Raw genomic sequence first — 72,089 nt, forward strand, 5'->3', positions numbered from 1 at the left:
GCTGAAAAGTATCACAATATATAAAGTGTTGTTATGAGGGAAATGTATAGATTTCATGCTCAAAATCATGATCAAAGTGTCCAACTAAGATACGGGTAATAATTTACATAGAAAACCCAAAAACTTTCCCCTTTCAGACACAAAAAAGAGAGAATAAAATTAATACAACAAAAAATTTAACCGGCAAAACATAACAAATCATGTAATCAAGCACCATAACAAATCATGTAATCAAGCACCACAATCTTTAAAATTGGAAAACCAAGAATATAACAAAACCTCCTTAAATCAGTGCAACTAATGGAAATCATATGCAAATTAGACATATTTTTCCACCAAAGTCTCAATTTTTCACTCCATTAAACCGATTTCAAAAACAAAATTAAAAAAAAAACTACAGATTTAAACAAAAACAAATATATAGATCATATTTATTTATCAACAAAAACAAAAACCAACTACTAATCTCATATATTTATCAACTACAGATCATATATATAAATAAATACATATAGATACCACAAAATCAAAACTGGTTTTGGGTGATTTTCTTCGTAGTAGCAGATCAGAGAGTGGCAGAGAAAAAATAAAGTTAAAACTAAAATAAAATGAATAAAACCAAAAAAAAAAAACACATATATATAGCATTGATCATCCATATTAGACACTCAATGTATACACATGAGGCAACTTTTTAGAAGAGAAAAGAAATTGTACAACTTTAAAAAAAATCAAGCAAACTGGCAAGCAATTCCTAAAGAATTGCATTTTAACAATAATCATGCACTAATCAAAAAATAACTTATTAATCTAACCAACCAATAAAAAATGTTCATTCAGTCACAAAAAAATCTAAAGACAATACTTTTCCGACAATGTAAAAATATTATGCATTGTTTCTCATATATGTACATATCTTTTTTTATATATATTACAGGGCCTCGAAACGGACCACTAACACACAAACTCATCTACTCATCTTAATAATATCTTAATTAAAGAGAAGCACATGATACACCTTGAGTTCAACAAGGGTGAGCAAGAAAGAAGGTATTGGGAAAGGCAAGCCCAGAAATGTGGAATGGCAAGTTGCAAGCAAAGAAAATTCAATTTAGCGTAACAGGAAAAGGCTGACAATATCAACAAAACCTAAACCAAAGCATCATGATAGCAGGTACCACAGGTACGTTTGACTTGATTCGTGATAAGCAATCCCAACGAAAAAAAATCAGTTGAAACCTATTAGAGCAAAACCAAAATACAGATGGTTTTGAAGTCTGACCATTTTGTATGAGAAGTGGAAAGGGAATAATTATCAATAATAACGAGAAGGAAAACTGAAGAGATTAAAAAAATAGTGACCAGATGCATCTATACCAACAATGTTTGGCTACTCTGACAGATGAAAAATAAGCACTTTTAGTTCTTCTATTAGGGGGATTCAACACATATTTTATAAATTAAAAAAATTGAAAATAGCATTTAGATAAGACAAGACATGACTATGTCAGCTTGACATAAAGCTCCTCCAACCCAAATCAAGTAAAAAAGTATTCAAAATAAAATGCGAGAAAGAGTTGTAATTTTTGCAAAACTATTTAAAGTTCAATGATATTTTTAAAGCTCTCATCACAATCATTATGACAGCTCATAAGATGTCAATATTAGAGAGTTGATATGTATAAGAAGAAAACAATTTGATATACAAGACATAAGCTCACACATAATAGCGTGTAATTTTCCTCCTGAACTCTGAAATAGAAAATTTAAACCTGCACAGGAGGGAATTCAGACGAACTGGACTCAGGCCTCCAAGACGAAGCGTATGGCGGTGGACCTTGGGGCATAACTAGAGGTGGAGGTGGAGGTGGACCTAGAGGTCAAGGTGGCAGTTGTTGGCTGTTCAAAGTTGGATAGCTAGAGGTGACACTAGGAACTGGACATCCAAAATTAGATGATTGTGATTAGGCTTACTTAAAAAGAAGTAATAAAGAGCATGACCGTGTACTTAGACTAAGTCCAACAAGCCATAAGAAACTCATAAAATAGAAACACAAATAGAACACCACAATAAACTAAGCTACAAAAACCAGCAGCAGAGTGTGCTTTATGTTCGAAGCCACTGCCAAAAAAAGCAAGGAACATTACAAATGTTTGTCAAAATGCAAAGCAAATAAATGAGATGTACGTCCCCCATCAAATCATGCTGACCATCAGCTTTGGTACAGCTCAAAGGTCAAAGCACACATTTTTTGAAGAAATGAATAGATACTAAAAAAATAAAAGGAAAATACTAAAATTTGTAAAGTACTCGAGTGAATATCATGCAAGAGTTCTAATCGATCAAACAAAAGCTCACAATTAACCAACTACATTAGACACCAAGGCATTCATAAGTTTGTGCATAAAAAATACAAAGAATAGAAAAACAGAAATGAGAAAAAGTTTCTTGGTACATTAATTTAACAGTTCTGACCATTAAATATTTCAACATAATCATAAAACTGAAGCCATTGAAATTACTGAAAGCCAATCAGATATGTGTATCATTGTAGTCTATAAAGAGTATGTAAAGGCTATAAAAGTCCAATCAACAATCATGAGTTAGGGGGGATATTCACCTAGTAAAGATCAGCATATTTAATCTTTGGATGTGTGGACTTCACTTCCTCTGTTATCAAAACATAACCAGGAAAGAAAAGTTAGGGGGGAAATTTTGGTGCTTTGATATCCATCATGTTGACCAATGTTTTAAAATCATGAATTGTTAATTAGTGTTGTCAAAACATCATAAATCTAGATTAGTTTCTGTCAGATATCCTAGTTGCACAAGATTCTAAGTGTTCATAATAACAAGGTTACTGTAACAAATTAAATAGCATAATTTACATCTGAAAAAGATTAGATCGAATTGGAAAAGCTCACCACATAGTTAAACTCTTTATTCCATTTTCCCATCTTGGATAGTCAAGAGATGCCATGTTTTTTGACAGACCATTATTCTGGTCAAATTCTTCAATTTGAATTAAAAGGATCCATTTTGTCTTTAATTAAAAACCATAATCTCACCTCCTGATCTTCAGCTTCAACGATGAATTTTTGTATACTTTACAGGTTATGTGCCTGACTGAACAAACATAAAATTTATCACCAGAAACATTCTTCCCTAAAGGCCATCTCAGACCACCTTGAACATTGCTATCTACTATAGCAGAGTCGATCAAATCTCTAATGATTTGCATGTCATCTTCCTGTAACACAGCATGAAGAATTTAGCAGTAATCAATATCTATCTAGTCTCTAGAAAGCTAGATTTTCAGTTAATATGATATATAGAAGACTTAGAGTTAGACTAGGTTTAGTTTCTTTGGTGACTACACCCAGTCTCATATCCAAATTCTTTTCAAGACAAGATATTTGCTTGAGAAGATAGCTCATGTAGCAGGGTCGAGTCTAAAAAGAAAACATGCTTCAAAATAAGCCTCATTAAACATGACCCTTACCAACCATAAGAAAATATATATATATCAATAGATAATTATCTTAGTCTCTTAACATTTTTCATAATTCAATCATGCACCATTAAATTTAAAAGAGTCAATCCCAAAACAGAAGAAGGTCTTGCTTTAAAATCTTTCCACAAGTTTTATGGAAAAGTATTAAAATAAGAACTTTAAGTGACAATTACTTCACTTTGTTGTAGTGATTATCTACACTTCATTATTAAATTATGTAGTTTTAAAAAAAATGAGTATCTAGGATCACACACAGAAACCAACATTTAATTCAAAACTCAACCATTTGTTTATCCTCAATAACCAAAAGCTCATCATGAGGAAATTCATAATAGACAAAAAGCTAGAAATCCTAAGTAGCCAACCATGGCCAAAAGGCTCAATACCAACAGTAAATATCAACATACCAAAGATTCTCATAAAAAATCACTAAATTTTCTTAAGTTATCAAGTCTATCACTAACCGAAACTATTCCTGGATCCCATGCTCCAAAAAAACAATTTTGAGTTTACTAAACATTGTTTATAATTAGTCATCAAACATAAAACTTGAAAATTGCAGCAGTGAAAGAAGCTGTAAAAACAGAGGAAACCAAAGCACATGCATATCTAGAATTATCAAAGGAAGTACAAATGGAATGAACATAGATGAAGCAAATCTAAATGTACCATCAGAAGCAAGAGAAATGGTAGACATAACAACATCAATAAAACTAGAAGCAGAACAGAACAAGTCTAGATTTCCTTTTCTAGCTAATCACTGCAACAAGCTACAACACCAACACAAACCAGCCAAAAAATACATGTTGCGAGCAGGACTTTGAGAGAGTTAAATATTGAGAAAGAACGCGTAGTAGGACTTGGAATTATAAGCAATCCTAAATTCCAAAGGCTTTAAGAATGCAAATTATTTTTCTTTAAGTCATCATTTAGTGAGAAAAATGAATTATTATTTTGAAATCATGAAAGTAATATGCTTGTGTCAAATAAAATACATGTAAGCTAACCAATCTCTAAATACCTCAAATTTATACTCCAACCAAATCAAAGGAGCCTTATAAAATCTATTAATTGAATGTTAAAAAACTGAAATGGGGAGAAAACTTATGCATTAGAGATCTTTAAATTGTTATCTTTTTATTCTAATCTAAGCAAGGAGGATGGTGGTTCAATAACTAACACAAAATTGGCATTGAACTTGTTATTTGAATTAAAAATAAAAAGTTGTGATAGTGTTGATATATATACATATACATATAAACACACCATACACACAAATAATAAACCCAGAATTTAAAAATAAATATATTTAAGTTCAAAAGATTACCTTTCATGTAAAAAACGAGATGACCAAAGAAGTTGTCAAACTATGAGGGAATTGAACCTGAAAATTTTGAACTATCAGGTTAGAAATAAGTCTATTTGCTTGTAAATTTGTACATATGGATTTTGGGTTAGGAATTAAAGTGGTGTAGCAATTGTGGCTTCAAGGGTTTAAAGCTTGTAGTTGAAACCTAGTTATGATAATATGAACCCAACAGAACATATATATACATGTATATTATTAAAATAACATAGAAACAAAACAAAATTGTTTAACCCATCTCCAATCATACATTTATTTCTTCTTCGTTCATAAAGTTATACATGAATTGGTTAGAATAAAATTATCCCACATTTATCAATTAGACTAATTTATCTCATTAGGTGAATTCTAATATGCTCTCTAATTACATAACCTAAACACATTATATGCTCTCTAATTACATAACCTAAACACTTAATAAACACTATACACTCCAATCCTATCATTCTTTCCAAACATGATCTAAAAGACACTCACAACTCTGGCCAATTCTTACTAAAGATTGGACTAACACTTACTATACTTCAGCAACTTACCACCACCAAATAAAAACTAATAACCAAAAGGAACATCACCTTGAAAAAACTAAGACAAAATAAATCAATTTTAAAAATTAAAAGTTGAATAAAATAAACCCCAACTCGAACAGTAGATAACAATATTGGCAATGGGTGTTGATATTTCATTTCTTGTAACCTTAAATGTTACAGTATGTTACTAGAGTGCAACAGAGAGTTGTGATGAACCTGTACTGAAGCAATAATCCCTAGTTCACGAAACCGGTCTACAGTCCTAAGTGTAAGATGCTGGGCATGCTCAATCTGAAAATTAGCTCTAGTCATGCAAAAATAAGCATGGAAAGAAATATCAATATTAAAACTTTGCAATACTTAATTGCTACTTGGACCTTCAAATTATGGTAACTTTAAGAATCTTGATCAAATCAGAGAGTTAGGTAGAGTTATTAAAATTATAATAAATAATTACAGGGGATGAGAGCATAGAGGAGTAAATAAGAGCTTAATTAGTGGTCGAAGGAGTAAAGAAAAAGCTTTATCATCTCAATTGGATGCAAGTTTCCATTAAAAATAGTGAAAGAAATATGGATTGAGGAGCTACACATTGTATGCCTTTAAAAAGAATAATAAATAAACCAAAACATGTTTTTTCCAAACTTGGCTTTTCAAGAATGTTATTGTTTTTATGCATTTTTGTGGTCAAAACAAAAAGTAGAGAATGGTCAAAAAATTGAACTGGACAAACATCAAGAGTGATATAATTGCTATGATTATTATTATTATTTATTCAGATCTTCATCAGTTGGCTTTAGGATCCAACAACTAATATAGAATTTTCAATAGTTTTGTCAAATTGAAAATCAAAAGAACAAAAAAAAAACTTATTAGATAGAACTAGACAGTTCATAACAATTAACATGAACTAGAACTCAGACCCAGAATAGAAGGATATATATATATTATAGAAGAAAAGAAAATGAAAGATACCCAATGATCAGCGCCAACCATAGATGACTTGAGTGTAAGTACTTTTGATCCACCTGAAGCTTTTTCGAAAAGAACCTTTCATCTTCCCCTCAATGGCGTAAGCCTTATACCATTTAGGATAACCCAAATTTACATATAGAAACCCCATTCCTATTTAACAAGACGTGAGTTTTAAGCAGAATAAAATCGTCAATAAACTTACAGAAATGAATGGTTTATGAAATCTAAAATACAAATTACACAGAGTAAAATGAAGCAGCTACTTAATGAAATTTCTGTAATGATTTGTAGAAATTACAAGAAAGCAATTCAAATGTACCTGAACAAAAATTAGCTTAGAGAGGTGGGACTTTCCTTCAGCTACTCTTTGATACCCAAAAATTAAAATTCAAATAACAAAAAAAACTTACATTAGAACCAAAGTCGGGTCTAATGAGGTAGAACAAAAGAGATTAAATCAGACAGAAAACTGAAATTAAAATTGAATTGAATCGAAACAGGAGATGAAACTCACTAGATTCAACGACCATGCGATAGGAGAAATCGGAACAGTCCGTTCCAGTAGGCCTTCCATATGTGGATTTTCTCTGCTACATCTTTTCTTCTTCTTTTTCTCGGCTATGGACAAAGGGCTTTAGCTTCAAAAACTTGCAAAATTTTGGACAGATCCCTAAATTATTATTATCATTAAGAATGTTTAAATTACTTCACTATGATCATATAACATAGTTCAAGGAAATGAGGGATAGCAATGAATCACAAACAAAATGTCATAAGGAAAATTAAAAGAACCTTTCATCTTCCCCTCAATGGCGTAAGCTTGGTGTTTGCCAGTGAATGGAAGTCGCACTAGGTCGAAGGCACGCAGAGGTGGGCTCGCACCTGGGGTCACTTGGTTCGGGGGTTGGGTTCACGGGTGCCTGAGATTTGGAGCTTGGCTCGGAGAAAAATGGTTGTGAGGATAGTGGTTAGGTGGTCAGAGCTGAGGATGATGGTGGTTACGAGAGTGGGGCTAGGGCGAAGGGAAGAGAGAGACGAGAAGGAGACTGGGAAAAAAGGTATCGGGTAGGCTGGTTTTTTTTATATTTTATTTCTATTACTTTACCACTTTTTACCTAGTATATATTATAATACATTTTCAAAAGACTTATAATTATGTGTTGTGGAAAGTAGTTTTTGGTATAGTGGGAGGATTTTGTTTGAGATAAATGAACTTGAATAGTTCGTAGTAAAATAAAGTTATGGAATCTTTACATTTATTACTGCAAGTACGGTCCACTAGTATTATGAATACATGTGATCTAGATCCGGATCACTAGTGTGGTAGGACACTTTAGTGGAGGTTCTTTATATATTAGAGAATATATAGAACTGGACCAGATATGTTTATTAATACTTAGTTAAATACCGTTTCGAAGTATTAATTAAATATATCAACTGATGATCATATACAAATAGATCTTAATGCTGAAGTTACTATGAACTTTTATTTATGTTATATGAGCTCTTTGATTCACTTGTTAGGGTCTATCAGAATGATCAGGCTAGAAATTTTTGTTTTGGGAACTCATTAATGTAGATAGCTGGGGACATAGTATACAGATATGGAATCTATGCCTTCTCGCAAGAGATTGAATGATGGTTCTCTTAAGGGTTAACTTTTGGGACTAAAAGGTCATTGAGCTCAAATTCATAATTTGGTTATAAATTAACCTTCACTAGTAAAGTCAATGGTACTTTAGGAAACAATAGATATTTAAAAGGGTAAAACAGTAATTTTATTCCCAATTAATTATGAACCATTATTAGAGGGTCAAGTTGTATGCAATGATTACATCAATGGATGTTTTATAATTATAAAGTACTCAGTAAATGAAATGTCTATAATTACAAGAGTGCGGTCTCATATTTATAGTGGAATAATCATGAGATTAATAAATTAAGATTATTTAATTAAAGAGTTTAATTAATAATCTCAAATTTATTGGAGCTTGGAATTATAGGTCCATGGTCCCCATAGCGGCTATATCAACACTATTCAAGGTAAGAGTTGATATGAAGGGAAAATAGTTTAAAGACATATTTAAGAAGAAATTTGCTCTTCAGGCCAAATATGCAATTATATGATAATAGTGATTAATTAATTAATTACAAATTAGTTGTAGTTAACAAAATTAATTAATATTTAATTATTGTATAATTTTCGAAATTATATTAAATATTTAAATTAATTTCGAAATTTAATTAAATAATTAATTAATGAATTAAATATTTATTTTCGAAAATATTGGATTTAATTAATTGGTAGAATTAATTAAATATCTTTATTTGAGTGGGAGATAATAATCTAATAAGTTCAAATTGGATTTTAATTTAAAAGATTAATATTTATTCAAATAATTAATTATATTTGACAATTAAATAAAAAGATAATTAATTTAAATTTGAATTCAAATTTGAATTAGTTATCAGGTTGTTAGATCTTATCTGACAAAGTAGTTTGAATAAATAATTAAATAAAAATTAGAAAAACACCAACATCCCTAAAAAATAGGGATGCTACACGTGCACACACAGTCCATGGACTGTGTGTGGTGTGTAGGGCTATTTTTCAGGGATATGACTTTCATATTTATTTATTTAATTAATTAATTAATGGATAATTCAAAATTTGGTTTTTGGATTTTTTTCATTAATATAATAATTAATTAATTAAAAAGTAAATTGTAAGTTGGATACAGATTTTTTTTTTTAAACTTGAATATTTTCTTTTAAGTATGACTAATCAGAAAATATTCAGAGATCTGAGACAACTCGTAATATTCACTCTGTGAAAAATAGAACGAAAATTTTCTCTCCCTAAAAAACAAAGAATCAATTCTCAGGCCTATTCTTTTGATCTCATGTGTTGAGTACATCAAGTAGAATCACAAATAAACTATCCTTCATTCTCTAAGTGCCCACACACTTCTTGAGGTGTAGAGAACGCTTTGGAAGATCTTGGTGTGAGTACGTGGGAGCGGCTTGGTTAAGAAGATTGTTCTAAATACGAAAAGATAGCAAGGACACTTGATAGGCTTCCAGTGGTATGAATTCTATCCTTAACTTTCTTATGATTAATGTATGTATATTAATGGATCCGCATATCTAAAGGTAGTTTAAATATGTTACAAAAATTTTGGTGTACACTGAGCCAACCCAACCACCTTTCAACTGCGTATTAGGAAACTCGTTCCTAACAATGACCACACTAGTGATAACTATTCTGTGCTTTAGGCTTGCGGTATGTTCATGTGTCTATTTTACTATTTTTTGTCATTATAACACTTTAAAATCTCTAAAACTACTGCAACATGATAGTGTTCGAAACATCGATATGAAATTTAAGGGGCAATATGAACAGAAGACTCAGTTTAGTTTTTCAATCTTATTCTTGATTCAAGACTATGTTCATCTGATATTAAACTTCCATGTCTAGTCTTTCCTATAATGATCGACTCAAGATCATCTCATAAGCTGAATTATTTTACTGACGTCATAGTTAAAGAATCACAAAGAAAATTCAAAGATTAGAAGATCCATAACTTTAGATTATTAAGCATGACTTTCTACTTAAACATTTGTGGTTATGAAATATTGCTTGCTTATGTTTGTGATAATTTCATAGAAAGATTCAGTAGCATAATACTGTAAACGGAAAAGGGAATAATATGTTTGTTTGGATTATTTGGGTAAAAGACTCAGCTCATAATCGTACTTGCAATGAAGGGTCTAAAGATTAGGCACTCAATGTCATATTGGGATCTTTTAGCTCCAACTATAAGAGTGATATTGTTTGATCTGTATAGTTAAAAATTAACACTATAAAAAATCTTACTTTTAGTCATAACAAAATTTGTAACTAACAATGAAAAAAATGTGACTAAAAACGTGTCAATATATATTTGTTTTTGTTGACTGCGTTTTTAGCCAACGACGTGAGAACGTCAAATACGACAAGCCTTCAAGAGAAATAAAAACGACACAGACGGTTTAAACAAGAAAAGTAAATAACACAGGAGATTTTTATAGTGGTTCAGCCCTGATTGTCGGTAATAGCCTAATCCACTTAGAGTTGTGATTTATAGATCCGTACTCAAGATCAGATGGACTGAGCCAACTGAGTTTCTTCAGTACAGATTGCAAAAATACAAGAATTCTCTCTTATTTCAGCACTTTCTCTCTCTAGAATACTCAGACCCAAATTTCTCTCTCTAGAAAGAAGAAGTAGAAGAAGCCCCTCTCTCATCCCCCAAGCCCTCTATTTATAGGCCTGGGATACTCAACTGATATCCCCTTTAGATATGGATATTTTATTATTCATCTTATATTTAAATTACAAAAAATATATAAAATACAACAGATTCCTCAATTTGAGAGAGGAATGAGAGATTCCCGGGTGCCCAAACCGATTCTTGCTAAAGTCGTTCCGGGGATTTTGACGTAGTCTCACATGCATGTTGATTACTCCTTCAAGCTTTCCTTGGCTCAAGACGATGCATGCTTGGCTCTCCTCGGACCAAGGTGGTCCGAGCCAAGCACCTCTTGCCTTCTCCTCGGACCAAAGTGGTCCAAGGCATTTTCCTCTTGCTTCTCACCTCGAACAAGTCTGAGCATACCTCCTCCAATCAAGGTCCGAGCCATCCTCATTGGCATCTCACCTCGGACAAGTCCGAGGCACTTCACTTGGCATCTCAGCTTGGACAAGTTCGAGGCATCTCTCCCTTTGGCATCTTCAACCATGTCTGATCGGACATTATGTAGCCTTCCCTTGGCTGAAATCTAAGTCCCAATCCTTGGCTTGCATGGGACTTCTTTTCCTTAGCCTCCTAGATGCACTCTCCTTAGCCCTCCTAGGATGAATTCTCCTTAGCTCTCCTAGGATGCATTCTCCTTAGCCTCCTAGGATGCACTTCCCTTAGCTTTCCTCGGACCAAGGTGCACTTGGCCTGGTTATGACCTCTTTCAAGCAGTCCAAATTCTTCGTCAGTCTACCGGGTCACTTTATCACAACTCTGAGGAGTCAATGTATTTATTGACTATTTAATGTGTCTTTTACGGACCATGTACTGCCATTTGTCACCTCTATTGCCACGTTATTGATCTCTAATTTTTGGGTATAACGGTTTTCATAAAAAATTCTGTGCTAAAAGTATTAGTTGCAAAACTTAGAATTTTTGTGTGACTAAATGTATCTTTAGTAGTCACAACAAAGTTTATTATTATAAATAATAAATTGTGATTAATCCTATATTAGTGAAAATTTATGAGAAATTATTTTTTTAGTTACAAACAACTTTTTGTTGTGACTAACAAGTTGTGACAAAATGATAACTTTTCTGTAGAATAAGCATAATAGAGAACAAGAAATCCTCTTAGAGGAATGTCAAAAAGGTAAAAAAAGTGTAGTAATGAGTAAAAGCTTGATGGTAATAATTTTCATAGGTGTTAGAATATTGGACAATCACACTAATCCTTATCACAGATGGAGTTTCTCAGGCTTTAATCTGACTTGTACAAAAGGACGTATTTTTTTTCTACAGTGATAGTTGTTTCAAGCTCCATCTAAAGAAATACATATTGAGTAAAAGTTGGTCCACCCCATACTCAAAAATAGAAATAATAAAAGAAATTAATTTGACATTCAATACTGTGTTTAGTATGATATCTTTCACGTTTGATATGTTTAATCTTTATTGATCAACATACCTAACTACTTGCATGTGGTCTCAGGAAACACTTCACTTTCATAATAAAGTTGATGAAGAAGAGAATGAGAAACTTTGTGATCGATTAGAGGTGAACACGAATGGATTTGATCTAAGTTCAAATTCGCAAAAATGTGAAGAAGACTGTCAAACTCCTCAACAAAGTCTTTATAGGAACTGGCCCCTAATGTCATCTATTATTGTATTTTGGGTTTTCCAACTTCATGACATGGCTTATGCAGAGGTAGACAAAACTTCTTCCACTAACTTCATTTAACATTTATTTTTAATCATCTCATTTTTTTTTTCAGATTTCAATGAATTTTTTTTTAATATTGGTTCTAGATTTTTCCATTATGGGTTGTTAGTCCAAAGAAGTTTGGGGGATTAGGCTAGTCAAGTTCTGATGTTGGTGAAGTTCTTTCAATTTCAGGTACTCATGACTAGAAAATATACATACACTCGTCACTTACATAATTGGTATTGGTATGCTTATCTAACTTTCTTTCATGATGTTCTAAGCATTGGTATGCTTATCTTTAAGTTATTTGTGTACCCACCATTAGAGAGAAAGTGTGGGTTTTTACAGCTGACTCAAATCGGAGCTGTATGTCTAGCATTTTTTTTAATCTCTTTCAACATGTTCAACACACTTTTGCTATGGAATTTATTTAAATGTCTTAAGTATTGTTGAAAACCTTTCGACTTGAAATTTTGCTTGGTTTCTTGTGAAGGTTGTTACAATAACATTGCTATCAACTGACCCTTTTATGGCCAAGTTGTCTGACCTCTCGCTCACTCTTTTGATTGATTGTGCATCTGTGATGAAGAATACAATATCTGTAAGGGTTAGTACCATATTTGTAAAGGTTAGTTTTCTTTACAGTTGCATATTATAAACCAATCTTTGGAGCATGACATAGTATGTGCCTATACTGTGGTTGTTGGTGTTGTTGTCAATGGATTTTGAAGTATATTTCAAAGACATTCTCTTGTGCTTTTCAATGGGTTTCATGCAATGCACTGGAGAAGAGCAACAGGTGTATCCTTTAGTTGGACTGTTACGTTGTCAGTAGGTTGACTGTAGCCATATAGCCTTGTTGTGCGTTTTCACATTGTTTAATAATCTCCTTTACTTTGCTGAAATTTATTCCATATAAACTATTCTTTCAGTGGGAAAAATGTGTCTTGCTTTAACATATCCCTGCATGTACTGGTTAATAGAAACAATTATGGTATTGGATTTATAATTATGTTTTTCTATATTTCTTTTATTGTTGTTTATTTATTTTATCACATGTTCTCCATCTGCAACCCTTTTTGTCTAATTACTTTCTATTTATGTTGTTGGGTGCTCATTTTGTATAGTTCTTTATTCTGGCAATTAGATAGCCTTCATTATAGTTGCATTTTAGATTTTTCTTTTTCTCTTATTGGTTGGATGTAGTGTATGTTGGGAAATTTTTTTTTAACCTCGTGGTTTTTCTGCTATTCTTTTCTTTTTTATTTTCTTCTTTCTTGCTTTACTCATTTGTTAAATTAGAGATGCTAGGCATAATTGTAACTTTGTTTACGTGATATGAGAAAGAAAAACAAAATAAAAATCAATTCCATAGTTTGCTAACTAAATAAACAGAGTCATTTGGCTATATTTCTTTGCTGTTAGGAGCTGTTCTTTTAGTTTTGTTCAAGTTTCTATTGTAAGTTTATTAGGTATAGAGTTTCTTTTCCTGTTGGAAAACTAGGTAAGGGTAGACTAGACTCGTTTTCCCATACAGCTGCTTGAAGAAGACTTGAGATTCAACCAGGTCAATCACTTTGGGGGCTTTCTAGTCCAACTTCTTTGTTTGAATTCCATGGAAGAAAAGCTACATGTAGAAATGCAACTTTTCATTTCTTGAGAAGAAAAATCATGACCCACCTTTAATATGTGGTGTCTTGCTTGGTCCCGCTGCTACTTTTTAACCGGATATGACCAAATAGTATTCAATACATTTTATTATTATGCTAATAAGAAACTTGATCGGATTGTAATCTATATAAGTATATAGTAAGAAACATGCACATGAGAGTGTATAAATAAAAGCGATCGTATTGCTTCCAGAATGGCCAACATGTATAAAAGGGATACGTACAAGGTTCTTTTATTATCATTTTAACTTTGATTGGCTGCTGTGATTCAAGTCAACCTAGTATTCCTTTAAGGTGTGAGTACTTACACATTTCTTACGTACGTGTTTCAAAATCTGTGGTGTTGGCCAGCTAACTATATGTAGATGAGTTTAATTTTGAGAAATATTTATATATATACTGGTTATAGGTCACTTATAATTAACTTGATCTTATCTGTTCGCACTAGATTTTATTATATATGTTTGCTTCTGATCATATATTATATAATTTAATGATGTGGATTTATTTTTCTCATGAAAGAAGAAATTTACGTGCTCAGAGTATAAAGCATTATAATATGAATAATATATTTTTCATGCATAAAATTTTCTACAATAAATGTACTTTCAATTAATGTAATATTTGACATGACAGTGGATATATATAATACTAGTGGGATCTATGTGGACGGATTTTCCATTATATATTGTTCTCAGCCAATCGTTTAATATCTAGTTACTTTAAAATTTGTCACTGACTCACTGTAATTAAGACTGGAATCTTAATGGCCAGCATTCCACATATCATGCTCTAATCCCAAGGGCATGGACGATATATGATGGTATTAACATACTTTTTTTCTATTTTCACAGAAGTTCTTTTCCCTCGAATCCTTTTTGTAAATTATGTTGGCTTGTATTTTAGGTGAACCAGATCCAGAACTGAAAATTTCTTGTCGGCAAATATCTCTATTCATACCACATAATTATAAAGATAATAGTCTTTCTACCTCTGTTTTTGTGAATTTGCCTCCACTCTATGCTCTGTTGTATGAGGTATACTTACACACACAAGAAATAATAAATAGTTACCCAATCCCAATATTTGTTAAATTACATGCTGAGGTTTGAACTACTGACCTCTTAAACAACACACACCTAACCACTTCAGCTAGAGTCAAGTGGTGCCTAATGTGATCAACTTTGGAGCCTGTTTTTGAGCCCTGCAGGTTTATTATATATCTTCTTGTTATTTCTGGTGATTTTTTATAGACATAACTATGTATTTTCTGCTTTTTCCATTGTTTTAATTTCATATTGCTGATTGTGGCACTACTCATTCTTGGTCTCCCTATACCAGGAATGAAAGTGTATGTAACTGATGAAAAGGAATTAATAATTGAACCAACATTAAGATGTGCTGGAAATCCTAACATTATGGTTGCAGTTAAAGCGTTTGGTTTGAGAGCCATGGTTCAGGTATTTGTTTGATAGTTGGTAAAGTGAAAAAAAAATCCTAATTATTATGATCAAGAAAATGTCACTCTGGATTCAACATTTTAGAATACTAAATTACCAATTCTTCTTAATGTTCCAGGTTATTGATCTGCATGTATTTGTTCATCCACGTATTACCCTGAAGCCTTTGGTTCCAGAATTTCCTTATTTTGCAAAAATACTTGTTTCCCTTATGGAGAAGATATGGATCTACATATCTTACTGATGGTATATAGGTGATCATTGGACATAAGGGATTTTTTTGTTTTTTACTTTGTAGAGTCTTAAGAATTGTGATGTCTCTCATGATACATTAAATTAAATTTTGGGGCTCAATTGTTGAATTCTTGAAGTATAAAAATCTTCTTGGTAAATTTTCATATCAGTATTGTGATTCATATGGCCTCTTTCTATCATGAGTCTAGTTATTTCTCACTGCAACTCATCATTCAAGGAGAGGTTGGATGTACAAAATCAGTTTTGAGTTCTATAATTTGATGGCACTCTTATTTATTTGTTTATTTATTTATATAATGTGGCACTCTTTTAGGCCTTGTCTTAAAAAAAATCTTTATTTCATTCTTTCATTATTGTCTCTAATGTTTTTTGCAGCCACATGTTGACTTTGGATTAAAAGTACTTGGTTAAGATGTTATGTCCATTCCTGGCCTATATGGGATTGTCCAGGTAGAGTACTCGTTTAAGTTTCGTTGATTGAGGCTTAGTTGAATAAACACATAAATACATGCATCCATCTTATAGACAAACATAATTTTTAGAGAGTACATATTAATCCTAATATAGTAACTAAATGAATATTGCTTGCAGTTTTTACTTATCTTTTTTTTATTATTCAGAGATGTTTCATTTTGTTCCTTGATACTATTTCTTTTATTATTATTTTCTGCCTCAGGAAATGATTAAAGATCAAGTTGCAAACATGTATTTGTGGCCCAAATCTCTAGAAGTACAAATTATGGATCCAACAAAGTAATATTCGTTCCCCCTGATTATATTATAAATATTCCATACCATAGGCCTATTGCTATAATTTGATGGTGTTGCTTAATTTTGGCAAAGCTTCGAGGAGACTTGTTGTAATTCTGAATGTAAAAGTGGTGAGGGCCTTGAAACTTAAAAAGAAAGATTTTATGGGTGGAGCAGATCCTTATGCTAAACTTAAGTAAACTGAGGACATGATTCCTTCAAAGAAAACAATGCTGAAGCATAAAAATTTGAATCCCAAATGGAACAAGGAATTTAACATGGTTATCAAAGACCCCCAAACTCAAGCATTAGAGATAATGGTTTATGACATGAACAGGTAAACTATTTGTGAGATTTTTCTTGTTTGTGTTGTTTGGATATGTGAATGTCGGTATGGCCAGAAATGTAATTTGCCTTTTCAGATAACACTTGCTAGCAATACTAGTTGTGTTAACTGATGTTATGTATCTAATTCACCTCTTTATATTTTCTAATTTTAAGGTTGGCAAGCACGATAAGATGGGTTTGAATACTATTGCTTTGAAAGACCTCACGCCTGATGAGTCTAAGGTTCTCACACTAGAACTACTCAAAAACATGAATGAAGATGATGCTCAGAATGATAGTTTGCCATGTTCAGTATATATTTGAAATCTATTGTGAAGTTGTTCTCTATAAATATATATAAGCTTATGCAATGGTGACAAGTTTTCTTGAATCGAATGTGGCACTACTATTGTTTTGAACTGAGTTTCATGTTATTTTGACTGACATCATGTTTTATGATAATGTAGCATGTGAAGAAGAACCAGGATCCAAGATAGGAAGAAGAATTTTCATTTACGTCGGATGAACCTCCTACCAATGATAAGCTTCATGTGGAAGTTGTTAGTGTTTCTTCAAGAATGGGCTTGCTGCATCCCAGGGTAAATACTCATCCATGTTTTTACGATATTTTGGTCTTAGAACTAAATATTAGAAATACAGTGTTATTCATATAGTATACATTGAGAATTCACATATTAAAATTATATATTTTTTTCATCCAGGAAGTTCTGGGGTATGTGGATATAAAACTAGCTGATAATTGGCTCTTTGTGCTTTAAGATTCGATTTTCGTGTTTTGTTGTTTCGGATGTCGATGTGCTCGAAGTTGTGATTGATGTTTAGTTTTTGTTGTTTATTAGTGGATGTTTGAAGCTTGATTTTCACACTGATAACTAATTGTTTGAAAAAGAATCTCAAATTTTTCCATAAAGTTTACACGTGATTTTCTCTATAGATAATGCTCTTCTAAGAAAGTTTTGAAATCCATGTAGTGCAAGTGACAAGTTTTGTATACATTGTCCTGGAAAATAACTCTCTTTTCCATTACAGGGTGGAATGTCTAATGAGATGTACAATACCATAGCCCGTGTAATAGATGGAATCTATGAAGGTAGACATATGTGCTTGCTTTTCTGTAAAGTTTTTCTTCCCCTACATTGTTATCTATGCTCGCAAATGGAGGATGTAATAAAATTTGAATTGTTAGACCATTGTAGGCATTGCTATTGGAGGTGATGTGTTTCCAGGCTCCACTCTTTCTGATCATGTTTTGCAGTTTAACAATATTCCACAGGTACTTTATTGCTATCATTAACTTGCCTTCAAAGTGCATGCCTGAGCTCTCCTTTCTGTTTATGTGCTTATAGAAGGATCTGTGTCTGGTGCCAAATTTTATTTAGATATGTTGCATGATCAATTAATGAATGCCCTATAAAATATTAGACTTCTATTTCTATGGGAAAATCCATCATTTAAATTGTTTAAGATAATATTTACTATACTAATAATGATAAAATTCATTGCTTTTAAACCCTATCAATATTGTTGTTTACTTAAATCTACGTACATATATATGATTGTCTAGTTTTATTAGTTATCTTAGAGGGATCAATTATGTATCACTTGTAATATATATCTTACAAGCTGAGATTTTTTGTGACACCTTATTTATGATTTTTCCCTTTCCCTCTTCAGCACCCCAAAGCCTTATCGTCCCTCTGTTCTGAAATTGATGTTTCTCCTCGCCACTCCATAGACAGCTCACTGAATTTATTTTCCTGAGACACATAATCACGCACTCACACCTCTCGACTTCTCCTCATCAGTCCCCAAATAGTTTAGGCTTCAGATCTTTGGATGGTAAGTCTTCTATGCTTAGAGTTTAAGTTTATATATACATATAAATAAATCGTTAGTTCAGTTTAGAAAATATGGTCTGACACATCTCATGAACGAGTTTCTTCATCGAAAGTTGAGAAAGGATGGGAGTAGACACAGACACTACTTAACTTAAATCTACAAATTATAAATAAAATAGAAATCAATCACATTTGCTCAATAAAACTCCTATTCACACAAATTTCAAGAAATAACACAAAATATATCAAAATATGTAAGATATGAGAAAAAATACCAAAGCAATCATATCTCTATTTCTTTACATTTTTAACTAATCTATGATATCCTTGTCCCGATTTGTGAGAGTAAAAAATACCACTAGTTAAATACAGGTGTAAACTTATTTAATAATGGACACCATTATTAACAACCTACTATTCCATCAAAATAAGAAAACAAAATCTCTTATTTTATGAGCTAGACCCACGGTTTCGATAATCATAGATTTAGTCCTAGTAGTCACCGTAGGGGTGAGTCTAGTAGAATTTGACCTATAATTATCTATCTTTCGAAATCTAACAATGTCAAAATAACTAATGAACACCTTCCGTAGGGGGACGAATCCAAGCATCTCGAGGCCCCATTAAGTTATTGACGTTGTTAAACCAACAGTGGATATCGAATATAATTCTTAAAATAATGACTATGGTTCTCCAAAAAATTGAAAAAAATAATTTTTTTTTAAAACCAAAGTCCTATAATTTCCTTTTAATTCTAAAGTGTCACAGTGAAACAAATTCAATTAATTTAGAATTAATTAATTTTTTACAAAAATAAGTCAATTTAAATTAAATTTATGAACAATTAACAATAATTAATTTAAATTTCATTTTTCAACAATCAACTTGGTTTAGGTTAATTTGAAAAAAAAATATCAATTTAATTTAAATATGATTTATCAACAATTAACCAACGTTAATTTAAATCTCATTTATTAAAAAATATATATTTTATTAATTGGTTGAAAAAAAAATGATATTTTTAAAAAAATTAACCATTTATATTTTAAAATAATTATCTTAAGTGTTATTCAAAAAATATCTTGTGTTGTTACAACTATAAGCTAATACTTTAACCATTTAAAAAAATATAAAATATTAATAGTTATAACAACCCTAAAATATCTCAAAACAATTAAACAAATTAAAATATCCATGAAAATATCGAACTAATAAATTTCAAATAATTGAAATATTAAAAACTATAGAATAAACACATATTTATATTTTTAAATAAAGATTTAATAACGACAAAAAGTATTCAAAAGAAAATATCTTAAATATTTGATACCATAATTCTAATATTTTAATATATTAAAGTATTTAAAATTAAGTTGTTAGTCTATTTTTAAATTTGAATTTGAATCTTTGTAAAAATATATAATTATTTAAATCTCTACCAACAAAAATATGTTGTTTTAAAAAAACATTTTTAAATACAAAAAAAAACCTCATATTTTTTGCTTTGATTATAAATAATTAATTTTCACAATTTTATTTATTTTTTTTTAAATAAATTGGGATGAAAAGTACTTGTGACGGGTATTGTTCACTGCGCAGGTGCGAGGCTGCTGGTTGCTAAGGAGACGTGCACAAGCTGCAGGTGCGCATGCACATGCCTGCGGGTGTGCGCACAGTGGCAGGGTGATGCGCGCATGTGTGCGTGCGCGTGTGCACTCGCAATGGCAGCCAAGCCAAAAAATTTCCAAAAAATTTTTTTGTGCAATTTTTCTAACCAAAAACATTTTCTAATTAATTTTTACCATGTTTTACACAATAAAGCATATATAAAAATTAATGACATAGAAAACACAACAAAATAACCTAAAAATTGATAATAATCACATAAAATCAATCTGCTTCATAAAAACATTAAAATCCATCCAATTATTCAAACACATCAAATAATTCAATTTTTAACATGTTCGTGCATGAAAATAAAGATTATCAAAGGCTCTGAGGCCAGTTATTGAGAATACTTATACATGATCTTTATTTATTTTCATGTAGATCTAATATTAAACAAGCTAATATGAGACAACCTAGAACATGTTTCTAAAATTGAATTCAAAGAGAAATAATGATAAGAATACTTACATTATATGCAGCGGAATGAATGAGTCCTTCCTTAAGTTTTTCTAACCCTTGTATCATTTCTGTCGTAGAGTATTACCAAGAAACTGAGCCGATCTTCAATTTTCTTCACAGCCTTCCAAAGTATCATTAGGATTACCTAGAATAGAGTGGGCAATTCTCAACACATGAGATAGATACAGAGAGTAGAAAAGAAAAGAACAATAAGGTTTAGAAAATGGCTTATGTTTAGAGAGAATCTAAATCCTATCAGAAAACCAGTGTTTGTCATCTGATTTCAACTCTCACTTAACATTCCATTTATAGACTCATTTAGGTCATTTATTTAATTAAAAAAATCAATAAATAATAGCCAATTAACACACCTAGGTCGAAATTATCATGGGCTTTAGGCCCGTGAAATTTCTCATTTGATTATAAGCCCATTGGACTTAAAATCAAGGCATGTGTTATTTTCTATTGATTTAAATAATTAAATATTTATTTAAATAATTTATCAAATTAATTATTTATAATATTAACCTTGATTTAAACTTATTTATTAATTTAGATACCAATTTATCTTAATTAATAAATCTACCCTAATTTATATTTTCTTCTCTGAATTGTATAACTCTCTGAAATTATCCAAAATTGACCTGGTCAACTTTGATAATTCTAATTGATAATTAAATCATTTAATTGAGACTATCTAGATGATTTTATCCAAGGTACAGTGGAGACCATGGGCCTATGAAATCAAGCTCCAATAAGTTATCATAAATGTAATAAATAAATTTACTAACTTATTAATTCCTCGTGACTCCATTAAACACTCAGAATTGCACTCTTGAATTTATAGAACATTCTATAACAAATATAAATATGCTATTGTTGACGCGGTTCTTCGCCAACAGATAATTATACGAATAAATAAGATGGATTAGTGCTAATTGGTGAACCGTAATATGAAAATAGTTTAATTCCAGACTTGAGAAATTAATAATATGGGAAGGTGATCACTCCTTTCTTTTTAGGTGATTTGGAGGTTAAAATCCCTCTAGTACACCAGTCGATATTATTGATATGTCTCGGTTAATCCTTACAAAGTACTTCTTTACAAAAAATATGTCCACCCCTCGCAATGCCCAGGGTCTTGGTATTTATAGGGAGAGGATACCTGGGTTGGCAAGGGGATCATCCCGTGACCTCTTTACCCTTCACATCATCTCTGTGACACTGATGATTAATTCCTAAAACCTGACGGTGAAGTGTGGTCTAATCAATAGGTAAGGAGGGATAATGGGCTGCATGGCCCAAACCAGGTGTGGGATGTCTGAATATGCACATTTATACTGCGTGTCCAAGAATTCAGGAATGGAATAGACACGTGATGTCTGATATATGCATGTTTACATTGCGTGGTTGTCTTTACAAGTATTCGGGTGTCAGATCTATGCCGCATCACGAGCTTGATGTAGCGCCAGCTCATGATATCCATACCGCAGACCCGCCACCTTCGAGTGAACTGTTAACTCTCTAATCAGCTCAAGCTGGACAGGTGGAAACCCGTAACAATAGCTCCAGGTGTATGATTTATACGTGGCGGATCAAATTAGGCCATTTTCCAGCTCGCCAATAGCTCGCGGATATATAGGGCGTACATCTATTAATTATCCATTGCTACAATCAAAATTGTCACTCAATCCTCTATAGACGGTCTACAATGAGATGGGACTAAAATACCGTTTTACCTCTCATTGTCTTTTATCCTTAAAACACTTAGTTCCTTGTAAATGATATTTCAGTAAACTAATATTAATTACTGGAATGATATCTCTATCATTTAGCACCTTCAAACAAACTAAAAGGAAACCATCATTTCACTTCTTCATTAGAAGATATAGATGATCATATCTTTGATTAACACTCCCACTCAATTATACTACCGAGTTCCCAAGATGTAAGTATGGGCTAGTCCGTAGGGTAAGCTGGTAACGAAAAAGTCAAAGAACTCAAATAATACAATCAGTTAGAATACTAACCACTGAGAATTGAGATTGAATTGACCTATGGTCAACTATATGATATGACTAGAATAGATCATAACGGTATGTTTACTTATCCTATCAACTGTCAATATCGGTCCAGTCTGATGTAACAAATACATATGATCTTATCAACTTTACTACAATGTGTAAGTAGATCAATACGTACATTGGCAAGTCAGTGTAAATCTTGTGCACTGACTAATCTTAGGACTAACATATTTTGAACATATAATCATATTTATATTCCTGTGATTACGTCACTATAAATACGAGTAGCTATATGCTCGGGATTTAATAGAAGTTTATATTAAACAAATAATCATGAAAATTAAACATGAGTGCAATGTGATTGACCAAGTCAAAAAATGATTTCTATTCTTTTTTTGATAATAAATGAGATTACAATGAAATTGGATTTTAATTAGGGCATAAAACCCCAACATGAACATCCTAGCAAACTTATGGTCATGCCTCATAACCAAAATTTGTATCCTGAAAGTACACGTGCACGCAGAAAATCCCAGAGCATACATACAATCTTAACTAGTAACATACATACTTACTTACTCAGTCATATCATATCATACATACTTACTTAGGGTTCCGGAGGAACCTTCAACATATCTTAGCATATCTCAACATATTTAAGCATAGCTTAGCAAATCTTAATACACCATAACATATCTCACCATAGTGTGGACGGATGTATTCTAGTTACACCGGTTACCCAGACTCCTAGAGAAATTCAACATACTTTCTTAGCCATAGAGATTTGATTCCGGAATTAACTTACTTAACTGTCACAGAGTTTAATCGAACTCTTATGTCATGGGTGTTAAGCCGGACTTCTTACATAGTGCGATGGCCAACCCACTTTAGCCACACAGGCATCAGTGGCGAACAAGACTTTTTACATATTGTGATGGCCAGCCCACTTTAGCCACACAGGCATTGGTGGCGAACCAGACTTCTTACATATTGCAATGGCCAATCGACTTTAGCCACACAGGAATCAGTGGAAAACCAGACTTTTTACATATTGCAATGGCCAACCAAATTTAGCCACACAGGCATCGGTGGCGAACTAGACTTTTTACATATTGTAATGGCCAAACGACTTTAGCCATTCAGGCATTGGTGGCGAACCAAACTTTTTACTTATTTCAATGCCTAACCGACTTTAGCCACACAGGCATCGGTGGCGAACCAGACTTTTTACATATTGCAATTGCCAACCGACTTTAGGAACACATGCATCGGTGTCGAACTAGACTTTTTACATATTACAATGGCCAACTGACTTTTATCCACAAAGACATCGATGGTGAACCAAACTTTTTACATATTGCAATGGCCAACTGACTTCAGCCACACATGCATCAGTGGCAAACCAGACTTTTTACATATTGCAATGGCCAACCAACTTTAGCCACATAGGCATCGGTGGCGAACCGGTTTCTCACATAGTTCCCCAGTGGCTAGCTGGAATTCATACTTGTCATGGTAGCTAGCCGGACTGCTTACCTTAGTCATGAGTATGAAAATTCTCTAGGACCACGGTCTTGAGTAAACCTTCTAGGATTAGTTCAAATTATTAACTAATAACTCATTGATCTAAACTAGTCATTAACATGTTGTAGCCAAACATATCATATGCTGTCTTACCCGGATTCCTTAGTGCTTGGTTGTGGAAACCTTCTATCCAGAAGCGAGCCTTCACGCTTAGATAACACTGTAGTGAAACCACACAGTGAATCGGACTAAACTATGGCATATTCTTATAGTTAATGTTCCACAATAACTACATGAAATAAAATTCTTAGAGACTCTATACTATAGTCTCTTATACGCTTCATAGTGTATAAGGCTGGGTTTTGTTTCATTCTTAACAGTATCATAGGAAAAATCGGTCTCGCGTGCAACACGCTCTCTGTGCCATGCATTTTAGTATTCTTTAAATGAAGAATTCACTTACCGGATAACTCATATTTTGGTTATAGGAAAAAGGAGTTATACTCAACTCATATGTTTCGAAAATACCAGCTTGTCAACTTCTTATGAAAATTTACCATTTTCTATCATTTACCAAAATACCGCTTATTGATCCATTTCAAATAATATCTAACATTGTCATATCGCTCTCTTAAAGGTTCTACAAAACCCAAACTCCCATTCTTACCAATTCTTACCCATAACCTATGATCTCTCTTTATGTTATTTTTTTTAAAGAAGGGAAATTGGACCCTTAACTTATAAAATGGTAAAAATCAACTTTTCGTTAAGGTTTGAAATTTCTACCTTTCAGTTTTTAGGGAAAACTTAGAAAAATTATTTATCTTAAACCATAATTAATATTCCTCTTAAATTTTATAGGAGTCATTGTACACATTGTAACTAATTTTCTTAAAAAATATATAATTTTTGTGATGGAAAAATCTATTCGAATTTTTAAAGCAATCTGGGCAGTGCCTGCAGGCTAGAAGTTTTTCCCAGTTTTTATGGTAAATTTGAAAATTTATTTCTCTTACACCGTAGCCCAGTTATTTTTAAAATTTTACAGGGATCTTTATACATGTCTAGATTAGTTTCCTACAAAATTTCATAATTTTTGGAATAGCAAAACTCAACCAAATGTTTAATGCCATCTAGGCAGTGCTTGCTGCTCAGAAGTTTTATTTCTAGATTCTAGGGCACACTTCGAAATATCATATATCGTAGACCTTAACATATTTTCCTTTACAATTTCACAGTAACCCTTATACATACTTAAACTAAAACCTTACAAAATTTCATAGCTTTTTTATTAGTAAAACCCATTCAAAAGTCAAAACAATCTTGACAGTGCATGCTGCCCAAAAATTTTCTAGATCTACACCAAGATGCCAAAAAGTTCACAACTTCGGTTTGAAAACACCTTTTTTCGATTTTCAAAAGCCTAAAGGAAAGTAATCATCTAGAACTATGAAAAAATACAAATTATTTCTACAAACAGAGGTAGTAAGGTATGATCTGACCCATTGGAAGTCAGACCATGAAAGCTTGGTAGAATGCATTTTTACATATTCTAGCAAAACTAAACACAACTAGCAAAACCCTAGCCACATGCATGCAAGAAAATCAACCAATCAAACCCTCAAGCATTTAATCAACTTCAAAAACCAACAAAATAACCTATACAATCAGATCTAACATCAATAACCAAAAACAACTCAAAACCAATAACCAAAGATCTACCTTTGATGGTTCTAGCTTGGAGATGATAGTCCTTAGCTTGTCCAAACATCCTTCTTGGATTCTATACTCTCAAACCGAGCCCCATAGGCTTCACATGAATATTTTTAAGAGAATGTTAGAGTAGGAGATTTTAGATGAATGGAAAAACACAAAAACTCTAGAACCCTTACTTTTGTTTTCACTAGATCACCAAAAAGCATCAAACTTTGAGATCCTCCTAGAACAACCTCCCTCGAACTGTAGAACAGAAGAACCATGCCATGCATGGCTATTAGATCACAAGCATGCATATTCCACCCCTTAGGATTTCAGATTTGAAGAAGAAAATAAGTGCAATGGACAAAGTTTCATACTTACTTCTTCACTAGTCTTCCCTTGAGCTTTTCCTTCCTTCTATGGAGAATGAGTGAACCAAGCATGTGAAGAGAAGAGACATGCAACAATTGAGGTTTATGGGACTTAGGGCTTCAGTTTTGGAAATGTAGGGGAAGAGAGAAAGTTTGCTTGAGTGGGAAAAATGATTTTTGAGGGAAGTGTGTAGTTTTGGAAAGGATTAAGGACAAAAATTATGGAAGTTCACTAATCATTAGGTAGTCTCTTAACCTTCCCTAGGATATGTGTCATAAGACACTTGAGTGCATAGACATAGCCTAGCTGCCCCACCCCCCCCCCCTCCTCTCTCTCCTCCCATGTGAATAGACTTTTATGCCCTTGCCAAATTTTACCACACTTTGAGGCATTCAAGGACCCTTTGGTAATTTCACTTCTAATTTTTTAACCAAAAGTTTACCCTATAGTTTTTAAATATCCCAAGCTAAAATAAATGTGACCAAAAATAAATTTTGTCACATGACACATAATTTTGGTAATTTACTCAAACTGACCAAAATGCCCTTAAGGGCTTGGGCAAGAATTTCCATTCTTAAACTCGGTCGATTGGAATTAAATCCTCAATCAATTTTTCTTAAATTTATTGGCTCAACTATAAAGTCCCAATGTTAGAAAAAATTAATATTTTTATGCCATAGTATTTCTTATTAATGAATCCAAGATTTTTACCCAATTAGGGTTTTTGACCCAGTCCAAGATCAAAGGTCTCGGTTTCTAAAAAGAAAATCGAACTTACCACAACATGGCAAGAATTCACACATCACAACTTCTTGTAACATAAAATGTTCACCTAACACAATACATAATACAGGGAATTAAAATACCCGAACTAGGGTTTTACCCAGTGCCCTAAACGCTAGGCGTTACAATACCTACAATTTATACAAGTTTCTTCCTCGAGACCTAGAACAACTATGGGTATAACTCTCTCATCTGGTCTTCGGGTTCCCATGTTGCTTCTTCTACCACATGGTTACACCACTGCACCTATACCAAAGGTATTGTTTTATTCCTTAACACCTTGTCTTTTCGATCCAAAATCCCGACCAGTTTTTCCTCATAGCTTAGTTGAGGATTTATGCTAAGTTCATCGTAACTTAGCACATAAGGGGTGTCGTTCACGTACTTCCGTAATGTTGACACATGGAATACATCATGAACTCTAGAGAACGCGGGTGGAAGGGCTAGTCGGTAAGCTGCCTTTCCAATGTGTTCTAGAACCTCAAATGGTTATGTGTACCTAGGGCTCAACTTGCCCTTTTTCTTGAACCTCATAACTCCTCTCAGTGGAGCTATCTTTAACCGTACCTTGTCCCCAACTTCAAATTCTAATGGTCTTCGATGACGATCATCATATTTGCATTGTCGATCTATAGAGGTTTGTAACCTTGGACAGATTGACCTAATGTCTTCCGTTGCTTGGTCTACCTCTTCTGATCCCAAGAATTTCCTCTCACTGGTCTCAGGCCAGTGGATTGGAGATCGACACTTTCTTCCGTAAAGTGCCTCATACGGAGCCATCTTGATCGACTCATGGTAACTTTTGTTGTTGGCGAACTCAATTAATAGGAGTTTTGCACTCCATGAACCTTGAAAATCTAGCACGTAAGCTCTCAACATATCTTTCGAGGTCTAAATTGTTCCTTCGCCCTGGCCATCCATCTATGGATGGAAGGCAGTACTAAAATTGAGTTTAGTTCCCAATACCATTTGCATTCTTTTCCAAAACAAGGAGGTAAATTGTCCATCACGATCAGACACTATAGAGATGGGAACCCCATGTTATCCCTCTATCTCAGCAATGTACAAGTCTGCCAACCTATCCACAACATATTTTGTCTTAATAGGTAAGAAGTGAGTGGGTTTTGTTAATCTATCAACGATAACCCAGATAGCATCGTGCCCCTTCGGAGTGTGAGGTAACCCGGTAACAAGGTCCATGGTGACCATTTCCCATTTCCACTACTGGATCTCTAGCGGTTTCAATAACCCTGCGGGTTGCTGATGCTCCGCCTTGGTTTATTGACACGTCAAACAGTGTGCCACGTACTCTGCTACATCTCTCTTCGTTCCTACCATCCAAAAGTATCTTTTGAGATCGTGTTACATCTTAGTGGTTCCCAGATGCATAGCGTAAAGAGTATTGTGAGCCTCATAAAATATTTTCCTCTTGATCTCCTCATGACCGGGCACGCATATTTTTCCCTTGAAACCCAACTCTCCATCCTCCGAGATGTGAAACCACAGTCGCATGTATTTCATCGCCTCATGCACCAGTTGTCGGATCTGGGAGATGTCCCCCTTGGATCGCTCCCATGATTGTGGGTTTCATAGATAACCTTGGCAATTTTCCCACAACTATCTCCAAATCCAATTTGGATATATCGGTTTGTAGTTCTTGGGGTATTTCTTTCACAAAAATTACATAAGCCATTGGCTACTGACTCAACGTGTCAGCTACTTTATTAGCCTTTCCTGGGTGGTACAATATATCACAATTGTAATCATTGAATAATTCTAACCACCTCTGTCGTCTCATGTTTAAATCTTTCTAGGTGAAGAAATATCTTAGACTCTTGTGATCCACATATATGTCGCAGTGGATCCCATAGAGATAGTGTCTTCAAATCTCAAATGCAAACACTACTGCTGCCAACTCCAAGTCATGAGTTGGATAGTTTTTCTCGTAATTTTTTAGTTGTCGGGAGGCATATACGATCACTTTCCCTTGTTGCATCAATATTGCCCCGAGCCCCTAACCTGATGCATCACTGTAAATGGCGTAACCCTCTTTGCCTTTTAGGATAGTGAGCACTGGAGCAGTTGTTAATTTGGTTTTTAACTCTTGAAAACTATGTTAACACTTGTCTCTCCACTCAAACTTAATGTTCTTCTGGATTAGTGTTGTCATAGGAGTAGCTATTTTGAAGAAACCTTCCACAAAGTGCCTGTAATACCCTGCCAGACCCAAGAAACTGCGAACCTCTTGTGCATTCTTTGGGGCTTTCCATTGTTTCACCACCTCGATTTTGGCTGAATCAACTGCAATCCTATCTCCCGACACCACGTGTCCTAGAAAACTCACTTGAGTCAACCAGAATTCGCAATTGGAGAACTTGGCATACAACTTTTTCTCACTAATCGTTGTAAGATTAGTTCCAGGTGTTGAGCATGTTCTTCCTGGTTTCGTGAGTATACGAGTATATTGTCTATAAATACGATCATGAATTTTTCTAGATACTCACCCAGTACCCTATAAATAAGATCCATGAATGTCGTGGGCGCATTGGTGAGTCCAAAAGACATTACCACGAACTCATAGTGGCCATACCGAGATTGGTATGCGGTCTTGGGAATATCTGATTCCTTGACCTTCAACTAGTAGTATTCGGATCTCAAGTCGAACTTCAAGAATACTGATGCTCCCTGTAGTTGATTGAATAGATCATCAATTATGGGCAACGGGATTCGATTCATTATAATCACTTTGTTGAGTTTGCAGTAGTCTATACACATTCTCATGGAGCCATCTTTCTTATTTTCACGAATAGTAGCGAGGCTCCCCAAGGAGAATAAATTGGTCGTATAAATCCTTTATCCACGTATTCTTGTAATCGCGCTTGCAATTCTTTAAGCTCTACTGGTGCCATCTAGTATGGTGCCCTTGAAATAGGTTCAGTGCCTGGAATCCACTCGATCTCAAACTGGACTTCTTGGTCCGGGGGTATCCCTGGAAGATCCTCAGGAAACACTTCTAGAAATTTGCGCGCCACTACTACCTCGGTTAGTTGTAGCTTAGAATCCCTATCCTTATCTATTATGTTTGCCAAGTAGCCGATACATCCATCGTCCTATAATTTTCTAGCCTTTAAGGTGGAGATTATAGTGAAATTCTTCTCGTGGGTTATGCCTTGGAACACGAATGGTTCTTCACCAGGTGGGTTAAAAGTCACCTTTCTTCATTTTCAATTTATCACCACCACATATTTGGTTAGCCAATCCATACCAAAAATATCATCATACTCATGTAAATGTAACACTAACAAATCCACGGTCAACTCCCGACCTTCTACCCAGACTGGTACGAATTTAACCCAAGACCGTACCATCATATCCTCTCCCGATGGTAAGGATACACCACATACATTTTCCATACGCTTAGGCTTCCTAATGATCTCATCAACATAAGATGTAGCAATAAAAGAATTGGATGCACCAATGTCCATTAATGCATATGCTGAGTTATTAACCACAGGAAGTTGACCTGACACCATGTCAAAAGTCCCAGCTCCTTTATCACCCTGGGTGAGTGTATAGAATCATGGGGCAGTTCCTACTGCCTTTGGTTGTTAGAGTATCTTCCACGGTCATTTGGAGCATATGCTCGTTCTTCATCCCTATAGGGCTTCTTCTTTTCTTGTATTAACCAGGATTCTTGGCGAATTGCTCGCTCTACGGCTTTATCATAAGTATACAGGCTTGTCTTCCTGGTGTCCACAAACTGAGCTATATCTCTTTTCAACCCCTTCATGAATTTACGTACCCGGTTGGCTTCAATGTGTACTAGATCCAGAGCAAATCTCAAGAATTGGTCAAACCTGTGCACGTACTCATGTACGCTAGATGACCCTTGGACTAGGTTGGTGAACTTAACCACCTTTCGATCTATCACCATCTGGTTGTAGTATTAGCATTGAACAGAACAAGAAATTATGCCCATTCCATTCCTCCCACGTCACGTCCTTTCCTAGCAATATCCCACCAGATGCGACGTCCTTCCTTAACAAATACACTGCACAAATTACCTTATCCCTTTTGGTAGCCGCCACAAAGTCAAAGATTATATCCAGCATGTTGACCCATTCCTCATCCATCAAGGGGTTCGATGTTCCTTTGAACACAAGTTGATTTTACCTGTTAAATCGTTTCGAGATCGGTTTCGGCTATTCTGTCCTAGATGCATCAGCTGGCGGATTTGCTCCCACAAGTGGGTCTTCTTGCACCAGAAATTCTTGTTGTTTAGGAACGTCTTCGCAGGGTGTTGGGGGTGCAGGGTTGTGTGGTGCTTCCGGGAATCTCTGCATTAGTGCCTCGAACATTTGGGCATTCGTCGCATTCTGCTCATGCACAACCCTTCACAAATCCTCTATCTGAGTTGCCAGATTTGGTTCCGGTTGTGCTCTTTGTCCACTGCCCCCTCGGCCTCGACTCCTTCCTCTGCCTTGGCCACAACCTACATCTTAGTTAACAGTCACTCACTTGGCTGGGTCTGGTGGATTAACAGCTCGACTTCCCCTGGCTCGAGTGTTAGGCACCATTGAGAGTCTCTATACAACAATGTATAGTAGGGAAGAATACTAACCTAGCATTAAATGAGCATACAAGTTTCCCGCGCATAAGGAAAAAGGAAAGAAAATTCATAAAGATTCAACTCAAATAGGTAGTCATATAATACAAGGCGATAACCTAGCAATACAAAATGATCATGACAAAAAATATTAATTAGCAGAATGATAAATACAAAAGAAAACCCTAACTACGTGTGGGGTTTCTACATACGCTTGCTACAACTATACAAAAGTCCAACAACCTAGTAGGTTTGCCAAGTCTTTACCAAAAAGTTACAACAAGACTTTCACAGCAAAACCTAATCTACCCTATCCATAAGCATATCCAACTCTATATCGGAACCCTCGTCTAGTTGCTTAGGATCCTCCTCTGGCTCTACCTCCTTGCCTCAAGGTATGCTATCAACCATGGAGATAGGCCAATCCATGGCCCAAATGCTAGCTTGATCTCCATACTAAAGTCATCCAAAGTGTCACAAACTAGCCGCCATCATCTGCGACGAAACCATATCCGTGTCGAGCCTCTCAGACAAGTGTCGGCACATCGCACTCTCCGTCGCTCGGGTGTGTTGGTCCCATCAAACACTTATGTCATGTAATGGGTCCATTTCCAAATGACAAGCCGATGTCATTGATCGTACTCGAAGCGTCGAGGATTCTCGCTGTGAAATAACCTATAATAGTCAACCCTAGGTGTAGGGATCGCGATTAGGTTATCTATCACAAGGTCATCTATCTTAGGTATATCAGCCATGACCTACAATTTATAGGATTGAGGTAAATAAAAGAAAGTAAAGGAAACAGATATGAAAATACAGTACTTACAGTGAGTGTCGGTCTATCTTGTAGAATGTACATGTGGGTATGTCTACAAAATAGGTTTAGCCCGGTGCTCTGATACCAACTATAACGTCCCGTAAAATCTCTCAACATAATTTGCGGAATAACATAACCATTTTCTAAAATAAGGTAATCGAAAATCCATATAAAAAAACTTCTCAAAACATGCAATAGTTTGAAAGTATGAGCATACTTAAAAGTAAATTATAGTGTCATAATTTTAAAACATTCTACAAGCCCAAAACAATTTCATAGTTATGAGATGGGTTCTAGTGCCCAAAACATGAATTCCGCAAAAGGTCAATCCACATGTACATCCGCACAGATAAACTCCAGCACTCACTGATCCACTTTGCCTTTAAGCTTACCTACAACTAGGTAAGCAAAACGCTTAGTAAAAAAAACTTAACAAACATAATCACATAAACAGAGCAATAACTTAACTAACTGTAACAAGGCAGATAATCAACCAAGAATAGGATTATGATGAAACTAAACCATAACATACAATTTAAGAATGTGCGAACGTCCTGGAAAACTTATGGTCGTGCCTCATAACCAAAATTTGTATCCTAAAAGTACACCTACACGCAGAAAATCCTAGAGCATAGATACAATATTTACTGGTAACATACATACTTACTCAGTCGTATCATATCATACATACTTACTTAGGGTTCCGGAGGAACCTTCAACATAGCTTAACATATCTCAACATATCTTAGCATAGCATAGATTATCTCAACATATATTAGCATAGCTTAGCAAATCTTAATAAATCTTAACATATCTCACCACAGTGTCGACAGGTGTAATCTAGTTACACCGGTTTCCCAGACTCCTAGAGGAATTTGGCATACTTTCTCAGCAAAAGAGATTTGATTTTAGAATTAACTTACTTACATGTCACTGAGTTTAACCAGACTCTTATGTCACGGTTGTTAAGCTGGACTTCTTACATATTGCGATGGCCAACTAACTTTAGCCACAAAGGCATCGGTGGCGAACCAGACTTTTTACAAATTGCAATGGCCAATCAACATTAGCCACACAGGCATCGGTGGCGAACCAAACTTTCTACATATTACAATGGCCAACTACTTTAGCCACACAAGCATTGGTGGCGAACCAGACATTTTACATATTGCAATGGCCAACCGATTTTAGCCACACTGGCATCGGTGGCGAATCAGACTTTTTGCATATTACAATGGCCAACCGACTTTAGCCACACATACATCGGTGGTGAACAAGATTATCTAGAACTATGCAAACATATAGATAATTTCCATAAATAGAGGTAGTAAGGTAAGATCTGACCCGTTGGAATTCAAACCACGAAAACTTGGCAGCATACATTTTTACAAATTCTAGCAAACCTAAACACAACTAGAAAAAACGTAGCCACATGCATGCATGCAAATTAAAAAATCAACCAATCTAACCCTCAAGCATAAAATAAACTTCAAAATCCAACAAAACAACCTATACAACCAGATCTAACATCAATAACCAAAAAAAAAAAAACTCAAAACCAACAAAATATCTACCTTTGATGGTTCTAGCTTGGAGATGATAGTCCTTAGCTTGTCCAAACTTCCTTCTTGGATTCTACCCTCAAACCGAGCTCCATAGGTTTCACATACAGATTTTTAAGAGAGTGTTAGAGTAGGAGATGTTAGATGAATGGAAAAACACCAAAACTCTAGACACCTTACCTTTGTTTTCACTAGATCACCAAAAAGCTTCAAACTTTGAGTTCCTCCTAGAACAACCTCCCTTGAACCCTAGAACACAAGATCAATGCCATGCATGAATATTAGATCACATGCATGCATATTCCACCCCTTAGGGTTTCAGATTTGAAGAAGAAAAGAAGTGAAATGGACAAAGTTTCGTACTTACTTCTTTACTAATCTTCCCTTGAGCTTCTCCTTCCTTCAATGGAGAATGAGTGAACCAAGCTTGTGAAGAGAAGAGAAATGCAGCAATGGAGGTTTATGGGACTTAGGGTTTCAATTTTGGGAGTGTAGGGGAAGAGTGAAAGCTTGCTTGAGTGGAAAAAATTATTTTTGAGGGAAGTTTGTAGTTTTGATGAAAAAGGATTAAGGACAAAAAATATGGAAGAGCACTAATCATTAGGGTAGTCTCTTAACCTTCCCTAGGATATGTGTCATAAGACACTTGAGTGCATAGGCATAGCCTAGATGCCTACCTCTCTCTCTCTCCCTTGTGAAAAGACTTTTATGCCCTTTCCAAATTTTACCACACTTGAAGGCATTCAAGGACCCTTTGGTAATTTCACTTCTAATTTTTTAACCAAAATTTTACTCTATATTTTTTAAATGTCCCAAGCTAAAATTAATATATAAATGTGACCAAAAATAAATTTTGTCACATAACACATAATTTTGGTAATTTACTCAAACTGACCAAAATGCCCTTAGGGACTCGGGCAAGAATTTCCATTCTTAAACCTGGTCAATTGGAATTAAATCCTTAATCAATTTTTCTTAAATTTATTGGCTCGACTATAAAGTCTCAGTGTCAGAAAAAATTAATATTTTTATGCCATAGTATTTCCTATTTATTTAATCTGATATTTTTACCCGATTAGGGTTTTTGACCCGGTCCACGACCAAAGGTCTCAGTTTCTAAAAAGAAAACCGCACTTACCGCAGCATGGCAAGCATTCACACTTCACAACTTCTTGTAACATAAAATGTTCACTTGACATAATACATAATACAGGGAATTAAAATACCCGAACTAGGGTTTTACCTAGTGCCCTAAACACGGGGCGTTACAATTACCTCACAGATGGGGATTTACTGTGTTATGCTTTACCGGTTACCTCATATAACTTTTGGTTTATTTGTTATGATAAATTTTAGGATAAAGTGTATGAGATTATGATATGTCCACGATATGCCATTTTAAGCTTATGTACAATGAGAATAGGTTTGTATTGTACTTATGTGAATTGTTATTCTTGTTTGCAATTCCTTACTAGGCTTCTAGCTCACCCTTTTACTTTCCCTTTACAGGTAGGCAATAATTTTTCTCATTGGCACGCATGGTGAAGTGGAGCGTTTGATTGGTTGTCAAAAATGTCAATTTGTTAGTTTTAAAGTGCAAAATAAATTAAGTTTTAATAAATTATTTTAATGAATTTATTGTAATATATTTTATAATTGGAAATATTAATTTTAATTTAATTTTCTGGAAAGAAATTTCATTTGGACATTGATAGAAAGAGAGAAGAAAGAAATAGTTAAAACTAAAAAAGAAAATGGAAGAAAATGACATTTTTTAAGTAATGTAGCCCAGGCCCGTTTGGCCCAAGCCTAGCAAGCTGCCACTGCCACCGCACCAAGTGGCGCCCCCTCTGCATGCCACGCGTCCGCTGGACTCCAGCCAGATCCACGAACCAGATGGCGACCCGCGTGCCTACGCGCACCCGCATCCAACCCAACCCACGTGACCTACACCTGACAGCTCCTCTTCCTTCAGTCTAGCTGCGCCATGTGGCGCGTTCCCACTGGCTGCAACTGGGCCAAACCTTATGCCTACCACTAGCCACCTTGAGCCCAATTTTTTGTGCACTTTGGGCCATTGTCCTCTCATTTTGAGCTTTAAAGCTCACATTTTGTGGTGTTTTAGAAAAGGGGAAAAATGACCAGTCACTAAAATAGTTAGGTTAATATTAATAAAAAGATTTTATTTTTCAAAATCATATTTTATTATTAATATTACAGATTTATTTTGTAAACCCCATTTGTAATTTAATTTCTTTTTAGTCTGTTTCTTCTTCTATAAATAGGGACTCTTCTTTCACATTTGGAATGTAAATTTTAGGTAGCAAAACTCTACCAAATTTTAGTCTCATTTCTCGTATTTTCTCTCTAAAATTTTATGAGAATATCTAGCATAATAGGCTAACATTCTTAGGAATGTTAGAATGATCCTATATGCACTATGACTTTGTTTGGTATTTTTTATTCACCGTGTACTTAAAGTTTATATATTTGAGTGATTTATTTTCTTTCATCTATATTTCTTCATCTTGTTATCTTTATTTATGTTTACTAGTTCTATATAGATTTTGTCAAGCACTTTCTATGTATTATCAAATTAGTGAAAATAATATAGATAATATCTTTATCATTTTCTCCATCTCATTCATATATATTTACTTTTGCTAAATCTATATAGAATTATTCATACTCTTTCTATGTGTTTTATAAATAGTAAAAGTAATATTTGTGTTAGGTTTTATGTCCAATCTCTTATTGCATTATTGCCAAGGGTATAATGTCATTTTAGATTTCTCATAAGATTTATCTCATGCTTCCATGGTAAAGAATACTAATCACTTGAATGCATTTTTGTGAAATATATTTGTGCTTCAATGTTAAATCTTCCAAATGAATAGTTGGGATGTGAACTATTCATTTGTGTAATTTTTGTGAATCAAAGATCTAAATATATAAGTATGCATATTGGTGACTTTTGATCCTTCCTACTTGTTACCAATTGTTACATCAAACTTTATTCAATCTTTATTTCTAATCTTTAAATCTCAAAAACAACAAAAATATCACTTGCTCTATTTTCCTCATATTATTTATCTCTAACTTTATTTATTGATTAACTTTACTTTTTTGCCTCCTCGTGGAATCGACCGCCCGATCTGTACTGCAACCACCGCTTAGTATATTTGGAGTTAAACAAATTTTGGTGACGTCGCCGAGGAGGTAATAGTGAAAAAATGTTTTTCAATAGATTTTGCAAAAGAGGTAAGTAATTCTATCATTTTCTTTTTGTGTATATTTCTCTAGGAATTGTTTTTTTTTTTTTAGATTTACCTTATTTACTCTTTTTTTTTTTAAAAAAAAAGGTTACTATCATTATTTTTTTATTATTCCTTTTTATTTAGTTTTTTTTCATTTATTAAAAAGATTGTTGGGCAAAAAGAAAAAAAGGAAAAAAATTGCTATCATTTCTTTTCTAGGATTTTTTAGTTTTGTTCTTAGTTAATTTTTATTATTTTTCTATAACGACCCAAAATTACTAATAAGGCTTAAGGGCCTTGATTAGTATATCGGGAGGGCATAATTGGTTTATGCATGATTTAAAAGATTTTAAATGCATGATTATGAGATAAGCATGCTTATATGATTATGTGGATATGTGAGATGCATGATTATGAGTATTAGTATGCATGTAGGCCCTATTTAGATTATAGGGGCATATCTGTAATTTTGGCCCGTTGAGGGCATAATGTGATTATTTGCGATAAATTGTTGAGACCACATTATTATGTGGATATATTTGCAGCATGTGGCTCGAGACGATCCTAGTGAGTGTTTTGGCGAAATAGTCACAGTGGGGATTTATACCCAGCTCAGGGGAGCCTGGGGGTATTTTTAAGAATTTAGGAGATATGTTGGAGATCAGTAGACTTTGGGTAAATAATTCGTGATTCATTGGACGACGGGATTTAGGTGGTAAATATTAGGAACACTTGAGGAATTAGTGGGAATTAGGGAAATAAATGACCATTCTACCCCTAAAATAAGTTAAAGGGTTATTTAATTTGGGAGGGCATAATGGTCATTTCCTAATGGTAAATATTTATTCATTTTTTATGTTAGATTAATGCAGAAGGATTGAGAAGAGGCTAGGAAAGAAAGAAGGAAAAACATAATTGGTTTTCTCTCTCCCTCTCTAGGCGATTTCCTTCTCCCTCTCACTCTTGGTGTTTAATCTTCTTGGCTGTTGAAGAAGCTTGGAGCTTGGAGAATCTAGAAAGAAAGTAAAGGGGATTCAAGATGGGTGTTGAAGCTAGGAACTCAATGGAAAAATCAACTAATTTGAGGTAAGAAACCCAACTCTATCTCTAAATTATTGCTGGATTTCTTTTGGGTGTGATTAGTTGATGATTATGGTTAGCTATGTAAAGTTAGGTTGAGTAGCGTGGGGGTTAAGAGTAAGTTTGATTTTGGATTCTTGATGTTGAATTGGGGTCTTAATTGAGGGATGTTGTTGAGGTGCTTGAGTGGTTTTTGTGAGTAAATTATTTCTCAGTTGTTGCTGAATGGTTTTGCAATTGGGGAAGTTTTGGGGGGAAAATCTGGATAATTTGGTGTGTTATTTGCTAGAGGAAGAAGGAGGAAAGCCCAGGTCTTCCCTGGGTTCGCAGAGCGCGCCGCGACCCAGTCTGGGGGTGTCGCGGCACGTGTGGCCCTTCTGGCCTAGCCTGCTCTCTATCTTAGGGGTGCCCCGCGACTTTCTTAGCAAAGTCGCGACCTGCCTCCCCTTTGGTGTGAGAGCTTGCTCTCTGACTTGGGGCAAGTCGTGACTTGCTGAGCCAAGTCGCGACCCACCTAGGGGGTTTTGAGATTGAAAGTGTTCATAGTGTTGTTAAGGCTCTGGGGTTCGAACCTAGGGGTTCGGGACAATTTCTACTACCCGGTTTAGTAGAATTTGAGGTCCCGGAGGTTAGTGTTGTTCCCTAAGTATTTTATTTATGATTTGGAAGTTGATAGATACCGATAAATCTTGTGACTAGGTTTATCGCCAAGGCTCGAGGCTAGGGATCGTGCTCGGAATCAGATCACCTTCTACGCTCAGAATCCAAGGTAACAAAACTACACCCGGTTATATGGCTATGTTGGGACTAAGAGTTCCCTATACTTGTATGCAATGTCTTATGATGGTATTATGCCATGTGAACATGAAATAAATGACCTAACAGTGCCAGAATTAATATTGGCGCACAAGGACGCAGCTCGGCCACTGGCAGCTGAGGTAAAAAATATAATCATTGAGCTCGGCCTAAGCGAGCCGGAGTCAGTGGGATAAATAGAGGGTGCGGCCTAAGGGCGTCGACCTTGGATATTGTATGATATGTTTATTGATGTTAATCTGATGAATATGGCATGTTTATTTCCTAGATGACTGATTATAGGTTTGTTGACTGATGTCACTAATTATGTGAACGATGTGGTCTATTGAGTATTTGGTTAATGATCTGTGAATTATCTGATTACTATTATTGATTATGATGTGGTATATGGTTTTCTTGCTGGGCCTTGGCTCACGGGTGCTATGTGGTGTAGGTAAAGGCAAGGGTAAGCTGGACCAACCCTGATTTGGAGAGCTCTTGGGGCATAATGTACATAGTCGGCTGCTCGGCCGCCACGGCCGAGGGATGATACCGGGACAGGAGAACCTAAAAGGCCTATTTTTCCATTAGAGTAGCTTGTGGTTGTATATAACCTTTGTAAATTTTGTAAACTATTATTTAACCCTGTTTTTGGGGATCTCGTGTATCAAACGTTTATTTAAATGAAAATTTATCTTTTATCACCAAAATATTTTAACCCTAGTTCAATAATGGTTTTGTCACATTTTCAACTAAACGGCTTGATTAGCAGGTCTTGCACCTTTATAAACACACAGTGTAACGGTCTTGGTTATCCAGGGCATTACAACTTGGTATAAGAGCTAGGTTTAAGGGTTCCTGAAGACTGGCTGGACATGTACATTCACCGCTAAAGACAAGCTCGACTCAGGGTTTGGTAATTGTGTATACATGTTTATATGCTTAAGTGACTGGAAAGAAATATGAATGTTGATATTTGTTTGATTAATAGGGAGCATGAGATACTGATAGGGCATTTCCCTTGACTACTGTGTGATGATATTGAGGCATGCTTGTTAGCATTGCTGTTGCATGTGGATGAATATTTGGATAAACTATTATATCTTGATTTCTTGTGATTGGTTGTGTTCCAATGGTTGATTATGGAAGGATTTTTACCCTGTCATCATAGTCTGATCGCCGAGTCATTGATTGCATATTAACTTAGATACCTATGCGTCCAAGACAATCTACACGACTAGTCGTCACTAGGTCTGAGACTAGAGATGATGACAAGGGTCAGAACCCTCCGCCAGTCCCTAAGAACTGGCAGTAGATTATGGCAGATATTCAAGACTGGCTTCAGAGCGAAGATGAGAAAATCTGACTTCTGAGACAGCAGGCTCCGTCCGGGAGTGCTGCATCTATTGTGCCACCTGTAGTGGCACCGGTTATACAGCTAGTGGAGGTTGGGAATAGATGGGAGCCATTGTATGAGCGGTTCAGGAGACAACATCCTCCAACTTTTGAGGGAGGACCATATCCACAAAAAGTCAAACAATGGATGAGTATGATTACCGCTATCCTAGACTTCATGAGGGTAGAGGATCATGACGGGGAAGCCTGTATTGCATATATGCTGAGAGAGGAAGCCCACATTTGGTGGGAAGTGGCATCACAGACCAGGGATGTTACTACTCTGGGTTGGGATGGATTCAAGGATTTGTTCAGTCAGAAGTATTATCATGTTGCAATCAGGGCAGCAAAAGTGAATGAATTTGTGGGATTGGTTCAAGGCAACATGACAGTTACAGAATATTCCCTGAAAATGGATAGACTCGCAAAGTTTGCACTAGATCTTGTGCCTAAAGATGCAGCTAGGCAGGACAAATTTATTAGAGGGCTTAATGCTATTATAGCCCGAGATGTGAGGATTACAAATTTTTTGTGGGGTTGGTTCAAGGCAACATGACAGTTACATAATATTCCCTGAAAATGGATAGACTCGCAAAGTTTGCACTAGATCTTGTGCCTAAAGATGCAGCTAGGCAGGACAAATTTATTAGAGGGCTTAATGCTATTATAGCCCGAGATGTGAGGATTACAACAGTACGTAGGGGGACGACTTATGCCCAGGCTATTGAGAAGGCTCTTACCACTGAGGAAGTGAAGAACAAGATTTGGAGGGAGAATGCTGCAAGACGGGAGGGTCGCAGAGCAGTGCCTCCATATTTTGGGTCTGGTAGGGTTGGAGGCCCCAGTGATCTGAAGAGGAAGACCCCTGACACTTTGATCGCTACTAGTCCTGATAGGAGAGGTCGGGGTACTCAGGGTGCCCGTCAGGGAGGCAGTGATACATGGAGGAGCTATCCGGAGTGCACGAATTGCAGAAGACGCCATCCGGGCGATGTTGGGCTAAGGCCTGTTATGTGTGTGGGGTGGTGGGACACCTCAAGAAGGACTGCCCAACAATGAAGAAATGGGAAGCAGGGAAGGTGGACAGCTTGACTCCAACTCGAGTGTTCACCTTGACGCAGGCAGAGGCTGAGGCTTTTACCTCGGTGGTGACAGGTCAGCTTTCTAGCGTTGGCTCTCCTTTTACTATATTGATTGACTCTGGTGCTACACATTCATTTTTTTTCTAGTAAGGTGATTGATAGACTATGTAGACCTAGTGAGTACTATACTGCGGGGTTCGGGACTATATTGCCTATAGGGGAACTAGTAGTTTCTAGGAGGTGGATTAGAGCACTGCTAGTAATGATTGATTGTAGGGAGTTATCAATAGACTTGATTGAGTTGGGTATGGAGGACTTCAACATGATTTTGGGCATGGATTGGTTGGTTGGATATGGGGCTACCATTTATTGTAGGAAGAAGAAGGTGACCTTCGAATCGAAGGGAGAGGATCCTTTTATTTTCGTGGGTGCGGTATGCGGACTCCGCATACCCATGATATCAGGGCTGAGAGTCAGGGACTTATTACAAGGAGGATGTATAGGTTTCCTGGCTAGTGTGGTGGATACTACTAGAGTGTTGCCAGCAGGGCCAGAGGGGACCAGATTAGTTCGTGAGTTCTTGGATGTGCTCCCTGAGGATTTACCAGGACTGCCGCCGCACAGGGAGATTCAGTTCATTATTGAGTTAGCGTCAGGGACAGAGCCAGTGTCAAGGGCACCATATAGAATGGCACCGACATAACTGAAGGAATTGAAGATATAGTTACAGGAGCTTCTGGATTTGGGGTTCATCAGGCCTAGTTTTTTTCCTTGGGGTGCTCTGGTTCTGTTTGTGAAGAAGAAGGACGGGACTCTGAGGATGTGTATAGATTACAGAGAATTGAACAAGTTGACCATTAAGAATAAGTATCCTCTACCAAGGATTGACAACTTGTTCGACCAGCTGCAGGGAAAGATGGAATTCTCAAAGATTGATCTTCGATCTGGTTATCACCAGCTAAGGATCAAGGATGAGGATATACCGAAGATGGCCTTCCGAATGAGGTATGGACATTATGAGTCTTTGGTCATGTCGTTTGGTTTGACCAACGCCCCAGCAGCCTTCATGGACTTAATGAACAGGGTGTTCAAGGACTTCTTGGATCAGTTCGTCATTGTCTTCATCGACGACATTTTAGTGTACTCCAGTTCAGAGGCAGAGCACGAGCTACATCTTCGACAGGTCTTGAAGAGGCTAAGAGAGCACCAATTGTACGCCAAATTTAAATAGTGTGAGTTTTGGTTACCAGAAGTGACATTCCTTGGACATATAGTTGGCGAAGATGGGATTAAGGTAGATCCATCTAAGGTGGAGGTAGTGAGAGATTGGTCGAGGCCAAGGAACGCCTCAGAGGTTCGGAGTTTTCTCAAGTTAGCGGGTTACTACAGACGGTTTGTGGAAGGGTTCTCGAAGATTGCTGCACTGATGATTGAATTCACACGGAAGAATTTGAAGTTCATCTTGTTAGACAAGTGTGAGAATAGTTTTCAAGAGTTGAAGCGGCGACTTATTACTGCACCTGTGCTGAGTCTTCCTTCGGAGGGAGGAAAGTTTGTGGTATATTGTGATGCATTGAGGTTGGGTTTGGGTTGTGTGTTGATGCAGAATGGGAAGGTTATAGCTTATGCATCACAGCAGCTGAAGGAGTATGAGTAGTGGTATCCTACCCATGACTTGGAGTTGGTAGCGGTTGTATTCGCACTGAAGGTCTGGCGACATTATCTGTACGGGAGTAGTGCGAGATATACACCGATCATAAGAGTTTGAAGTACTTTTTCACGCAGAAGGACCTGAACATGAGGCAGAGGCGTTGGCTAGAGTTGGTAAAAGACTATGACTGTGATATTCTTTACCATCAAGGGAAAGCCAACATAGTGGCAGATGCATTGAGTCGGAGGGGCCCAGGTCAGTTATTTAGTTCCACCCAAATGTCGAGAGAGTTGGTTGATGAGATGGCCAGAGCGAGGATAGAGTTGGTGGTGGGCCGGTTGGCCAACATTACTCTACATTTGACCCTACTAGAGCAGATTAAGGAAGGTCAGTTGGTTGATGCTCAGTTATAGGAGGTTAGAGAGAATGTCTTAGCGAGGGCAGCTAAGGACTACTCTATTTCTGAGGTTGGTCTGCTTCAGTATCAGGGTCGGATTTCTGTTCTGACTAATATGGGAATTAGATGTGAGATATTGGATGAATTGCATACTATGCTATACTCACTTCATCCAGGTACCACAAAGATCTATCAGGATCTACGGACGTTGTATTGGTGGCTCGAGATGAAGAAGGATGTAGTGGAGTACGTGGTTAGATGTTTAACCTGTCAGTTGGTGAAAGCTGAGCATTAGCGACCAGCAGGGTTGCTTCAGCCTTTGGGTATTCCTGAATGGAAATGGGAGGATATTATGATGGACTTTGTGGGAGGTTTACCTAGGACAATAGGGCTTCATGACTCGGTGTGGGTAATAGTGGACAGATAAACCAAGTCAGCTCATTTTCTTCTAGTAAAGACGACTTATACGGTGGATCAATACGCAGAGTTGTATGTGAGGGAGATTGTACGTCTCCACGGGGTTCCTAAGTCTATAGTGTCAGACCGGGATCCTATCATTACCTCCAAGTTTTAGGGTTGTTTACAGAAGGCTATGGGGACTCAGTTTGAGAGGACGATTCAAGTGTTGGAGGATATGCTTAGGGCACTGCACCAAACAACCCTTTCTACAACACATGATTATAACTTTATTGAAAAAGTATTATAATAAGTAAATTAAGGAATCCATAAATTGAAACAAAATGGAAAGGAATTGAAAAAGTATTATAATAGATATGGTGGGAAAGTGAAACTAAAAAATAAGGCGCTAGTTTTTGGGGAAAGCCCGCTCATTTTTTTAGTTTGACTTTATAATTTAGTCACTTTTGTCATAGACTTGCTTCGTTCCCATTCTTTGAAACTCTCATTTTCTCTCATTTTCTCCCACTTTTCATTGTGACTCTCTCTGCTCGGTTCCTTTCTCTCCAGCGACTTCGTCTATGCAGGTATTCTCTCTCCCCCCCCATTATATATAATGTATATATATTTATTAGTAAAACCCTAACTTTACTAATCTTAAAATCTAACTCAATTCACTTCACACTTTTTTGTCGCCTCTCTCTCATTCCACCTTTCACCTTATCTCACAACCACTCTATCTCTCTCAAATTCTCAATTATTCATTACAGGGCAGCAATCAACGGGAGTGCAACCCAGTGACCACATTATTTTTCTCTCACATTCATGGCAATAAAATACCCTAACTTTCATCACTAATTTGAGCAGGTACTCTGTCTTTGGATGTGTTTTGTTCTACAATATAAATATATATATATATATAATGTTCTGGAAAATGCATCTTTGGAAGGTTTGAGAAGAAAATAATGGAAAAATAATCACCCACAAAAGGTTTTTGCTTGGGTTGCCATCCATATTTATGGAGTCTTGTCACCTTTTCATTTCTCTAGAAGGTTTATTATCTTTTTTATTTTGTGAATATACTGAATAAAAGTATTTATATATTTGATCTGGTTTCGTTTGCTATCTGTGGTTTTCTTCATAAAGATTTACTGTTGATGTGTTACTATAACTATTATTATATTACTCTTTAGATTCGTCTATTTTATTAAATATATAAGCAAACTGAAAAAATGAATACTAGAAACACCAAAGTTGTCTTAAACTATACATATTTACTTGTGGCTCTTTTTTCTAAAACATATCAATAGTGAAAAAGGGTTGATTTTATTTATAAATTTATTAATATTTTTATGATTTTTTTCAGTGCCTCAAGTCTAATTTGTATCTTTCCATGAAGTGCAACATCATTATTTTGCAATTATGTTAATGTAAATCTTTGGACCATAATTGTTGTTGGCTCTTTGTACCAATTATTTATTCATTTTCCTGGGTTGAAAATGACAAAAGCCTTTAATTCTAGGATTGTTGGGCTAAAAGAAAAAAAAAAGGAAAAAAATTGCTATCATTTCTTTTCTAGGATTTTTTTAGTTTTGTTCTTAGTTAATTTTTTATTATTTTTCTGTAACGACCCACAATTACTAATAAGGCTTAAGGGCCTTAATTGGTTTATGCATGATTTAAAAGATTTAAATGCATGATTATGTGAAAAGCATGCTTATATGATTATGTGGATATGTGAGATGCATGATTATGAGTATTAGTATGCATGTAGGCCATGTTTACATTATAGGGGCATATCTGTAATTTTGGCCCGTTGAGGGCATAACTGTGATTATTTGCGATAAATTGTTGAGACCACAATATTATGTGGATATATTTGCAGCATGTGGCTCGAGATGGTCCTAGTGAGCAGTTTGGCGAAATATTCACGGTGGGGATTTATACCCGGCTCGGGGGAGCTTGGGGGTATTTTCGGGAATTTAGGAGCTATGTTGGAGATCAGTAGACTTTGGGTAAATAATTGGTGATTAATTGGACGACGAGATTTAGGTGGTAAATAGTAGGAACACTTGAGGAATTAGTGGGAATTGGGGAAATAAATGACCATTCTACCCCTAAAATAAGTTAAAGGGTTATTTAATTTGGGAGGGCATAATGGTCGTTTCCTAAAGTTAAAGATTTACTCATTTGTTATGTTAGATTAATGCAGAAGGATTGATAAGAGGCTGGGAAAGAAAGAAGGAAAACATAATTCGTTTTCTCTATCCCTCTTTAGGCAATTTCCTTCTCCCTCTCACTCTTGGTGTTTAATCTTTTTGGTTGTTGAAGAAGCTTGGAGCGTGGACAATCTAGACAGAAAGTAAAGGGGATTCAAGCTGGGTGTTGAAGCTAGGAACTCGGTGGGAAAATCAGGTAATTTTTTGTAAGAACCCCAGCTCTATCTCTGAATTATTGTTGGATTTCTTTTGGGTGTGATTAGTTGATGATTATGGTTAGCTATGTAAAGTTAGATTGAGTAGCTTGGGGCTTAAGAGTAAGTTTGATTATGGGTTTTTGATGTTGAATTGGTGTCTTAATTGAGGGATGTTGTTGAGGTGTTTGAGTGGTTTTTGTGAGTAAATTAGTTCTAAGTTGTTGCTGAATGGTTTTGAAATTGGGGAAGTTTTGGGGGGGGGGGGGGGGGGGGGGGAATCTGGATAATTTGGGGTGTTCTTGGCTAGAGGAAGAAGGAGAAAAACATAAGTTTTCCTTGGGTTCACAGGGCACGTCGTGTGGCGTGCTGCGTCATGACACACCTCGAGGGGGCCATTTTGTATATATGAGCATGCTTTGGTGCTTGATCATTAGTCAAGTCTTGCACCAAGCAACCTCATGGGTAGGGGATGGCACTTTTGTAATTATGCATATGTCTCCTAGACGATAATCATATATGTTCCTGGATAGACTTTATTTCCTTAGAAAGCTCCTTAGGTGTAGGTGACCTGGTGACTTAGAGAAGCACCATGGCCACCACTAGATAGGGGCTTAAGTTGTGTACTCCCTTGCCCTATCAAGGCCTTATATGAATAAAATGATGTTTATCCATGTCCCTTTGTGTATGCTTCCTTTATGGTCTATGTGTTGCATGTTTGTTACCTTCGTTAGGCCATCGCGTGCCACTTGCCTATGTTGTATGCTCTAGTTGTTGTGTGGAATGTTGTCTTTGGATGGCTTGCTTTGTGCTTGCTCATGCTTCGTCATTACCATTACATGTGCGAGACTTGTAACATGGCTAACCGTTGGGTTTGTTTCCCGCAGGTGTGCATTTTAGGCTGACTTGCTAGCTGAGAGGGCTAATAAGTGCCGCACGTTCCATTAATTCGAGTAGTGAAGTTGTGGCCCGTGACAGTTGGTATCAGAGCCAGGTTAGAGAAAGCTTTTCGACCGTGCATGATGGCGAGCAACACTAAAAGGATCGAATCGCTGGAGAGGCGCGTTGGAGAGCTAGATGGCCTGGACGAGAGGGTCAGGGATCTTATCTCTGTCAGGCTAGAACCGGAGACGAACCACACACAAAACCTCGTGGTTGTGCTAGAGCGAGATACGACCAATCTACTAGCCCGCATAACTGCAATCAAGTGATGGGACAATCTTTCAAGTACATCCAATAGTCCTCAGAGGGAGGAACGTATTGAGGCAGTGGAACGGGCGGTGAAAAACCTTCAAGAAGCACTAAATGACCTTATAGATAATTGTAGGGGTCAATTGAGGCATTGAAGGATGAGATGTTGGAGATGAACACTAAGCTGAACCTTACCATGAGGGCGGTCGAGAATCAGCCTGCAACTGGACCTATTGGCATGGAATATGGAAGGGTAAAAGTTCCTGAGCCGAGGCCCTACGGTGGGGCTAGATACGCAAAGGACTTAGACAACTCCCTCTTTGATATGGAGCATTACTTCTGAGCCGTGAGAACTGAATCAGAAGATAGCAAGGTTGCCATGGCAACAATGTACTTGTCTGCGGATGCCAAAGTGTGGTGGAGGACGAAGTACGATAACATTCAGAATGGCAGATGCACCATAGTAACATGGGATGATCTAAAGAGAGAATTGAAGGCGCAGTTTCTCCCTGAAAATGTCGCCTACATAGCTCGACGCCAGTTGAGAGAACTGAAGCACACTGGAACAATCCGAAAATACGTGAAGAAATTCTCTAGGTTGATGCTTAATATCAAAGACATGTCTGAAGTGGACAAGCTCTTTGCGTTTTTAGAAGGTTTGAAGCCTTGGGCAAAGCAAGAGCTCGAGAGACAGCGAGTGGCTGACCTGGGCACTACTCAAGCTGCTGCCGAACGACTGACTGATTACTCATCAGGGAACATTCAATCGAAGAAGATTAATCTGTCGACTAGCGGAAGCAACACTGGGGGTAAAAAGTCAAGAAAGTCTTGGCAAAGCAAGAGTGGGGGAGGAGAGAAGAGGAGTGTTGAGTCTAACTCTCCTAACAAAGGTAGTAACCTCCCGTTCAAGAAACCTCTTACATGTTGGATTTGTACCGAACCGCATAAGTCGATAGAATGTCCTCACAAATCCAAGATGAGTGCCCTCCAGGCATCATTTACCCAAGGGGAACCACCCAACGAAGAGGAGGAGGAGGAGGAATATACGCACATGGGTGCCCTCCGAATGCTAAGTGCTCTCAAGAAACATGGTGCGAAAGTGAAAAAGACCCTTGGAAAAGGACTAATGTATGTTGACGCCACTCTAAACGGTAAAATGGTCGGAAGCGTGATGATCGACACGGGCGCCACTCACAACTTCATTTCAGAGATCGAAGCTAAACATCTGGGACTGAAATGGGAGAAGGACCATGGCCACATGAAAGCGGTTAACTCAGAAGCCTTACCTACAACTGGCATGGCTAAGAAGGTGAACATGAAGATTGGCTCGTGGGAGGGGCAAACTGACTTGGTGGTCGTGCGAATGGACGACTTTGATTTGATATTGGGTATGGACTTCCTTACGGAGAAGGGAGTCATTCCCAAGCCTTACCACATAGAAGAGGGATTGATCACAAGATCGAACTGGTGCCAGGAGCCAAACCACCCGGAAAGGCGGCCTATAGGATGGCGCCCCCTGAACCAGAAGAACTGAGGTAGCAGTTGAAGGAATTACTCAAGGCAGGCTTCATTAGACCATCGAAGGCACCATTTGGTGCGCCCGTGCTATTTCAGAAGAAACACGATGGGAGCTTGAGACTATGTATTGATTATCGGGCTCTCAACAAGGTGACAGTGCACAATACGTACCCCATCCCCTTGATCGTAGACTTGTTCGACCAGTTAAGTGGAGCGAAATTCTTTACAAAACTGGATTTGAGATCGGGCTACTATCAAGTGCGGATAGTAGAAGGGGATGAACCAAAGACAACGTATGTGACTCGATATGGAGGATTCGAGTTTCGAGTCATGCCGTTTGGGTTGACAAACGCACCAGCCACATTCTGTACGTTGATGTACCAAGTTTTCCAGGAATACCTAGATAAGTTCATGGTAGTCTACTTGGATGACATTGTTGTTTATAGTTCCACAATTAAAGAAAATCAACGACACTTATCTTAAGTGTTTCGGAAATTGAGAGAGAACCAACTCTATGTGAAGCGAGAAAAGTGCACATTCGCACAAGAGAAAAATCAAGTTCCTTGGCCACATTATAGAACGTGCTCGGATTCGCAAGGATCTAGAGAATTACGCTATTTTCTTAGTTTAGCCAACTATTATCGATGATTTGTGGAGGGCTATTCAAGAAGAGCAGCACCCTTGACCGAGTTGTTGAAGAAGGGTGTAACTTGGACGTGGACCGATAGGTGTGTCGAAGCATTTGAGAGTCTGAAGGAAGCCATGATACGAGATCCTGTCCTCGCCTTACCGGATGTTAGTAAACCCTTTGAAGTGCAAACAGATGCATCTGATTATGCTTTGGGAGGAGTACTTGTACAAGAGGGCCACCCCGTAGCATATGAAAGCCGCAAACTTACGGAGGTAAAGAGGCGGTACACTACACAAGAGAAGGAGATTCTCGCAGTAATTCATTGTCTATGAGTGTGGAGGCACTATTTGTTGGGGTCGAATTTTGTGGTGAAAACATATAATGCCACGGTGAGTCATTTCCTCACCCAGCCAAAGCTTACCCCTAAGCAAGCAAGATGGCAGGAGTTCATAGCAGAATTCGACTTTCATTTTGAACACAAGGCAGGCCGTCTAAACCAGGCAGCTGATGCTTTGAGTCGCAAAGCTGAGTTAGCGGCTCTAAAATTACTAGCAAATACGTCAGCTAGCACGTTGACTACTCCCATCCGACAGCGCATTAAGGATAACCTGGTGAAGGACCCGGTGGTGAAGACCATCATGAATCTCGCAAAAGAGGGAAAGACTTGTTAGTTTTGGGTGGAAGACGATCTTTTATGGGCCAAGGGTGGCTACTTATATGTTCCAAAGATGGGAGATTTGCGGAGGACACTAATGAGTGAGTGTCACAACACCTTGTGGGCGGGTCATCCAGGGTGGCAGAGAACACATGCCCTGTTGAAGCAGGGGTACTATTGGCCACAAATGCGCGATGATATCGTGGAGTATACCAAGACCTGTCTCACCTGCCAGCAATGCAAAGTGGAGAGACACAAGACACTAGGGTTGTTAGAACATTTGTTAGTCCCAAGCTGACCATGGTGTGTGTCGCTTGACTTCATTACTACTCTACCGAAGACAGGAGACTTGAGTGCGATCTTAGTGATCATGGAAAAATTTTCAAAGTATGCAACCTTCATACCTATGTCGAAGTATTGCTCGGCAGAAGAGACAACAAGACTTTTCTATAAGTATGTTGTTAAGTATTGGGGAGTACCCCAAAGCATAGTTAGTGACCGAGATGGAAGATTCACAGGGACTTTTTGGTCCGAGTTATTCAACCTTTTGGGGTCATAACTAAACATTTCCTTGAGCTACCATCCTCAAACAGACGAATAGACTGAAAGATTCAATGGGATGCTGGAGGAGTACTTGCGGCATTTTGTCAGCGCCAACCAAAAGAATTGGCTGCAACTACTAGACGTAGCTCAATTTTTCTTCAACTCTCAGAAGAGTTCTTCGTCAAACAAGAGCGCTCTTGAAGTTATCAACGGCCAACAACCATAGTTACCCCACACAGTGGATGAGTATCAAGGAAGAAACCCAAGAGCCTTTAATTTCATGAAAGACTGGAAGAAAACCACCGACATTGCCTGAGCCTATCTGGAGAAGGCATCAAAGAGAATGAAGAAATGGGCAGATCAGAAAAGATGACCACTAGAATTAAAAGCAGGCGACTTAGTGATGATCAAGCATAGGCCTGAACAACTGAGATTCTGAGGGAATAAGGACATTAGACTCGTTCGCAAATATGAGGGTCCTATTCTAGTCATCTCGAAAGTGGGCCTAACCTCCAACAAAGTTAGCTTACCAGAATGGATGAAGATACACTCGTTCTTGAACGTCAGCAACCTCAAACCATATCATGAAGATCCAACTCGCAACCAGTCTTCCAGAGAAGGAGTCAGCATCAATCCACGAAGCAGCAGACAACACGAAGAAGTCCTAGGAGAGACGATTGTGGTCATGGACAGAAAGAAGAAGAAAGAGTTTCTGGTGAAGTGGAAAGGGCTCGGAGATGAAGAAATTTGTTGGGAAAGGGCGGAGGACTTGCACAAGCTTACACAGAAGATTGAAGATCAACAAGGGCCAGGTTCGTCGAGGATGCCAAAGATTTAAGAGGGGGAGAAAGTGGCGTGCTGCATCATGACACACCTCCAGGGGGCCATTTTTTATATATGAGCATGCTTTGGTGCTTGATTATTAGTCAATTCTTGCACCAAGCAACCTCATGGGTAGGGGATGGAACTTTTGTAATTATGCATATGTCTCCCAGATGAAAATCATAAATGTTCCTGGGAAGACTTTATTTCCATAGAAAGCTCCTTAGGGGGAGGTGACCTGGTACTTAGAGAAGCACCATGGCCACCAGAAGATAGGGACTTAAGCTGTGTACTCCCTTTCCCTATCAAGGCCTTATATGAATAAAACGATGTTTATCCATGTCCTTTTGTGTATGCTTCCTTTATGGTCTATGTGTTGCATGTTTGTTACCTTTGTTAGGCCATCGCGTGCCACTTGCCTATGTCGTATGCTCTAGTTGTTGTGTGGGATGTTGTCTTTGGATGGCTTGCTTTGTACTTGCTCATGCTTCATCATTGGCCTTACATGTGCGAGACTTGTACCATGGCTAACCGTTGGGTTTGTTTATAGCAGGTGTATTTTAGGCTGACTTGCTAGCTGAGAGCGCTAACAAGTGTCGCACGTTCCGGCAATTCGAGTAGTGAAGTTGGCGGCCCGTGACACGCCGCGACCCAGTCTAGGGGCACCGTGGCACGTGTGACACTTCTGTCCTAGCCTGCTCTTTGTCTTGGGGGCACACCGCGACTTGCTTGGCCAAGTCACGACCCGCCTCCCCTTTAATGTGAGAGCTTTCTCTCTGACTTGGGGAAAGTCGCGACTTGTTGAGCCAAGTCGTGACCCACTTGGGGGTTTTGAGCTTGGAAGTGTTCTTAGTGTTGTTAGGGCTCGGGGGTTCAAACCTAGGGGCTTGAGACAATTTCTACTACCCAGTTTAGTAGAAATTGAGGTCTCAGAGGTTAGTATTGTTCCCTAAGTATTTTATTTCTAATTTGGAAATTGATAGATACCGATAACTCTTGTGACTAGGTTTGTTGCCAAGGCTCGAGGCTAGGGATCATGCTCGGAATCAGATCACCTTCTCCGCTCAGAATCCAAGGTAACAAAACTACACCCGGTTATATGGCTATGTTGGGACTAAGAGTTCTCTATACTTGTATGCAATGTCTTATGATGGTATTATGCCATGTGAACATGAAATAAACGACCTAACAGTGCAAGAATTAATATTGGCGCACAAGGACGCAGCTCGGCCACTGGTAGCTGAGGTCAAAAATATAATCATTGAGCTCCGCCTAAGCGAGCTGGAGTTAGTGGGATAAATAGAGGGTGTGGCCTAAGGGCGTCGACCTTGGATATTGTATGATATGTTTATTGATGTTAATCTGATGAATATGGCATGTTTATTACCTGGATGACTGATTATTGGTTTGTTGACTGATGTCACTAATTATGTGAACAATGTGGTCTATTGAGTGTTTGGTTAATGATCTGTGAATTATCTGATCACTATTATTCATTATGCTGTGTTATATGGTTTTCTTGTTGGGCCATGGCTCACGTGTGCTACATGGTGCAGGTAAATGCAAGGGTAAGCTCGACCAAGCCTGATTTGGAGAGCTCTAGGGGTGGAAGGCACATAGTAGGCTACTCAGCCGCCACGACTGAGGGATGATACAGGGACAGGAGAACCTAAAAGGCCTATTTTTCCATTAGAGTGACTTATGGTTGTATATAGGGCTTATTTGGCATAGCTTTTACTTTTACTTTTAGACATAAGAAGAAGATAAGTAAAAGTTTGAGCTTTCTAATTCCTGTTTGGATTTATATTTTGAAAGAGCTTTTTTCTTTGTTGAAGAGCTTTTCAGAGTGTTTGGTATATACTACATAAAAGCACTGATAAAATAAATATCAAATTTAACCATAAATATATATTTATAATAATAATAATAATATATGTTATGTCTGAATTCATTTGAAAATTAATCGTTCTTTTGAAGAAAAAAATCTAATGGTATACATATATGAATTAATATTAATTAATAAATAAAAAACCATAAAAATCTAAACGTAATTAACAAAAAATCTAAAATTTTAAATTAAATATTCAAATATAAAAATCTAAATGTAGTTAAAGAAAGAAATTCTATATATAAAACAATAATAAGAAAAATAAAAACTAAAAAAAATCATACCTAGATTTTTCTAGAAAAATTAGATAGAATACTTTTTAAGAAAAAATAAATCGTATTATATAACTGTTTTCTTCACAATTTAGGATAAATATGTATTTTATTTTTTTGATTTATAAAAAATAGGGGTAAAATAGGTATTATGAAAGATTCATTAAAACAAGAAAATAGCTTCCCGTGTTTTTTTTAGAATTCCTTCCTGAAAAAGCTGGTGAGTCACTGCTTCTCTTAAAAGCTTCTTCTATATTTCATTCAAACACACCTAAAAGTAACTTTAAGACCTCAAAAGCTCTTCCAAAGCCATGCCAAACAGGGCTATAACCTTTGGAAATTTTGTAAACTGTTATTTAACCGTGTTTTTTGGGATCCCGTGTATCAAACGTTTATTATGACCAAAATCTTTTAACCCTAGTTCAATAATGGTTTGGTGTCACATTTTCAACTAAATGACTTGATTAGCGGGTCTTGCACCTTTATAAACACACAGTGTAACGGTCTTGGTTATCCATGGCGTTACATTTTCTTTTGTTAGTTTTCTTTTTCTCTTTTTTTATTTATTTTTCTATCTTTTTATTTATTATTGTTGTAAAAAAAATAAAGAAAAAGCTTGTTGGTGTATTTAGTTTTTTTTTCTCTTGTTAATTTATTTTCGGTAGCTAATTTTATTTTATTTTTGGTTTGTCTCTTTATTTTCATTTATTGTAGTAGCAAAAAAAACTTAATAAAAGTAAATAAATAATGAATGAAGAAGAAAAGAAACGTTTCGAGAAGTATTTTCCAATGTATTATTCTTCATTAAAAAACAATCATAATTTTAGTGCTACTGAGGGTACTAGCTGTTTTAGGGGTGTATGCAAACTTAGTGTAAGAGAGTACCGAGAACTTGAGGTCTTAGAAACTAAGTTTGATAGAGAAAGTTACGAGGTTCCCGAGGCAGATTATGATGAATGTTAATGTGACTTTGCAAGAGTCGACCATAGGAATCATAATTCTAGTTGGACCAACCCCATAGATTTTAGTTGGAAGCCTGAGTACAACTATCATGCAATGCCTCACATGAATTTTTAGCACGATTTTTCTAACTTCCCACATGAGCCTCCATATAATTTCTGCACTAATAAAAAATCCTTAGAGGACACTTTACACACATTTATAGAGGAGCAAAGAGAATTCAATAGACAATTTATGGAAGATTTTAGGAAAGCTAGTACTCAACTTTAAGAATTGATCAATGCTATTAATGCACATAGTCTAAGTCAATTACCATCTCAGCCTGAGACCATAGCGCCATCATTAACTCCCATTCCTAAACCCGATGAGGATGATGCTATTACCATTTGGAGTGAAACTCTTTCCCACACAGAAATTCTTCCAACCACTCCAAAGAAAAATGAGTGCTATCATACTGATGTGATAGACTTAATCGTTAAGGAAACCATAAACATATTTGCAATGAAACATTCACCCAAATTCCTCCACGATTTTGAAACCAAAAATTTTCTTTATCCTAAAAATGTTACTAACGCTTCTATTTTTGAGACGCAGGATAAATGAAAATTCATTTTTGATACAGGATAGTACGCAAATATGCAGTTTGTAGACTTACCTAAGAGCAATGCTTTTGTTTACCAAAGACTGATCACATTTTATCTTTCTTTTTTGTGTTCTTTATTTTAATTTGTGTCTTTATTTTATGTTGCGAATTTTAATTTTTGGGGGTTTATTAATTTTTTGTTGGTTATCATATTCCCTTTTGCTCCCACAATGGGCTTAACGTTAGATATTGAGGATAATGTCTCATTTAAAGTTGGGGGTAGTAGGCATATTCATGTATTTAAATATATTTTGATTACCATTTTGAAATTTTCAGTTAAATTTTTGCAAAACTTTTGTGAGATAGTCTTTGTTATTTTTACTATTAGGAAGTAGTTTCTCAGAGTAATTTCATGCACAACCAAACATTGAAAAAAATTATTAACACATTCAATTGAGAAAAATCCTAAAGTTTAAAGCTTTAAATTTTTGTGAGTTGTGAGAATGAGAGAATAACTTTGAAAAATTCTATTGATCATTTGAGTTGGTAAAATTAATTTTTGGGATTTTAAAAACATGACATTCACTAGAGGGATAATTTTTGTTTTAAAGAGTCTTTGTTGTATTTAATTGTAATTTCCTTTTTCTTTCTTATTTTTTTTTATGTTGTCTCTTGTAAAAAAAATAGAAAAAAAAAAGAAAAAGAAGAAACATATGAAAAAAAGAAGAAAAAAAGAAGAAAAAAATAGAAAAAGGAACAAGAGCAACATTTTTCATATTCATTTTCTGTAGTTTTGTTGAAGAAAAAAATTGTCAAATAAAACAAAAATCAACATTACAATATTTGTTTTCAATTTATGTCATAAAAAAAGAAAAAAAAAGTTTGTGTATTTTATTTATCTAATTTTGTTTTGTTCTTTATTTTGGTTCTTAATATCATTTTGTAAAATCCTGAAGGTTCTTATGCCATTTAGATTTCAATTAATCGATTAGCCTATCTTGTGATTTATTCGTTAACATTGTTTGTCCTAAAACGACAACATCTATTTTGGAGCGTTAATTATAAATTTTCAACTCCAAGAGTGTCAACCATCTCCCATAAAAAGACTTTCAATACCTTTGTGAGGATTTGAAGTTGAAACTTTATTCTTTGGTGATTTTTCAATATTGATTGTGTTGTAAATTTTGAAAAGAACGATATGGTTTTGTGCACACACACAAAGCTCTTCAATTACAACTTTGATAATTTTAAATAGCATTTTCTAAATTCTCACTAAAATTTTTGTTAAATGATTTTGCATGATTTGAGTCACTATTTCATCTTGGTAACATTTTTATCCGCTTGAATTGCTAGGGACTAGCAATAAGCTTGTTGGGGTTGTGATTGGTGGTCAAAAATGTCAATTTACGAGTTTTGAAGTGTAAAATAAATTAAGTTTTAATTAATATTTTCAATAATTTATTGTAATATATTTTATAATTTGAAATATTAAATTAAATTTAATTTGTGTTTAATTTTCAGGAAATAAATTGCATTAGGAAATTAATAAAAAGAGATAATAAAGAAATAGTTAAAACTCAAAAAGAGAAAGGAAGAAAATGACAATTTTGATGTAATGTAACCTAGGTCCGTTTGGCCCAAGCCCAGCAAGCTGCCACTGCCAGCGCACCAAGTGGCACCCCCTCCACGTGCCACGCATCCGCTGCACTCTAGCCAAATCCATGACCCACATGGCGACCCGCGTACCGACCCACACTCGCATCCAACCCAGCCAGCGTGCCTGCCCACGTGACCCGCACCTGATGCCTCCTCTTCATTCAGCCCAGCTACGTCATGTGACGAGCTCCCACTGGCTACGGCTAGGTCAAACCTTTTGCCTGCCACCAGCCACCTTGAGCCCAATTTATTGTGCACTTTAGGCCTTGGAACTCCCATTTGAGTTTTAAAGCTCACATTTTGTGGTGTGAAAAAAAGAAAAATGACCATCCACTAAAATAGTTAGGTTAATATTAATAATAAGATTTGATTTTCAAAATCATATTTTATGTTTAATATTTAATATTTATTTTGTAAACCTCATTTGTAATTTAATTTCTTTTTAGTCATTTTCTTCTTCTATAAATAGGGACTCTTCTTTCACATTTGGAATGTAATTTATAGGTAGCAAAACTCTACCAAATTTTAATCTCATTTCTCATATTTTCTTTTTAGAATTTTAAGAGAACGTCTACCATAATAGGCTAACATTCTTAGGAAGGTTCAGATGATCATATATGCACTATGACTTTTTTTGGTATATTTAATTCACCATGTGCTCAAAGTATATATATTTGAGTGATTTATATTCTTTCATCTCTATTTCTTAATCTTGTTATCTTTATTTATGTTTACTAGTTCTATATAGATTTTGTCAAGCACTTTCTATGTATTATCAAATTAGTTAAAATAATATAGATAATATCTTTATCATTTTCTCCATCTCATTCATATATATTTACTTTTGCTAAATCTATATAGAATTAGTCATGCTCTTTCTATGTATTTTATAAAAAATAAAAGTAATATTTGTGTTAGGTTTTATGTCCAACATTTTATTGCATTATTTCCAATGGTATAATGTCATTTTTAGATTTCTCATAAGATTTATCTCATCCTTCCATGGTAAAGAATACTAATCACTTGAATGCATTTTTGTGAAATATATTTGTGCTTCAATGTTAAATCTTCAAAATGAATTGTTGGGATGCGAACTATTCATTTGTGTAATTTTTGTGAATCAAAGATCCAAATAAATAAGTATGCATATTGGTGACTCTTGATCCTTCCTACTTGTTACCTATATTTATACATCAAACTTTATTCATTCTTTATTTCTAATCTTTAAATCTCAAAAACAACAAAAAGATCACTTGCTCTATTTTCCTCATATTATTTATCTCTAAACTTTAAATATTGATTAACTTTATTTTTTTGCCTCCTTGTGGAATCGACCACTTGGTCTATACTACAACCACCGCTTAGTGGACGCACACTTTGGGCATTAAACATCGTTCCATGGTCTATGTATGTATGTCGTAGGGCTCTGATGATTGGAAAACGATCTAGGAACACTTAAGAACATTTGTAGGAGTTTATCTTTAATTATAATTTTAGTAGGATTTTAACATTTTATTTTAAAAATGCATGATATACATTATGTTTTTATTTTAACAAATGGGCCCATATTGCATGATTTTATAAGGCCTTGTTGAACCTTTTAAATGCTCGTGGTATTTTTCTAAATAAATAATTATTAGATATTGTATGTCAACGATAGTAGATTAAGGTGTTTTATAAATCTTTAATGAATGGTTACTAGTACGGTTTACTGAACATTCAAGATGCAAGTAGTCTACATTCGAATTACTGATGTCGATAGACATCCTTGTAAAGATATTGTATATAATAGTGATTATATATGACAGACCATTATGAATTAACTATCTTTATAAACTTATCATTTTCCCTAAAGATTTAATTCTTATCATTATATATGATTATTTATAGATCAGTCTAAATCATGAGTCATCATGAATTCCTATTTGTGCTTATTGGATCTTTTGATTCATTCGATAAAGTCTCTTGATATAATGAGGAGTGTCATTTTTGTTTTGGAGATTCAATATCATGAATGGCTGGGAACATGAGTTACAATAATGAAATGCATACTGTGGATGCCAAAATTCCACCAAGGAAAAAATCTCTGGTCCCTGATTAGGATACATGGCTAAAGGTCATGAATTCATGCTATCAGGATCGAACCTATAGGTCTTGCGAATATGGAATAATTTTCCTTGTGAGCCAAAGGGAAACATCTCATTATGAGCCATGAAGTTTGGCCTTGCTAAGCTAAAGGGTCAAACTAAGCGTTGTGGGAGGACGGGTGCACAAGGCCCTCGCATAGTGAGGTCCGTCATGCCTACGCGAGTTTGACATGCTCAAGGGATGAGATGCATACACATGCATAAGGGCTGCCAAATACACCTGAGACGTACGCCTACATCCATGCAAAGGGAGCCTCGCATAGCGAGGCCCTACCTACCTTGATGCCGAGAGACGTTGAGGGCACTCGAGTCTCATGCCTCGACTGCACCCACGTGTCGCAAAGCATGGTCCTGCCAAGGTTGCGCACTAGGGCCTCGCGCACCTGTGCATCAGGGCCTTGCGCACCCATGCATTAGGGCCTTGCGCACCCACAAACTAGGGCGTCGCGCACCCGCGCATCAGGGCCTCGCGCACCCACGCATCAGGGTGACACGCACCCGAGCATCAGGGCCTCACACACCCACACACTAGGGCCTCATGCACCTGTGCATTAAGGCCTCGTGCACCCACGCACTAGGGCCTCGCGCACCTGCGTATCAAGGGCTCATGCACCCATGCACTAGGGCCTCGTGCACCCGCGCATCAGGGCGTCGCACACCCGCGCACTAGGGCCTCACGCACCCACGCACTAGGGCCTCACACACCTGCGCATCAGGGCCTAATACCACACCTCGCCCAGCCGTGCCGAGGTGTTGTGTACCCGTTTCGCACTTCATCTCACCCAGATGCCTCCATGTCGTGATGCCAATGCCTCGCTTACCCATATGGAGTCTAAGACCTCTTGAAGGGGCAAACGAGGAGCAATAAGAGAGACCCAAGAAGTTTTGGTATCAAGCCAATAGTGATGTAGACGACTGAGTATATCATTCATGTTAACGCACAAGCTTTCCTACACATAGTAGAATATGGAATAGCTTTGAGCAAATACATGTCTTGGAGATGTGAGAATAATCATCAGGTACTGTTTACCCAAAAATGGCTTCTGATGATGTGGCAAGAACTTATTACATGTGGCAGCATCAAAGTGAAGAGGTGTTGTTCAACTATCGACCAGCTCCTTGTTGCTTCATCAGATCTCGTGATTAGATGCGACTAGCCTGGTCGCATGCTTCAGTTTACTTCCTTTAAAGATATGTAATCTTGTAATAACTACATTTATTATTTCTTCTTTATTGCATTGATACGCTGATATTAAGGATAATTAAGGCCCATTAGCCCATGTAACCCCCTTGAGCCTATAAATATGAAGGAGAGGGCTTAAGGAAGGGGCTTTTGAACCTTTTTTCTGAATACTCATAGAAAGAGTTTACAGTGTGATTATCCACCAAAATTGTAATCCTCTCAAAGCTTGTGAAACTCAAGAACCCTAGTTCTATGATCGCAGTTTTGAAGGTCAATATCAATAAGAACACTAAGTGGACATAGGTCATTACCTTTCATTGGGGCCGAACCATTATAAATCATTTGTGTCATTTCTTTACCATTTGATTCCATTCTTGACTATCGTCTCATTTCTTGTCGTAATTCTGACTTCATGTCGTTGGCCAAATTAAGGGTCAACATTCTGGTGCTTTCATTGAGAGCTTGATCAAGAAGTTTTAAGGAGATCAAATGGCAAAGACATCCAAGAAAGTTGGACAAACCACTGGTGCTACACCATCTCAACCTCCTCCTCAAAATGTGGCTGAGAATGAACCACATTTGGAATTCGAAGAGGAGGAATTAGATTCAGAGATGCTGAGGGAAACACTGGGGGTGTTGCAGGACGAGTTCGCCAATCTGAAGGCCAATCAGGAGAGTGCAGCGGAAACCTTGGCGCTGCAGCAAAGGGAGATTGAGCTTCAACGCCAGGAGCTGAATGAGCGGTAGGCGGACATGGACCGTCAGCAGAGGGATGCCACAGCCACTCTTGAAGCAACCATTCAATTGGCTCGAGGACAAGTTGCGCCAGCCTCTCAACCGGACCAGTCAACGAGTGCGCCACCTCAGCGGGCTCCAAATCCAAGTCCTCCGCTCCAGCCAACAAGCCCTCAAAGGCTGGAGCAGCCACCTGTGGTTCAGGATGATGTCCCAATTCGGGATCCTGAGTAGCATCCTCCATCTCAGGCTGGTCGAGGCAATCCCCAACGCTAGAGACAAAATAGGGTCGGGCAGCCGCCACGCTATCCTAGATGCCCAGGGGACGAAGAGCCAAATCCATCGAGTAGGGGCAGTGTTTTTCTGAAAACAGGAGGCACAACAAGTGAAGCTCAGCGGTTAGGGGCCCCCCCGTGGCATAATAATGCATGGGGACCCCATGACCAGCGCAGGCCTCCCCCTGACGCTCGAGAAATGTCAACCCGAGGAGGAAACAACGTGAACAGCCGATCGCGCAATAACCGACCATAGTTTAGAGACGGCCATGACTATAATGAGGCCGATTCAGGCAGGGGTAATGCTGGTCAAAGGAATGAAGAAAGAGGTGGAGACAGAAACCCCCCACCTAGAGAAAATAGGTCGATGAGCCACAACGCTGGGGGGTAACCCCAAAAAATAATGTCTTTGATCGGCTAGGAGTTAGCGAGCAGAGGCGCATGGATGATGATTTGAGGGACATGGTCAACGACCGTCGTGAGAGACAAGATGAGTACGCTCCTCTGGCATCGATCGCCTCAACAATCCCAGAGGCGGTTCAGGCACAAATTGATGCTCTGAACCAGGCAGTACAGTAGCCAGTTGGGAGTCGAACATCCCACATAGAGTACGATCGGAGGAGAGGCACTCCATTTGTGCAAAGGATTACTGTGACAGAAACCCCCAGTAAATTAAAAATCCCAGTACTGCCAAACTTTAATGGGTACAGAGACCCAGTATCTTATGTCAACAAATTCGAGATACAAATGGATATTCAGAAGGTGTCGGACGATGCCCGCTGCAGGATCCTCCCCGCCACACTATCTGATACCGCCCAGGAGTGGTTCTTTAAATTCCCTCCTGCTAGTATAGTATCCTGGGAGATGTTCGTGAAGGAATTTTACGGACAATTTTATGTGGGTCGCATACAGCCCACTGAGGCCAACCAGCTGGTCGAGATACGCCAAAAGGAGGGAGAGCCCTTAAAGGAGTATGTCCAGCGCTTTATGCAAGCAGTAGGTAGAGCCAAAATAGTCGACGATGAGGGAAAGATGATGGCCCTAACTACCGGGGTCAGACGCCATTCTCCCCTCTGGAGCAGCCTAAGGAAGAACGGGGTAAGGAGTACCCAGGAGTTTTTGGATCGAGCTGATCGGTACATCAAGCTCGAAGACGCGATTGCCAACGAGGGGAAATCGCCTACAAAAGACAAGGGACCGAAGCAAGAACCCGCCAAGGCCACCAACGGGTCGGATAAACCCAATGGCAATGGCAAGGGCAACGGGAACGAAAATGGAAGAAATGGTGGAAAAAGGGCAGGCAATGAGCCGTCAACATCTGAGAATAAACGCCCCAAAGGCAATAGATACGAGCCGAGATTCACCAACTATACGACCCTTGTCAAAAGTCGAGCAGAGGTCTACCAGCTGACCAGCTCTAATGTTCCTTATAAGCGACCCGCACCTATAAGGAAAGATATCTCCAAAAGAGATACAACAAAATTCTGTCATTTTCACAACGACTATGGACATGACACCAAAGAGTGTAACCAGTTGAAAGATAAAATTGAGTTCCTGACCAGACAGGGACATCTAAGGAGATATGTGCGAGCCACAGGAGGGTCTCAGCGAGAGGCTCAAGGTGGCAACAAGCAGGCGCCTGCACGCCAGCGCTCGCCACCTTTACAGCCAGCTCCTGTGGCAGGCACGTTACTCACCATCTGTGGTGACCCACACCTTGCAGGGACAGTGGGAAGGCAAGGGAGCGATACGCTCAAACCTTATTCCATGACCAAGACATCGAGATGATGAGTATGGAGGATCGAGCACCAAAGAAAGCTCGAACAGAGGACGAATTAATAACCTTCTTTGAGGATGATGCCCAGCACGTACAATTCCCACACTCTAATTCGTTGGTCGTTGACATTCAAATCGCCAACATGATGGTTAAGAGGGTGTTGGTTGACACAGGAAGCTCAGTCAACATCTTATACAAGTCTTCATTGGAAAGTATTAAATTATCTGTCAAGGATCTAGAGCCGTGCAACCAAACCATTTATGGTTTTTCTGGCGAAGGGCTCACCCCAATTGGGTCAATTAGGCTCCCAATTACAGCAGGAATTGCACATGCAAATAGGACATTTCTCACTACTTTCATAGTAGTTAATTTTCCTTCAGCATACAATGTCGTAATTGGGAGCCCTATTCTGGTCGACCTGCGATCCGTTACATCGATATGGAACCTTGCCATGAAGTTCCCAACCGATGCAAGGGTAGGATGCGTGTTGGGACATTAGCAGGAAGCAAGGGACATTAGCAGGAAGTCGACGGAAAAGAGTCGCAAATGGTTGTTGATGTACTAGCCTAATCAGGTGATAATGTCACCAAATAGGGTGTTGCCCAAAGTGAGGATAGAGATTTAGATCCTCGCTTTGGGGATTTTGATGAAGAAATAGGACCCATTGAGGACCTTGAGGAGGTCCAACTCGATGAAGAAGATCCGACTAGGGTTGTGAAAGTCGGTAAAAACTTAGAGACAACAACGAAGCAAGCACTGGTGGAATTTTTGAGGAAAAACCAGGAAGTCTTTGCCTGGTCACATAAAGACATGGTTGGAATAAACCCTGCAGTCATTAGCCATGTCCTAAACATAGACAAGAATTTTCCACCAATACAGCAGAAAAGGAGGCTGCTCGACAAAGATAGATCAATGGCTCTAAAGGAAGAAGTCGAGAAGCTGAAGGAGAATGGATTCATCAGGGTAGCGTTTTAACCATCATGGGTCTCTAATCCCGTGCTTGTTCCCAAGCCGAATGGCAAGTGGCGAACATGTGTAGATTTTACAGACCTTAATAAAGCGTGCCCTAAAGATTGTTTCCCACTCCCTAGAATCAACCAACTGGTCGATGCCACTGTAGGGCACGAGATTCTCTCATTCATGAATGCATACTTAGGATATAATCAGATCAGTATGCATCCTCCTGATGAGGATCACACTAGCTTTCGGACTGACACAGGGCTTTACTGTTACAAATAATGCCCTTCGGTTTGAAAAACGCTGGTGCGACTTACCAGCAACTGGTCAACCACATGTTTAAGGAGTTGATCGGCACAAACATGGAATTATATGTCGATGACATGCTGGTTAAGTCAAAGAAGGCAGAAGAGCACATATGGGACTTGCAAGAATGCTTCAACGTCTTGAACAAATATCAGATGAATCTAAATCCCCTTAAGTGCTCCTTTGGAGTAGGATTAGGGAAGTTCTTGGGATTTATAGTAAACTCGCGAGGAATTGAGGCCAATACCGAGAAGATCAAAGCCCTGTCGATATGAAATCGCCAGGAAAGATCAAGGATGTTCAAAGTTTGATCAGAAGAATTGCTGCTCTCAATAGATTTATTTCCAAATCGACGGACAAATGCGTCCCATTTTTTAATCTACTCAGAGGCAACAAGAAATTTGAATGGACGGAGGATTGCGAACAAGATTTTCAAGCTTTAAAGACACATATGTCGCAACCACCGATTCTATCAAAGTCGGCTGATAAAGAGACTCTGTTCATCTACTTGGTGGTAACAGAATACGCTGCTAGCGCTGTCCTCGTAAGAGAAGAAGAAGGCGTGCAGAAGGCTGTTTATCGCTTAATCTTTGCCTATTACTTGATCTTAGCCTCCAGGAAGCGGAGCTGCGGTATCCACCTATTGAAAAATTAGCCTATTGCTTAATCTTAGCCTCCAGGAAGCTGGGCCCTACTTCCAAGCTCACCCAATCACGGTTTTGACCGAGCAACCTCTATGGCAAGCTCTGCTGAAACCTGAAGTCGCAGGCCGATTGTTGAAATGGGCGGTGGAACTTGGGCAGTTTGATATCTCTTACATGCCACGAGCAGTGATAAAAGGACAGGCTCTGGCAGACTTCGTCGCAAAACTCACTGGGCTTCCAAATGAGCAGCCAAAAGTACCTGAAAAGCCTGAGCCTGAGGGGCTTCTTCATGGAAGTTGTACACGGACGGCTCTTCTAATCAACATCACGCAGGAGCAGGAGTGATTTTGATAATGCTTGAGGGGCTTCGATTTCACTATGCAGTCAGGTTTGACTTCACTGCTTCTAACAACGAAGTTGAGTATGAAGCACTGCTCGTTGGATTACGGTTAGCCAGGAGTATGCACATAAAGTCACTTGACAACTACAGTGACTCTCAGTTAGTAGTCAATCAGATCATTGGAGAGTACCAGGCCTGAGGCTTAAAAATGGTCGCTTACTTGAATAAAGCAAAGGATCTATTGGTGCAGTTTGATAAGTACACTCTCCAGCAAGTACCTCGTGACCAGAATTCAAAAGCTGATGCTTTGGCCAAACTGGAAAGTGTGAAGGATGCTGACACTTTGAGCATAGTGCCATTTGAGCGACTATCCGCACCAAGCATCCAAGCAGAGGAGACCTCTTTTGTGATCCAAGTGGTGGATACATGGATGGCATCTTACATAGAGTACCTGACGCAAGGCGTGTTACCAATGGACAGAAACAAAGCTAGGACCCTTCAGTGGTAGGCTATTAGGTATATCCTGGTTGATGAAATCATGTACCAAAGGGGATACTCAATGCCACTCCTCAGATGTATTTTGAAAGAGAAGGCCAAAGAATTGATGAAAGAGGTCCACGAAGGCTTTTGTGGGGACCATGCTGGGGGGCAGAGTTTATAAAAAAATATCTTAAGGCAAGGATACTTCTGGCCATCAATGAATGAAGACTCGATGGAATTCGTACGGAGGTGTGACAAATGCTAGAGGTTCTAAAAAATTCCACGAGCAGCCCCTAATGAGCTAAAGCACATGCAAAGTCTGTGGTCGTTCGCAATCTGGGGTATAGATTTAACCAGATCTCTGCCCACAGGAAAGGGCGGCGTCAAGTACGCTGTAGTGGTTGTTGATTACTTCACAAAATGTTCTGAAACCGAGCCACTTGCAACCATAACGACCAAGAAAGTGCTGCATTTCGTGGTTAAAAACATTGTGTGTCGCTATGGATTGCCAAGAAAAATTGTCTCAGACAATGGCACACAGTTTGATAGTGATCTGTTCACGGATTTTTGCGAACGACATGGAATTATCAAGAGCTTTCCTTCAGTCGCTCATCTTGAAGCAAACAGATAAGTCGAAGCAGTCAATAAAACTCTAAAGGATACTCTGAAAAAAAGACTTAAGGAATCGAAAAGGGCATGGCCAGAGCAATTTCCTAAAGTCCTTTGGTCGTACAGAACTTCCCATCGAACAGCAATAGGCCATACTCCATTCTCCCTAGATTATGGATATGAGGCTATGTTGCCTGCCGAATTAGATTTGCCATCGCATCGGAGAATAACGTACGATCAAGGCTCTAATAACCAACTATTGATGGAGTCTCTGGATTTGCTCGATGAAAAGCGAGAGCAAGCCCAACTCTGAGTAGCAGCTTACCAGCAAAATTTCGCCCGGTATTTCAATTCTAAAGTACGTGAAAGGAAATTCAATGTCGGAGATCTAGTACTTTGAAGGGTTTTCCTCAACACCCTTGACCAGGCTGCTGGAGTACTCGGACCTAATTGGGAAGGACCGTACCATATTGAAGAAGTCCTCCATCTAGGCACTTACAAACTTGCTCGCTTAAATGGAGATATCATTCCTCGTTATTGGAATGGAGAACACCTGCGCAACTACTATCAATAAACAATTCTTCTTAAAGAATTGGCTTGTATTAATTTTACTTTTTACAAGTTATGAAAAAGGGTTGGTCATTTTATAAGTGTAAGATCATTTCGGTGATCACTCGTACAGACACGATTTGTCCATTTATTATGAGAAATATAAGGGACTGTGCGCAGCCAGTCATTCTTGCCAATTATTGTGTTTATTACAAGTATTTGCTCATTGCATGTGTTGTTTTGCAATATTATCATTCTAAATACTCTACTACGAGCAGTAATGTTCGAACAGGTTTTGGTCAAGATAAGTAACTGAGGACCTAAAGCTCCTCAATCACTTGGGGGGCATATAAGGCATCTAGTATGCAAAGTATATCGAAAGGTATGTAAACACATGAGCAAAATAAGTGAAAGCATACTAGGGTACTTAGAGTATTTTTCAAAATTTTGTTATTTTGTTAAATTAATCCAAAGTACTATGCTAAGTTCGGTCATGTGAATAGGTATTATAATAAAATGAAAATATTATAATATCAAAAGTGAATCCCTTTACACAGCGAGTAGTCACTGCTCGGATGTAATTGTTTGTTAAAAGGAAAAAAGATGCCCCTGCAGCAAGTAAAAATAAAAATTGTCTTTACATCACGACCCATAGGTCGTGTATCTATAAGATAAAATTAAAATAAAAGCATTATAATCATGAGGTAGGAGGGTCTTGTGGATTTTCCTGGTCGACTGCAGTTTTGGCTTCATTATCCACCCCTTCAACGCCAGTGGCCAAAGAGATTTCGAGCGAGGCTGGGGTTTTCGCTCTCTGTTCTTCTTCCAAGCAAGCAACGCACCGGGCTATTTCGGTTTGCCTCATGCGCTCGAAGAGATAGCTGAAATTGGCCCCTTGAGTGTGCTTCCATAAATCATAGAAGCACTTGGAAGTGGGGCCCTTGTACCTCTCAAGATTGCTGGCATTTGTTTTCTCGAGCTCGGTGATGCGAGCGTCAAACTTTTCAGCCTCCTTCCTGCTCTCGATCAAGTCCGCCTCGAGCTTTTTGGCTTCGCGGTAATTGATGACGTGAGACTCTTTGTACTTCTCCTTGGCTTCGATGGCTTTGTCCAGAGCAACCTACTTCTCCTTTATCTCCTCATCCAGCATATTTTTCTCCTCGAGAAATGTCGCGTTTTCCTTCTGAGCCGCCTCAAGCTGCTCGGCATATTTCGCTTCGACGACCTTCAGTTCCTTAGCGTGCCGTCGCTCAAACGCCTTGGATTTCTTGGTGATGACCCCCGAGCGGAGCCGGCTAGCAGTTACAGTCAACATTGCTTGCGATCAGAACCAAAGATTAAAATGACTATAATAGATAAAAAGGTTGAGTGTCAACAGGAAGAAACAACTTACACTGGCAAGTTCATTTAGGGCGCGGTTCAGAATCTGGTCGACCTCCATCGACTCAGTCCCAGCCATGGCTTCGTTGCTGCGCTCATGTCTCAGGAACCTTGTCATCCTGTCCTTGGACAATCTTAGAGCACAGCTCGATATGTCGTCCTCTGTTGGAGCAGGGGCAGCTGGCTGAGTCTGGTCAACTAGAATTGGTGGGGAAGGGGTCGACCCGACCAGTACAGATGGAGTTGGCTGCTCAACGGGAGATGGAGGTGGTGTTGTGTTTTTCAAAGGATCAACTGCTGGAGGGTCCTCAATGCGGGCCTTCTTGGCAGGGGGATCTTTGTTGCACTCCCCGAGACCTGCTCGCCTTTTTCTTGCTCGCAGGAGCGTCAGGCGCACTGTAGAAATCGAACATGTCATCGGATGCCATGTCTGCAAGAAGGCAAGTACACGAACAATGAGATAGTATAAATAAATGAGTGTGCTATGTCAGAAAAAGAAACAAATAAATTGCAAGTAAAATACCCGAGATATCATTACTGGTCGCTACATTATATACTCTACTAGTGTTACACTCATTCTCTGGCATGAAGAAGTCTAAATCTAAATTGGGAGGTTGCCGTCCCCGTCAAATAAGTTACAGGGAATTGGAAAACTATCTAAGAGTGAGAGATCAGTACCGTTCTCATCCGAAGACTCGTCGATAGGTGTATGGGGTTCAGAAGCTTTCTTTTTTCCCTTTCCTTGAGGGGCAGGAGGCGCAGCCGCTTGCGGGGTGCTAGAAGGTTCCCTAATTGTCACGCCAGTTTGTCTCCTCCTTTGAGGTTGTGACACATCTGGGTGCTGCTCAGGAATTTCCTCGTCGGTGGCACTCCCCGCCATGGACTCCCTCACGTCCTGGTGCAGTGCCAGAAGCCTGACCAGTCTCAGGTTTGCCTTAGTGACCAGCTGTTTGACGCTCTTCTCTACATCAGACATGCTGGCCAGTAGGGCTGCTCGGAGCTCCATCTCTAGAGTAGGAGCTGGTCGCAGCCATGGACCTGAAGAAAGCTAAATTTCTAAGGAAAACGTAGATTAAATAAAGGAAAATAAATGACCATGAGAGCGAAGGGGTTAGCTCCTTGGATGAAGGCTAAGTTGTTGGCGACCAAGTCGGTAGTCAAAAAGTACTCTAGATGGTACTTCCCCACTTTGGATTTGAAGGTGGTATCACTTAGGAAAGTGCAGGTCGTTTCTTGGTAGCAAAGATGAAAAAACCCCGTATTTTCTTGGTTGGGGTTGGATTTGAGATCGAACAGATAGTTGACCTCATGTGGCGTAGGAACAAGCCACTTCTTTTGACTGTAAAGGATATAGAGTGCGGAAAGCATTCTATACCAGTTAGGGGTTATTTGGAAAGGAGCGACCCCAAAATAGTTGGCCACTCCTTGGAAAAAAGGATGGAGAGGCAAGATCGCTCCTATCTCGATGTGAAATCGCGACCAGGTGCTGAAGACACCTGTAGGCAGGTTTGCCTGTTGGTCTCTGGTGGGAAGGAATAAAGTAACCCCAGAAAGTCCATACTTTCTAAGGAAATTATTTATCATCCTAGCAATGATTGTGCTAGGAGGAGCAAGGTACCATTCAATGTCTGGTCGAATGAAATTTCAGAGTTGGGCTTGATTTTGGATTTCTGGCTCGGGGGTATTTTCTTCTTGACCACTGGTCGAAGGAATTTCAGCCCAAGGAGCAGGATGATTTGAAGGAAGAGTGGATGGTTTCTTTTTCTGGGAATTGGACTTTACTCGACCCATGTTTGGAGGTGGGGATGACATGAGAAAAAGGGATCTCTGGGATTAGCAGCGACAACTGCTCCTCGTCCTCAAGCAGTTGGGCCAGCAAATCTTCGTCAATAGGCCTCTCACCTCCCCATGGATCTTGCATGAAAATCTACGAACAGAAAAGGGGAGATGAGAATTTATGGCCTAAAAACTTGTGTTTAAAAGTTGGAATAACGTTGCTCGTGTATAAAAGTTAAGATTTTATACGACCAGCAGCATTCTGAAAAAAAACACTACATTTCAAGCGAACAGTTTGGAAAATGGATTAAAATGCAGAAGTGAAAAGTTTCTCAGGAAAAACTTTTCGACTCTGAAAGGGCGATAAAATCTCAGTTTTTTCTACATGCTCAGAAAACAAATTTTTACTTCAATTGCACTCCCTAAGTTAAATATCCTAACTACCAAACTGATTCCTAACCCCAGCAGAGTGTCTTTTTCCTACGATATTAAACATCGATCAATATACCCATTTACCCCAAAATAGTTTCGGTCAACAACATTCAAGAACTCAAGATAAGAAACAAATAAAAAAAAACATTGCATGGCATTTCAACGACTGAAAAGGTTGATAAACTTACTTGAGTGGAGGATGAAGCAAGTCTATGAGACACTAAGTCGAGTGATTGGGCAGAAACTCCATGAAACGATGGAACCGTTTGGGTTTTCTGGGCTCTGAGTGTAGAGTTCTTGAGGAAGAGAAGATTGATAAAAAGTGAAAAGTAAAAAATGATATTGGGGGATTATTTATATTGATCGTGGCACTGTAAAAGAGGTAATCATGGAAATAATTTTTTCAAAGCATGGGGAAACACAATATCCGTCAGACAATTTTTTGGAACTGAAAAGACAAGATTGGTTGCCTTTTTCAAAAAGGCATGGGCGGCTCTGACAGATTTGGTGGGGTACGCAAAGAGTCAGTCTCTTAAGTTTACTTTATACTGGTCATAGTAAAATAAACTTGGGGGCAAATGTTTACCCAAAAATGGCTTCTGATGACGTGGCAAGAACTTATTACACGTGGTTGGCACGTGGCAGCGTCAAAGTGAAAAGGTGTTGTTCGACTATCGACCAGCTCCTTGTTGCTTCATCAGATCTCGCGATTAGATGCAACCAGCCTGGTTGCATGCTTCGGTTTACTTCCTTTACAGATATGTAATCTTGTAATAACTACATTTATTATTTCTTCTTTATTGCCTTGATACGCCGATATTAAGGATAATTAAGGCCCATTGGCCCATGTAACCCCCTTGAACCAATAAATATGAAGGAGACGGCTCAAGGAAGGGACTTTTGAACCTTTTTTCTGAATACTCATAGAAATAGCTTACAGTGTGATTATCCACCGAAATTGTAATCCTCTCAAAGCTTGTGAAACTCAAGAACCCTAGTTCTTTGATCACGGTTTTGAGGTTCAATATCAATAAGAACACTAAGTGGACGTAGGTCATTACCATTCGTTGGGGCCGAACCACTATAAATCATTTGTGTCATTTCTT

The 72,089-nt window shown here is 37.6% G+C and overlaps 1 pseudogene; it reads left to right on the top strand.

The window, feature by feature from the left end:
- The first annotated feature begins 11,836 nt into the window (after positions 1-11,836).
- On the top strand, positions 11,837-17,333 carry LOC133832621 (uncharacterized; annotated as a pseudogene).
- The last annotated feature ends 54,756 nt before the right edge of the window (positions 17,334-72,089 follow it).

The sequence above is a fragment of the Humulus lupulus genome, chromosome 4 (genome assembly GCF_963169125.1).
Source record: "Humulus lupulus chromosome 4, drHumLupu1.1, whole genome shotgun sequence".
NCBI classification, from domain to species: domain Eukaryota; kingdom Viridiplantae; phylum Streptophyta; class Magnoliopsida; order Rosales; family Cannabaceae; genus Humulus; species Humulus lupulus.